The 72,089-nt window shown below is 33.1% G+C and overlaps 2 protein-coding genes and 1 long non-coding RNA gene across 4 annotated transcripts; all 3 read left to right on the top strand.

Moving 5' to 3' along the window:
• Positions 1–32,744: 32,744 nt before the first annotated feature.
• LOC115705864 (trihelix transcription factor ASIL2) lies at positions 32,745–35,147 on the top strand. Its single transcript, XM_030633310.2, has 2 exons — positions 32,745–33,655; positions 34,365–35,147. Exons 1-2 carry the CDS (start codon positions 32,963–32,965, stop codon positions 34,857–34,859), a joined length of 1,188 nt encoding a protein of 395 aa, XP_030489170.2. The 5' UTR covers positions 32,745–32,962; the 3' UTR covers positions 34,860–35,147.
• Positions 35,148–39,729: 4,582 nt separating this feature from the next.
• LOC115704818 (uncharacterized) lies at positions 39,730–54,975 on the top strand. Of its 2 annotated transcripts, XM_030632024.2 has the most exons (13): positions 39,731–40,018; positions 40,555–40,763; positions 41,021–41,071; positions 42,225–42,355; positions 42,451–42,567; positions 42,670–42,789; positions 44,104–44,201; positions 52,506–52,672; positions 53,186–53,239; positions 53,414–53,523; positions 53,639–53,752; positions 54,021–54,146; positions 54,635–54,975. In XM_030632024.2, exons 2-13 carry the CDS (start codon positions 40,587–40,589, stop codon positions 54,660–54,662), a joined length of 1,293 nt encoding a protein of 430 aa, XP_030487884.1. In that variant the 5' UTR covers positions 39,731–40,018; positions 40,555–40,586; the 3' UTR covers positions 54,663–54,975. The 2 variants fall into 2 exon arrangements, with proteins under 2 accessions (XP_060964537.1, XP_030487884.1); XM_061108554.1 differs by lacking the exon at positions 54,635–54,975 and having other exon boundaries at positions 39,730–40,018; positions 54,021–54,333.
• Positions 54,976–64,867: 9,892 nt separating this feature from the next.
• Positions 64,868–66,604, top strand: LOC133029324 (uncharacterized). Its single transcript, XR_009683468.1, has 2 exons — positions 64,868–65,095; positions 66,342–66,604. It is a non-coding gene; the product is annotated as an uncharacterized LOC133029324 (long non-coding RNA).
• Positions 66,605–72,089: the final 5,485 nt, after the last annotated feature.

Genomic DNA, 72,089 nt, shown 5'->3' with positions numbered 1-72,089 from the left:
CGTAATATCTATTCAAGTCAATATCGCCTAGTTGATCCTAGATCAAATGATCTTAATCCTGTTATGATTAGGCTCAATCTAAGGAGGCTATTCGTGTTCTTTGATTTGTTAGTTACGCCTACTTTTAGGTCAGGGTGATACGTACATTTTGGGAACACGGTAGTGCAATTGAGTGGGAGCGCTAACATAAACATGGAATCTATAGCTTCTATCTGGCGAATAGTAAGCAAAGGATGATCTCCTTCGAGCTTGACCAAACGAAAATAAATGGTGGAGTACTCATTTCACATAAGCTTAAATATCATTTAAACGGGGTCAAGTGTTTTAAGGATAAAAATACATAGTAGGGTGTAACGGTAATCTAATCCCTTTACAGTGTAGATCATTCATATAGAGGATCATTGATCAAATTAGGATTATAACAATGGTTAACTAATGATGTGTCTATATGGTGGAACATATAGAGCATTCTATATACTGAGAGTGCAATATTAAGTTCTATGCGTGGATTCAACGAAGAATTAATAAGTCAGTGAATTTAGGTTATAAATTCTTGATCTGCTTATTGGAAGCTCGGTTATATAGACCCATGGTCCCCCCACTAGTTGAGATAATATTGCTTGTAAGACTCATATAATTGGTTTTGATTAATCAATTATAATTCTCAAATTAGACTATGTCTATTTGTGAATTTTTCACTAAGTAAGGGCGAAATTGTAAAGAAAGAGTTTTAGGGGCATATTTATTAATTATGATACTTTGTATGGTTCAATTAATAACTATGATAAATGAAAATATTAGTTAATAATTATTTATAGTTATTAAATATTTAGAATTGGCATTTAAATGGTTGAACTTGAAAATTGGCGTTTTTGAGGAAATCAAATGCAAAAGTGATAAAACTGCAAAATTGTAAAAAGTGAGGCCCAAATCCACACTGCCATAGCCGGCCACTTTTATAGGAATCATCCTCTGATATTTTCATTATTTTAATGCCAAATAATTCAAACCTAACCCTAGTGGAATGCTATAAATAGATAGTGAAGGCTTCAAGAAAATTATACTTTTCATTCAGAAAAACCTGAGCCTCTCTCTCTCTATCTGGCCGCCCACTCCCTCTCTCGCTTCTTCCTTAAGATTTTGAAATACTTAGTGATTAGAGTAGTGCCCACACACAGCAAGTGATACCTCAATCATAGTGAGGAAGATCGTGAAGAAAGACTTTCAGCAAGAAGGAGTTTCAGCACTAAAGAATCAGAGAAAGAGATCCAGGTTCAGATCTTGATAATACTCTGCGACAGAAAGGATACAAGGGTTAGAGATCTGAACGGAAGGAGTCATATTATTCCGCTGCACCCAATGTAAGGTTTACTAAACTTTATATGTGTTTATTTCATCGTTTTAGAAAGTTCACATTTAGGGTGTTAATCAACATACTTGTGAGTAGATCTAAGATCCTGGTAAAATAATTTCCAACAACTGGCCTCAGAGCCATGGTAATTGATCTTCTTGCAAGAAATTTGGACTTAAAACGATTGTTTGATGTTTTGGATGGTATCATGTTGTATTGAGTGTTATATGATGATTGATTGATGTTTGTGAATTTTTAGTGAAAAATAATTGAATATCTGTTTCTGGAATTATTTTTATTGGATAGTATGGAAAAAATTAAGCAATTTACTTTTTTACAGAACTCAATTTCGATTTAATTTGAATTAGTTATGATTTTTTGAAGTTTCGGAAAAAATCAGGAATCGTGCAACAGGGTTCCCCGCGCGGAAATCATGCTGGAACCCTCCCTGCACCGAGAAAACTCGGCTGTGCACTTCCTTGCGCGCGTGGACGTGTATGCACAGCATACCGTCCGTACAGCTCGCATTTTTTCGTTTTTCTTCGATTTTTCATGCTATTTCATGGATTTAACTTCCGATTTTTTGTGTAGTTCTGTATTTATACATTTATTATTCCTAATTCAATTCTAATTATCATAATTAAATTAATTAATATTTTTTTAATTTAATTCATGATATTAGTGTAATTTGAATTTGAAAATAGTAAATATCTATCTTTTTGCTTAATTATCTATCTTATTTTTAAATTTGATTATATCTTATCTTATTTTTAAATTTAAGGTCAGATATTATATTTTTTAAATTATTTTTTTTTTTTTAATTTGACCTTATTTAAATTTAAAATAAGATAACTATAATCATGTAATTTTAAATAGATGTAAGATATTTTGCTAACTTTTAAATTTTGTTATTTTATTTATTTAAATTAAATCATAAAATCTGAAAAAGATATTTATTTATCTTTTTATTTTTTATTTAATTTTTATTTATAAAATAACATTAAATTTTTAAAAGTAGTTAGCAAATTTTGAAATGATATTTAGGTTGGTTGAAACCTAATTTTTCAAAATTGTAGGTTTAATTTTAAATATTATTTTATTAATTTATTGTAGGTTTAATTTTAAATATTATTTTATTAATTTCGAAAATATTTAAATTTTATTTTATTATTTTTTCGAAAATAATTTTTTTTATTTATTTAATTAATTTTTTTCGAAGTTATTTATTTAAAATTAAATAAATCCTACATCCAACTATCCAGCTAACCTTATTGCACGAGTATGTGTTTTAGCTTGTTTGTAAGTTTTTAAAACCTATTATTGCTTGATTGCAAATAGCCATGGTTAACTTGTTGACAGATCCAATGATCTGATTTTAACTCATGGCTCCCTTGGTCAAGTAAATAATTTATAACAGGTATATTTACAATCTTCTTTCATCTGTGTATGACCTAGCAACATGATAGGATCCATCCAAATTGTGTGCCTGTGTGAGCCTATGTGTTTAATTTTCTTATAGATGCATATATGTTGTTGTTGCTAAATAAAATATCATAGTTCTTGATAGATTTTATTTATGCCCATTTAGTTTTGGGCCTATTCAATTAATAACAGTTGTTCATTTTAAGGTTAAATTCCTCTCTTTTGGGCCTTGTGTGAGAGTTGGGAGCCATAGAAGTGGGTACGACATACTGAACCCAGCACCCCCTCACATGAACCACCACAATTGTGAAGGCCCATTTGCCTGATTTGAATAACTGTACTAGGTTAATTAAATTAGTTTAACCTAATAAAATTGATTAGCAACATAATTAATTTCATTTATTTTGAAATTAATTTAAGAAAACCATAGTTTAAAGAATTTTATATTCTAAGCTAAACTATATGTATTTTCTTGTATTTAATTAAATATAGAATTATAACCATCTAGATTCTTTCTGAAGCTTAATTTAAATTTTTCATTAAATATTCCTATTTAAGTTGATATTTAGTTATCTATAACTAACCAGCTTAAATCTGAATATCTTTTGGATTTAAAATTTCAAAATTAAGTTGAGAAATTTTAGGCATTGGTTATTAAGATTCTTTAGATATTTTTTAAGCTGATATTTTTTCAAATATCAACTTAAAATGGAATATTTTCAAATTAAGTGGTTACAACTTAATTTTAATTTAATTAAATCTAATTTGAAAGATATTTAAGTTGATTTTTTAGATTCTTCTAAAACAACTTAAACAAGATATTTTCAAATTTGTTCTATTTTTATTCGAATTTATTTTTCGAATTTAAATAATAATTGAAATTTAATTAAAGTTGATTTTTTTTTATTTAAACCAACTTTAATTTGTAATTTTTCATTATTATAATATGGAACAGATGATTAAATAAAATACATATTTTTTTAAATAATGAGCTTTAATCAAAAGATATTCGATCTCCATTGTTGGTCTTACAAAAGTTAAATTTTTTCAATATAACCTCGAGACGCTAGACTTCGTCCCCCTATTGATGGTTATTCGTTGAACACTTTTAACACCGTAAGATCTCATTTGATAAGTGCTGTGTGAGTTTTCGTCTCTATTAGACTCTCCCCTACGGTGACTACTTAGAGATAAACTCATAAAATATGAAACAATGGTGGAATCTCATAAAATGAGAATAACCTTGACTCTCGCCTGGGACAACGTTGGATTCTCATTTTGATCGAATAAAAGGTTGCTAAAATGGTTTTATTTTAGATGAGCTGACTACTCTATTCAACTAATGTTATCTTTGACTCTCGCCTACCGGGACACTGTATTTCATTATGTTGAAAACCTTGGAAAATAAACTATGTTAGATTTAGTATTTTTATAACATATGTGATTATTTGTTATTTTCTGAACTTGTGTATGAATTTGAACCAAAACCTTACTTCTGTTTTATTGATGTGTTGTAGTGCCAATAACCCTCATCCCATTCCACTCCTAGTTAATATCTTAGCAATTGAACTTGAAGTTATAAACTCCGTGCCAGAGTAATACTTCACATATGCTCATGATGGACATTAAATTCCAGAAAGCAGGTAAGCTGGGAATTGTTCACTCTGAAGAGCAAATAGTTCATACCTCCATAAATCCTACTATTTCGAGCTTAGTTGAGAAGATAAGAGAAAGTGATTTCACTTCCTCAAGATATACTTCACAACAAATTGTACCATCAAGAACAACAAATCACAAACGAATAAGCAGTAATGCTTTAGTCTTCGAATCATGTGTGTTAGAGAATGATAAATCCATTTGGATTCTTGATTATGGGTCTACAAACCATGTAAGTTGTTCATTACAATTGCTTGAGAATTGGAATTATTTGAAATCCGGAGAGTTGAAACTTAACGTTGGTAATGGTGAAATGGTTTCGGTTAGAGCTAGAGGAAAAGCCAAACTCAAGTTTCAAAACAGAATTTTGGAATTAGACAATCTCTTATACATTCCAAATTTCAATAGAAACTTGGTTTCTGTTTTATGCTTACAATTGCAACAATACAAATTAGATTTTTCGAGTTCTGGTTCTACCATTTCTCGAAATAACATTCATATTTGTGTTGCATCCATGGAACATGGGCTTTATGTTCTTAGACCAGAAACACCATTTTCCCTACATAACGAACTTTTTAAAGTAGCTAAACCTAGAAACCACAAAAAGCAAAAGATCGATGATGATAATGAAACATATCTATGGCATTTACGTTTAGGTCATATAGGCTTTGATAGACTCAATAGGCTAACCAAAGATGGTCCATTGAAAAATGTCGTCTTAGGTGAACTGCCAGTATGCGAGTCCTGCCTAGAAGGAAAAATGACTAAAAGTTCTTTCTCTGCAAAGGGAGAGCGTTCCAAACAACCCCTAGGGTTAGTGCATTCCGATGTCCGCGGACCTTTGAATGTAAAAGCCCGAGGTGGTTATGAGTACTTTGTCACTTTCATTGACGATTACTCTAGATATGGACTAAACATTTGCAAAGTTTCAGGAATTTGACGCATTGGCTCAAAACAAATTAGGTAAATCATTAAAGATCTTGCGAACTGATAGGGGTGGAGAATATATGGATATGCAGTTCAAAGATCATTTAATTGAACTTGGAATTGAATCCCAATTAACCGCCCCTAGCACTCCACATCAAAATGGAGTTGTAGAAAGACGGAATCGCACGCTTTTGGAAATGGTTAGGTCCATACTTAGTTTTTCAACTCTACCTACGTCCTTCTGGGGATATGCAATTCAGATGGCAACCGACATTTTAAATGTTGTTCCATCTAAATCAATCCCTAAGACACCTTTAGAACTATGGATTGGTCGTACACCTAGTTTACGCCATTACAGAATCTGGGGGTGCCCTGCTCATGTCTTAAGAAAGAAAGACGGCAAACTTGAGTCACGAAGTGAAGTTTGCATGTTTGTCAGAAATTCTAAAGAGACTAGGGGTGGACTATTCTATAGTCGCAAGGATGATAAAGTGTTTGTTTCAACAAACGCCACTTTCCTTGAAGATGACTATATTAAGAATTTCAAATCACAAAGTAAAGTAGTGTTGGAGGAAATGCTTTCAGATATAAGTCCTTCCAATGTTCCGTCCTCTTCCACTCGTGAAGAGGACAATCCTGTTGGGTTTTATGCCCTAAATAAAACCCATTACAATCTGATTAGTTATCAATTTAGAATTTTGAAGTGAATTATGATTACATGTATGTTACATGTTTATGGTTTAATATATATATACTTGATATATGCACAAAATCAGTTAAGTCCAGAACATATAGTTATTCACAATTACAGTATTGTCAATACAGTGGAATGTGATTGTGATTATATGGTTCAAAAGATTTGGTCCCTGTTCATTAGTGTTTTGGATTTACACTGATGTGATAATCAGCGATGAAGTATACTTACACTTGGAGTAAGTGTTATGTTCTTTCCAGAACATTGGCAAAGTATACTGGTTTCGAATGTATGGAGTATGCATTGGTCTGGACCGATATTGAACTTGGTCAAAGATATTGTAAACTTACCATTGTATCTTTCCAAGTCAATGTCAGAAGTTGATCTTAGATTAAGAGAATCTAAATCCTGATATGCTTAGGCTCAATCTCAGGAGTGCTATTCTTGTTCTTTGATTTATTAGTTAAGCCTACCTTTGGGTCAGGATAATACATATATTTTGGGAACATGATAGCATAACTGAGTGGGAGTGCTGAACATAAATATGGAAATCTATAGCTTCTAGTGGTGTATATAAGTAAAGTGATGATTCCCTTTGAGCTTAGTTAAATAGAAGTAAATGGACGAGCTCTTGTTTCAGTGACTGTATATCAGATCACTAAAACATCATTTACAGGTAACTAAGTGTTCAAAGGGGCAAAATACATTGAGGGGTGTAAACGGTAAATTGGTCCCATCTCGATGTAAATCATCTATATAGAGGATCTCTAAATCACATTAAGATTATAACAATGGTTAAATGAGATAGCATATTGATATCGTGAAACATATGATATGCTCTATATAAGTCTGAGAGTGCAATTCCAAGTTCTAAGAGTGGATTCAACGAGGAATTAATAAGTTAGGGATTTACTTGGTAAATCGGTTCAACTTATTGGAAGCTCAGCACATAGATCCATGGTCCCCATTCTAGTTGAGACTATACTGTTTGTAAGACTCTGTAATTGATTTATGATTAATCAATTATAATTCTAAAAGTTAGACTATGTCTAATTTGTGAATTCTCACGGTTTAAGGATGAAATTGTAAATAGGAGGGTTTCTAGGTTTAATTATTAATTAAGAGACTTTGCATGTCTAATTAATAATTATTTTAAATGGCAATATTATTTAATAATCTATTTTAGTTATTAAATAATTAGTTTTGGCATTTAAAAGATTAGAATTGGAAAAATGGCATTTTTGGAGAAATATAAATAAAATTGAGGAAACTGCAAAATTCCAGTGAGGCCCATTCACACCATGGCCGGCCACCCTTTGCATGTTTCCCAATTATTATTTTCAATTTAAATTGCGATATAATTGCTAATCAAAGCCTAGCCTAAATAGGAAAGTGGTGGATCACACTAAATAAGGCAGTTATTCAATTACACAGTAAAAGAGGAAACTGTTTATTTGGAAAGTTATGTTCTTCCCTTTTCCTATTTATAGCCGCCCCCTCTCTCTACTCTCAGAGTGCTTTTGACAAGCTTTTGCTTTGCATTGTGTCACACGAAATCAAGAGAGAAAAACAAGAGAGAATTTCGAAATTCCTAGTGAGAGAGAAGTGCCCACACACATCACTCAGTACCTCATTATAGTTTGGAAGACTGTGAAGGATCACATCCAACTGAAGAACTTTCGGGCTCAGATCTTGATTATACTCTGCTACAGACAGGAATCAAGGGTTAGAGATCTGAGTGGAAGGAGACATTAATTCCGCTGCCATCACTGTAAGTTATTCTTAACTTTTATGTGTTTAGTTCATCGTTTTAGAAGTTCAATATTAGGTTGTTAAATCAACATACTTGTGAGTAGATCTAAGATCCTGGATAAATATAATTCCAACAAATCCCACTCCCTCAGTCGAACCAACTGAGAGAATTACTACCAAAGTTCCTGTTCAGAAGATCACCGCTCCTCGTCGTAGTGGAAGGGTTTCAACAAAACCAGCTCGTTATGGCTTGGATGGTGAAATCAATATGGCCGTTGGTGACGGTATTGAAGACGATCCATTAACCTATAAACAGGCAATGGCTAGTCCGCAACGGAAACGATGGTCGGCCGACATGGATTCAGAAATGGATTCCATGAAAAAGAACAAAGTCTGGGAATATGTAGACGCACCTGATGACTATCATCCGATAGGATGCAAGTGGGTTTACAAGAAGAAAAGAGGAGCTGGAGGCGAAGTCGAAACTTTTAAAGCTAGACTTGTAGCCAAGGGTTATACCCAAAGAGAAGGCCTGGACTATGAGGAAACTTTTAGTCCTGTTGCCATGCTCAAATCCATCCGAATTCTTCTCTCCATAGCTGCTGCTTTCGATTATGAAATCTGGCAAATGGATGTCAAGACTGCCTTCCTTAATGGGGTACTTGAAGAAACCATCTATATGGAGCAACCAGAAGGCTATGTTCTTCCAGGGCAGGAAAAGAAAGTTTGCAAACTAAATAGGTCTATCTATGGACTTAAGCAAGCTTCTCGCTCATGGAACAAAAGGTTTGATGAAATCATCAAGACCTACGACTTTCTTCAGAATGAAGATGAACCTTGTGTTTACCAACTCAAGGAAGACCAAGTAGTAGTATTCCTGGTCCTTTATGTTGATGACATTTTGATTATTGGAAACAATATCAAGAAAATGACTCACATCAAGGAATGGCTCAACACTCAATTCGATATGAAAGATTTGGGTGAAGCAGCCTATGTTCTTGGTATTCAGATTATCAGAAACCGGAAGAACAGATCTCTTGCTCTCTCTCAAACAACCTACATTGACAAAGTTTTAGAGAGATTCTCCATGAACAACACCAATGGGGCAAACATGCCTTCTAGATATGGTATTCGTCTATCTAAGGAACAGTCTCCTACTGATCCTCAAGAGATACAGGACATGGCAAAAATTCCCTATGCTTCTGCAGTTGGAAGTCTAATGTATGCAATGTTATGCACTAGACCTGACATCTGCTATGCAGTTGGAATCGTGAGCAGGTATCAGTCAAATCCAGGACAACAACATTGGAATGCAGTTAAGTATATTCTGAAATACTTAAAGAGTACAAGGAATCTTGTGTTAGTCTACAAGGGTGGTGCTTTAAATCCCATAGGCTACACTGATTCAGATTTCCAGGCAAGTCTTGAAGACAGGAAATCTACATCTGGGATGGTGTTTACTCTTGGGGGTGGAGCAGTGGTTTGGAGAAGTGCAAAACAAACCGCGATATCGGACTCGACGATGGAAGCTGAATACATAGCTGCAGCCGAAGCTGCTAAAGAACTTGTTTGGCTAAGAAAGTTCTTCACCAGTATCGGTGTCGTGCCTGGAATAGAAAAGCCTCTGCTCCTACTTTGTGATAATAATGGAGCAATAGCCAACAGTAAAGAACCTCCAAGCCACAACAGAAGCAAACACATTGAAAGGAAGTATCACATTATCAGAGAATACGTGGCAAGAGGGGATGTACTAGTTGAGAAAGTGGACACAGGGGATAACTTAGGTGATCCATTCACCAAAGTCTTGGCCGTGACTGCATTTGAAAAGCACCGTCAGAATTTAGGATTAATTGATATGTACTGATTAGTTTTATATTAGTGCAAGTGGGAGTTTGTTGGATTTTATGCCCTAAATAAAACTCCATTTCAATGTAATCTATTTTATTCAACATCAATAAAGAAACAGAAGTATTTTTCATTCATTTGTGTATGTTTTGGTTTACCTTATCAATTGCTTGTCTATTTGACTTATAAATTCATCTGAAACCCTTTTTACATACTTGATCTTGTTTATTGTGTTGTCAACACTTTGGAAAGTAAACATGACTATGTGAATAAAGTTTCCTAGATTTATCAGACACATGGTTTTACTGATATGATAATCTACAACAAGAGTGTACTTGCATTTGGAAAAATGCTTTGTTTTTTCCAGAACATTAGTTAAAGTAAAGCTCAGGTTGGATGCATGGAGTATGCATCGGAAGGGACCGATATTGAACTTTGATTTAGATTTATTAAACTTACCGTAATATCTATTCAAGTCAATATCGCCTAGTTGATCCTAGATCAAATGATCTTAATCCTGTTATGATTAGGCTCAATCTCAGAAGGCTATTCGTGTTCTTTGATTTGTTAGTTAAGCCTACTTTTAGGTCAGGGTGATACGTACATTTTGGGAACACGGTAGTGCAATTGAGTGGGAGCGCTAACATAAACATGGAATCTATAGCTTCTATCTGGCGAATAGTAAGCAAAGGATGATCTCCTTTGAGCTTGACCAAACGAAAATAAATGGTGGAATACTCATTTCACATAGCTTAAATATCATTTATACGGGGTCAAGTGTTTTAAGGATAAAAATACATAGTAGGGTGTAACGGTAATCTAATCCTTTTACAGTGTAGATCATTCATATAGAGGATCATTGATCAAATTAGGATTATAACAATGGATAACTAATGATGTGTCTATATGGTGGAACATATAGAGCATTCTATATACTGAGAGTGCAATTCTAAGTTCTATGCGTGGATTCAACGAAGAATTAATAAGTCAGTGAATTTAGGTTATAAATTCTTGATCTGCTTATTGGAAGCTCGGTTATATAGACCCATGGTCCCCCCACTAGTTGAGATAATATTGCTTGTAAGACTCATGTAATTGGTTTTGATTAATCAATTATAATTCTCAAATTAGACTATGTCTATTTGTGAATTTTTCACTAAGTAAGGGCAAAATTGTAAAGAAAGAGTTTTAGGGGCATATTTGTTAATTATGATACTTTGTATGGTTCAATTAATAAATATGATAAATGACAATATTATTTAATAATTATTTATAGTTATTAAATAGTTAGAATTGGCATTTAAATGGTTGAATTTGAAAATTGGCGTTTTTGAGAAAATCAGATGCAAAAGTGATAAAACTGCAAAATTGCAAAAAGTGAGGCCCAAATCCATACTGCCATGGCCGGCCACTTTTATAGGAATTATCCTCTGATATTTTTATTATTTTAATGCCAAATAATTCAAACCTAACCCTAGTGGAATGCTATAAATAGATAGTGAAGGCTTCAGGAAAATTACACTTTTCATTCAGAAAAATCTGAGCCTCTCTCTCTCTATCTGGCCACCCACTCCCTCTCTCTCTTCTTCCTTAAGATTTTGAAATACTTAGTGATTAGAGTAGTGCCCACACACAGCAAGTGATACCTCAATCATAGTGAGGAAGATCGTGAAGAAAGACTTTCAGCAAGAAGGAGTTTCAGCACTAAAGAATCAGAGAAAGAGATCCAGGTTCAGATCTTGATAATACTCTGCGACAGAAAGGATACAAGGGTTAGAGATCTGAACGGAAGGAGTCATATTATTCCGTTGCACCCAATGTAAGGTTTACTAAACTTTATATGTGTTTATTTCATCGTTTTAGAAAGTATTTAGGGTGTTAATCAACATACTTATGAGTAGATCTAAGATCCTGGTAAAATAATTTCCAACAAAATGGTAAAGATCTCATTTCACTTTGCTGAAATATCATTTATACGGAGCTAAGTGTTTTAAGGATAAAATACATTGAAGTTGTAACGGTAACTTAGTGCCTTTTCAATGTAGATCATCTATTAGAGGGTCATTGATCACATTGCGGTTATAACAATGGATAACTAATGACGTGTCTATATCATAGAACATATAGAGTGTTCTATATGACTGAGAGTGCAATTCCAAGTTCTAAGTGTGGATTCAATTAGTGTAATTTGAATTTGAAAACAAGTAAAAATCTATCTTTTTGCTTGATTTTATATCTTATTTTTAAATTTGATTATTTTATCTTATTTTTTAAATTTAAAGGTCAGATATTAGATATTTTTTAAATCATTTTTTTTTTGAATTATTTGACCTTATTTAAATTTAAAATAAGATACTATAATCATGTAATTTTAAATAGAAGTAAGATATTTTGCTAACTTTTAAATTTTGTTATTTTATATTTAATTTATAAAATAACTTAAAAAATTTAAAAGGTAGTTAGCAATCATTTTTTGAAATGATATTTAGGTTGGTTGAAACCTAATTTTTCAAAAATTGTAGTTTTAATTTTTAATCTTTTTTATTTTATTTTAATAAAAACTGATTTTTTTTATTATTTAATTATTTTCGAAAATTATTGTTTAAAATTAAATAATTCCTACATCCAACTATCCAATTCATCTTGTTGCACGAGTATGTGTTTTAGCTTGTATGTAAGTTTTATAAAACCTATTATTGCTTGATCTAAATTGCCATGGTTAACTTGTTGACAGATCCAATGATCTGATTTTAACCCATGGTTCAATTGTCAATAGGTCAAGTAAATAATTTGTAACAGGTAAATTTTACAATCTTCTTTCATCTGTGTATGACCTAGCAACATGATAGGATCCATCCAAATGTGTGCCTGTGTGAGCCTATATGTTTAATTTTGTTATAGATGCATATAGGTTGTTGTTGCTAAATAAAATATCATAGTTTTTGATAGATTTTATTTAGGCCCATTTAGTTTTTAGGCCTATTCAATTAATAACAGTTGTTCATTTTAAGGTTGAATTCCTCTCTTTTGGGCCTTGTGTGAGAGTTGGGGGCCAATAGAAGTGGGTACGACATACTGAACCCAGCTCCCCCTCACATGAACTACCCCAATTGTGAAGGCCCATTTGCCTGATTTGGATAACTGTACTAGGTTAATTAAATTAGTTTAACCTAATAAAATTGATTAGCAACATAATTAATTTCATTTATTTTGGAATTAATTTAAGAAAAAACATAGTTTAATGAATTATATTCGAAGCTAAACTAAATGTATTTTCTTGTATTTAATTAAATATAGAATTATAACCAACTAGATTCTTTCTGAAGCTTAAATTAAATTTTTCATTAAATATTCCTATTTAAGTTAAAATTAGTTATCTCTAACTAATCAACTTAAATCTGAATATCTTTTGAATTTCAAATTTCAAAATTAAGTTGAGAAATTTTATGAATTGGTTATTAAGATTCTTTAGATTTTTTTTTTAAGTTGATATTTTTTTCAAATATTAACTTAAAATGGAATATTTTCAAATTAAGTGGTTACAACTTAATTTTATATTTAATTAAATCTAATTTAAAAAATAATTAAGTTGGATATTTTAGATTCTTCTAAACAACTTAAACAAGATATTTTCAAATTTGTTCCATTCTTTTCGAATTTATTTTTCGAATTTAAATAGTAATTAAAATTTAATTAAAGTTGGATTTTTTTATTTAAACCAACTTTAATTTGTAATTTTTCATTATTATAATACGGAATAAATGATTAAATAAAATACATATTTTAAAATAATGAGCTTGAATCAAGAGACATTCGATCTCCATTGTTGGTTTTACATAGCTTTTGTTTTAGTGAGTAATCCTCCCTAATGGAGGAACGTTCATTAGCAACTTAGCACCGTTTAATCTCGAAAGATAAGTAGCTTTGTAAGTGTTTTATATGGTATGGATCACCGTAATGGTGGCGACTGTATTTGACTTACAAAATATGAAACAATGGTGGAAGCTCATAAGATAGAATTGCCTTGACTCTCGCCTAAACGGGACAACGCCGAATTCCAATCTTGATCGAATAAATGGTTGCTAGAATGATTATCATTTTAGATGAATTGACAACTCTATTCAATGGATGATGCTTTGACTCTTGCCTAAACGGGATATGTATCAGTTTGTTGAAAACCTTGGAAAATAAACTATGTTAGATTTAATATTTTTATAACATATGTGATTATTTGTTATTTTCTGAACTTGTGTATGAATTTATTTGAACCAAAACCTTACTTCTGTTTTATTGATGTATTGTAGTGCCAATATGAATAACCCTCACCCCGATCCACTCCTAGTTAATATCTTAGCAAAAGAACTCTATAGTGTGAAAATGCATCCTGGTAGTTCCATAAACTCGCACCTGTTGATGATGAATCTGAAGTTCCAAAAGGCAAATCTACTGGGAATTAATTTATCAAAAGAACAATGGGTACAATTTATTCTTAATAGTCTTCCTCCAGAGTATAATGGATTTGTTGTATCTTACATGATCAACAATTTTAACTCCTCCGACATGGACAAGCTCGAAGCAGAATTACGAGCTCATGAACAGAATCTGATTGTAATGGGACCTCCTGGGTTTGCGAATCAAAATCAGAGGAAAAGAATTAAGCATGAAGGCTCTAGCAAAGCTGCTTCTTCAAGTACAATTATCAGACATAATCTTCTATGTTTGAATTGTAATGAAAAGGGACATAAAGAAGAACGATGTCCCCGACTTCTAAACAATTCAAACGAAGGTAATGCTTTTGTCTTTGAATCATGTGTTTTACAGAACGACAAATCTACCTGGATTGTTGATTCTGGGTCTACTAACCATGTATGTTCTTCATTGCAGCTGCTTGAAACTTGGGAAAATCTGCTTCCAGAAGAGTTAAAGCTTAAAGTTGGGAATGGCGAGTTAGTGTCGGTCAAAGCTAGAGGAAAAGCCCGGATTAAGTTTCAACAAACATTTTTAATTTTAGAAAATATTTTATTTATTCCAAACTTTAGTAGAAACTTGATTAGTGTCTCATGTTTGCAAACACAATCTTATATATTGAATTTTTCGAGTTCTTATTGTTCAATTTCTCTTAATGGATTTCATATATGTGTTGCTCCCATGGAACAAGGGCTTTATGTTTTAAGACCAAATACACAAATCTCATTACATAGTGAACTTTTCAATGTAGCTAAACCTAGAAACCTTAAAAGAAAAAAGATTGATAATTATGATCAAACTTATCTATGGCATTTACGTTTAGGTCATATAGGCTTTGATAGACTCAAAAGGCTAACCAAAGACGGTCCATTGGAAAATGTCGTCTTAGGTGAATTTCCAGTATGCGAGTCCTGCCTAGAAGGAAAAATGACCAAACGTTCTTTCTCTGTAAAGGGAGAGCGTGCCAAACAACCCCTAGGGTTAGTGCATTCAGATGTTTGCGGACCCCTGAATGTCAAAGCCCGAGGTGGTTATGAGTATTTTGTCACTTTCATTGACGATTACTCTAGATATAGTTTTCTTTACCTAATGCAAAAGAAATCTGAAACGTTTGAAAAGTTTCAGGAGTTTCATGCTTTGGCTCAAAACCAATTAGGTAAAACATTAAAGATCTTGCGAACTGATAGGGGTGGAGAATATATGGATATGCAGTTCAAAGATCATTTAATTGAACTTGGAATTGAATCCCAATACACTGCCCTAGGCACTCCACAGAAAAATGGATATGCAGTTCAAAGATCATTTAATTGAACTTGGAATTGAATCCCAATACACTGCCCCAGGCACCCCACAGCAAAATGGAGTTGTAGAAAGAAGAAATCGCACTCCTTTGGAAATGGTTAGGTCTATGCTGAGTTATTCAACTCTGTCTACGTCCTTCTAGGGATATGCTATATAGATGGCAAACGATATTTTAAATGTTGTTCCGTCTAAAGTAGTCCCTAAGACACCCGTCAAACTATGGAATGGTCGTACACCTAGTTTACGCCATTATAGAATTTTGGGGTGCCCTGCTCATGTCTTGAGAAAGAAAGAAGGCAAACTTGAATCGCGAACTGAAGTTTGCATGTTTGTCGGGAATTCTAAAGAGACTAGGGGTGGACTGTTTTATAGTCACAAGGATAACAAAGTGTTTGTTTCTACAAATGCTACTTTTCTTGAAGAAAACTATATTAAAGACAACAAACCGAAAAGTAAAATTGTATTAGAGGAAATGCTTTCAGATATAATTCCTTCCAATGTTTCGTCCTCTTCCACTCAAGAAGAGGATAATCCCACTCCCTCAGTCGAACCAACTGAGAAAACTATTACCAAAGTTCCTGTTCAGAAGATCACCGCTCCTCATCGTAGTGGGAGGGTTTTCACAAAACTAGCTCGTTATGGCTTGGATGGTGAAATCAATATGGTCGTTGGTGACGGTATTGATGACGACCCATTGACCTATAAACAGGCAATGGCTAGTCCGCAACGGAAACGATGGTCAGCCGGCATGGATTCAGAGATGGATTCCATGAAAAAGAACAAAGTCTGGGAATATGTAGACGCACCTGATGACTATCATCCAATCGGATGTAAGTGGGTTTACAAGAAGAAAAGAGGCGCTGGAGGCGAAGTCGAAACTTTTAAAGCTAGACTTGTAGCCAAGGGTTATACCCAAAGAGAAGGTGTGGACTATGAGGAAACTTTTAGTCCTGTTGCCATGCTCAAATCCATCCGAATTCTTCTCTCCATAGCTGCTGCTTTCGATTATGAAATCTGGCAAATGGATGTCAAGACTGCCTTCCTTAATGGGGTACTTAAAGATACCATCTATATGGAGCAACCAGAAGGCTATGTTCTTCCAGGGCAGGAAAAGAAAGTTTGCAAATTAAATAAGTCCATCTATGGACTAAAGCAAGCTTCTCGCTCATGGAACAAAAGGTTTGATGAAATCATCAAGACCTACGGCTTTCTTCAGAATGAAGATGAACCTTGTGTTTACCAATTCAAGGAAGACCAAGTAGTAGTATTCCTGGTCCTTTATGTTGATGAAATTTTGATTATTGGAAACAATATCAAGAAAATGACTAACATCAAGGAATGGCTTAACACTCAATTCAATATGAAAGATTTGGGTGAGGCAGCCTATGTTCTTGGTATTCAGATTATCAGAAACCGGAAGAACAGATCTCTTGCTCTCTCTCAAACAACCTACATTGACAAAGTTTTAGAGAGGCTCTCCATGAACAACATCAATGGGGCAAACATGCCTTCTAGATATGGTATCCGTCTATCTAAGGAACAGTCTCCTACTGATCCTCAAGAGATAGAGGACATGGCAAAAGTTCCTTATGCTTCTGCAGTTGGAAGTCTAATGTATGCAATGTTATGCACTAGACCTGACATCTGCTATGCAGTTGGAATCGTGAGCAGGTATCAGTCAAATCCAGGTCAGGAACATTGGAATGCAGTTAAGTATATTCTGAAATACTTAAAGAGTACAAGGAATCTTGTGTTAGTCTACAAGGGTGGTGCTTTAAATCCCATAGGCTATACTGATTCAGATTTCCAGGCATGTCTTGAAGACAGGAAATCTACATCTGGGATGGTGTTTACTCTTGGAGGTGGAGCAATGGTTTGGAGAAGTGCTAAACAAACCGCGATATCGGACTCTACGATGGAAGCAGAATACATAGCTGCAGCAGAAGCTGCTAAAGAGCTTGTTTGGCTGAGAAAGTTCTTCACCAGTATGGGTGTCGTGACTGGAATGGAAAAGCCTCTGGTCCTACTTTGTGATAATAATGGAGCAATTGCCATTAGTAAGGAACCTCGAAGCCACAAGAGAAGCAAACACATAGAAAGGAAATATCACATCATCAGAGAATATGTGGCTAGAGGGGAAATACTGGTTGAGAAAGTGGACATAGAAGATAACTTAGCTGATCCATTCACCAAAGTCTTGGCAGTAACTACATTTGAAAAGCACCGTCAAAATTTAGGATTAATTGATATGTACTGATTAGTTTTATATTAGTGCAAGTGGGAGTTTGTTGGGTTTTATGCCCTAAATAAAACTCCATTTCAATGTAATCTATTTTATTCAACACCAATAAAGAAACAGAAGTATTTTTCATTCATTTGTGTATGTTTTGGTTCATGTTATCAATTGCTTGTCTGTTTGATTTATAAATTCACCTGAAACCTTTTTCACATACTTGATCCTGTTTATTGTGTTGTCAACACAGTGGAAAGTAAACATAACTATGTGAATAAAGATTCCTAGATTTATCAGACACAGGGTTTTACTGATATGACAATCTACAACAGAGTTTACTTGCATTTGGAGAAATGCTATGTTCTTTCCAGAGCATTGGTTAAAGTGAAGCTCAGGTTGGGTGCATGGAGTATGCATCAGAAGGGACCGATATTGAACTTTGACATAGATTTGATTAAACTTACCGTAATATCTATTCAAGTCAATATCGCCTAGTTGATCCTAGATCATATGATCTAAATCCTGATATGATTAGGCTCAATCTCAAGAGTGTTATTCGTGTTCTTTGATTTGTTAGTTAAGCCTACTTTTGGGTCAGGGTGATACGTACATTTTGGGAACACCGTAGTGCAATTGAGTGGGAGCGCTAACATAAATATGGAATCTATAGCTTCTATCTGGCGAATAGAAAGTAAAGGATGATTTCCTTCGAGCTTGACCAAACAAAAATAAATGGTGGAGTACTCATTTCACATAGCTGAAATATCATTTATACGGGGTTAAGTGTTTTAAGGATAAAATACATTGTAGGGTGTTACGGTAATCTAATCCCTTTACAATGTAGATCATTCATATAGAGGATCATTGATCAAATTAGGATTATAACAATGGATAACTAATGACGTGTCTATATGGTGGAACATATAGAGCGTTCTATATACTGAGAGTGCAATTCTAAGTTCTATGCGTGGATTCAACGAAGAATTAATAAGTCAGTGAATTTAGGTTATAAATTCTTGATCTGCTTATTGGAAGCTCGGCTATATAAACCCATGGTCCCCCCACTAGTTGAGACAATATTACTTGTAAGACTCATTTAATTGGTTTTGATTAATCAATTATAATTCTCAAATTAGACTATGTCTATTTGTGAATTTTTCACTAAGTAAGGGCGAAATTGTAAAGAAGGAGTTTTTAGGGCATATTTGTTAATTAAGATACTTTGTATGGTTCAATTAGTAAATACGATAAATGACAATATTATTTAATAATTATTTATAGTTATTAAATAGTTAGAATCGGCATTTAAATGGTTGAATTTGAAAATTGGCGTTTTTGAGAAAATGAGATTCAGAAATGATAAAACAGCAAAATTGCAAAAGTGAGGCCCAAATCCATAAAGCCTTGGCCGGCCACTTTTATAGGAATTATCATCTTATAGTTTCATTATTTTAATGCCAAATAATTCAAACCTAACCCTATGTGGAATACTATAAATAGATAGTGAAGGCTTCAGGAAATATACGACTTTCACATCTTGTTTCCTTCAAAGAAAAACCTGAGCCTTCTCTCTCTATACCTAGTCGCCACCTTCACTCTCTTCTTCTTCCTTGAATAATTTCGAACCTCTTAGTGATAGAGTAGTGCCCACACACAGAAAGTGATACCTCAATCATAGTGAGGAAGATCGTGAAGAAAGACATTCTACAAGAAGGAGATTTAACATTAAAGGAAGGAGAGAAAGAGATCCAGGTTCAGATCTTGATAATACTCTGCGACAGAAAGGATACAAGGGTTAGAGATCTGAACGGAAGGAGACATTATATTCCTCTGCACCCAATGTAAGGTTTCTCATACTTTATATGTGTTTAATTTATAATCGTTTTAGAAGTTCATATTTAGGGTGTTAATCAACATACTTGTGAGTAGATCTAAGATCATGGTAAAATAATTTCCAACATAAAGAACATTTGGTGGTTGTTATTCATCAATGATAACCAATCAACCAATCGTCTTGCTGCATTGTCAAAAGATTGTCTCTTCATCGATTTTCCCAGTCACTACGAGAAGCTCTGCGTCGTAAAACTTGAAAAATTTTCTCATACCGTTGATGCTCTCCCAAATGTGCCTGCCAAAAAGATTGTTAAGTATTAGTGTCTTATAATAATTTGACTAGAATTTGATATATAAATCTAGATATTTTAAAATTAGTTCCTTTATTTTTGAGATTTTAAGGTTTGTTTTTAACAACCCTAAATTTTCAAAAATGTAATTGGTTAGTTTAAGAATAATAATTTAATTATATTAATATCTTATTTCACATCTGTTACATGGACAATGTTTGTTTATTTTATATTGTTTATTCAAAAACTTCTTTTTTTAACAAACCTATTATTTATTTGATCTAAATTGCTATGATTAACTTGTTGAGAGATCCAATGATCTGATTTTAATCATAGTCCAATTGTCAATAGATCTTATGAATAATTTGTAACAGGTAAATTTTGTACTTCTTTCATCTGTGTAAACCTAGTAACATGATAGGGCCCATCCAAATCATTTGACCTGTGTGAGCCTATATGTTTGCTATTGGGCTTAGATGCATATAGGAAGCCCATTTAAGTTTTACTAAGTAAATGGACTAGGTTGCTAAAATAAATTTTGACATAAGCAAATTTATTTAGGCCCAATTAGATTTGGGCTTATTCAATGAATAACAATTATTTATTTAAAGGTTAAATTCCTCTCTTTTGGGCCTTGTGTGAGAGTTGGGGGCCAATAGAAGTGGGTACGACATACTGAATCCAGCTCCCTCTCACATGAACTACCCCAATTGTGAAGACCCATTTGCCTTATTTAAATAATTGTATTAGGTTAATTATATTAGTCTAACTTAATTAAAATTGAATTAGCAACATAATTAACTTTTAAAATATATGAAATTTATTTTTCATTTTAATATTTTAAAGTTAATTTTAGAAAAACACTTAGTTAATGATATATATTCTAGATAGTTATTTCTATACTAATTATTATTTCTAATATTAAATAAGGGAATATCATTGATTGTGAAATTAATCGTTTAATAATTAATTTTGGTACAATCTAAGTTTAGTACATTTTCCTAGTATTAAACTAGAATTAATAATTAAGTTTCCTCTATACTTAATTATTTATTTCTTGAATTTAATACATTTAATTAAATTGAAAATTTCAATATCTAAGTTGATTTTCATCATGATACTTAAATATTGTTATTTTCATGTTATTTAATTAAAGTTGAAAATTATCTTAAGTTTCGAATCTTATTTCAGAATAACTTAAATCTGAATAATTTTCAAAATATATTTTATTTTATTTTATTAATTTTTTTTCCCAAAATTTCGAAATTGTGTTTCTTTAATGCAAAAATTTTGAATTTTATTTGAAAAATAGATTAAAGTTGAAAATTATTTATTTTAATTTTGGACCAACTTAAATCAATGAATTTTTTTCATTTAATGATTAATTAAAATAAATGAACTAGAATATATTATAATTAGAAATTGAATTAATTAGTCCATGAAAGTCTAGATAGTTATTATCTGTTTTGCTTGAAGTATTTTTCTAGTGTATTTAATTTAAATAGAAAATTAATATTTAAGTTGATTTTTTAATCATGATACTTAAATATTTGAAATTTTTCTTAGATATTTAATTAAATAGGAAAATTATATTTTTTGTTGAAAATTAATTTTTATTAATTTTGGGCCAACATAAAATTAGAGTAATTTTCCAGGATTTATTTTTATTTTATTTTAAAGCATTTTCGAAAGTAGTATTCTAATACACTTTTTTTTTTCTTTTCGAAATGCAATATATATTTATAGAAAATTGAATTTGAGTTGTAAATTAATTTAAATTAATTTTGAAACAACTTAAATTGCATATTTTTCTAAATATTTATGGAAATTATGACTAAGATGGAAATAATTCATATTATTTTCATATCCATCTAAGTATAATTTATAAATATTACATTAAAATTTATCTTTAGAATTTTTCATTCTAAATTGGAAATTTTAATTAAATAATTATCTATATTTAAAATAAATAAATTAAGTTTCAGAAGAAAATACAACCTTCATTAAATAATGAGCTTTATTATTATTAGGCTATTCGATCTCCATTGATGGTTTTACATAGGTATTGTTTTAGTGAGTAATCCTCCCTAATGGAGGAACGTTCATTAGCAAGTTAGCACCGTTTAATCTCGAAAGATAAGTAATCTTGTAAGTTTTTTTATATAGTATTGATCACCCTAATGGTGGCGACTGTATAAGACTTGCAAGAATATGAAACAATGGTGGAAGCTCATAAGATAGAATAGCCTTGACTCTCGCCTAAACGGGACAACGCGGATTCTAATCTTGATCGAATAAAAGGTTGCTAGAATGTTTATCATTTTAGATGAGCTGACAACTCTATTCAATGGATGGTAGCTTTGACTCTCGCCTAAACGGGACACTGATATCAGTTTGTTGAAGACCTTAGAAATTATTTAGGATTGTATGTTTTAGTATTTTCACTTGTCATTCCTACTTGCTATATGCTTAATAATTTCTGAATTGTGTATGAATTTATATTGAACCATGTTATTTTCTGTTATTAAATTGTAGTTTAATTTCGAATCTTCATTGTTGGTCTAACTTGGTTTGTTTTTCTAATGAGATAAATCCCTAATGGATTTTTCACCATTAGACTAACATAATAGTGTTAGATCTCGAAAGATAAATATTGTATATGCAGCATCTAGCTGTTCATCAATTGATGACACCTTAGACTAGTATTTTACAATATGAAACAAGAAGATTGTATAAATAAGATTACTTTGACTCTCGCTAATCGGAGCATCGTTGGATTCTTATTTAAAACGAAATTATCCTAATTCCTCTTAGCTTATTTATTTTGAATCAGCTTAATAACATATCATTGGATGAATGGTCTATAAATCATTTTATGTCATTCTATATTGAATGACGCATATGATTATATTCCCGGAATTCTATCCCAAAATGATATAAATCCTCAATCTTAGAAATCTCCTACTTGTATAGGCAAATCATAGAGTTAGATTAGTAGTGGTGGTCCAAGAAAGAATTACTCATTATATAGTTGCACTTTCACAAGTGTTTCATAACCATTTTCTATCAAAGGATTCAAACTGTATGAGTTGAGTCTTTTGTGACCAGAATCCACTTGCACTATTCTAAGAACTCTCTGATGTAACTAAATCAAGTCATCAAAAGACACAACCAAATAAATCTATGGCATTTGTATCTTGTTCATAGTGGTTTTGACAAGATCAATCTATGCAAAGAGTTAATATGCCTATATCCACTGAAAGTAAGTTCATCTCATTCGTAGATGGATGTACATTTAGGGGTGGATATGAGTTTTCGTTGTATTCTTAAAAAGATCACTCAAGATTTTACCTTATGCAAAAGAAATTTGAAATGTTTGAAAAATTTCATGAATTTCTAGCAATGGTGGAAAACCATTAAGGTAAGTGGTTAAAGATCTTGCGAACTGATAGGGGTGGAGAAAAAGTTAGTAGATATGCAATTCAAAGATCATTAATTTGATTTTGAATTATATCCAAACTCACCTCCTCAGAAATTCGAGTTGCATATTGATGATTAGTTACTAGTCGTTGCCTAAATCCTTCTATGGTAATAAAATTTCAGAATGATGCAATGGTTGTATACTTAATGTAAATCATTACTAGATTCATGGATGACCTAATCGAAATCTTAAGAAAAGCTAGAATTGCTAACCCTGGTTTGCATATTTGTTAGCTATTCTAAGTGATTAGGGATGGACCATCCCATAGTCATTAGATAAGAAAGTGTTTGTTTAAACAAATACTAATTTTCTAAGAAAATGACTAAGTTGGAAAATAAAGTAGCAAATAAAGGAGATATTTTTTTTCTTGATTCCATAAGTGTTCTATCATCTTATTCGTTACAAGATGATCCCACTACCTCTGTTGTCTTAACACAACCGAAGAGGTCAATACCATTTAGTTTTCTTAGACATAATTCAGGGTACCTTGTCGCAGTGGGAGAGTTTCAAGGAACTTTACCTTCTTATGACTTGGAAGACACTAGTGATTAAAATCCATTGTGAGTTTAAACAAGCAATGGATTGTCAAGATAAGAAACTAAGAAGAAAGCCAAGAGAACTATGGTTTAATCCATCCACATGGAGTAACCTAAAGTTTTCTATTACAAGGACATGAAAGGAAATTTTCGTTAATAAGTCTATTCAATGGACTTAACAAAACTTCCTGTTCCTAGTATTATAGGTTTGAGTTTATCTAAACCTATGGCTTGTGGTATACCTGGTAATTACTTACTCTAATGCAAACATAAGATGCTGAAGCATTTTCTTTCCAATGGCAATCTATAGAAGGTTCACAACTTCTTAGATATAGATTTTATTTATCTAAGGAAAAGTCTCAACTATTCCAGAGAAGATAAAGCCATGAAAGAATTTCTTAAATCAACAGTGAGAGGTCACAGATATGCTTTAGTATGCCTTAGACCAGACACCTGCTGTTGAGTGGGAATAATGAGTAGGTATTAGATTAATCCAGGAGAAGAACATTGGAAGACAATCAAGTAAATCTTAAGATTATGAAGAGGAACTATATGTTAGTCAATAAGGGTCTGTTTAAAACTCTTAGACTACACCACATCAGATTTCGAGACTTGCCTTTGTGCTAGAAAGTTTGCTGATAAAATGGTGATTACTCTGGGGGTGTAGTAGTGATTTTGGAGAAGTGTAAAAACCTATCTGAAATCTCTTAGTCTACCAGAGAGAGACTGAATGTTAAAGTTGCAGGAAAGGTACTTATTCAGTCTAAGGAAAGTTCTATACAATTGTGGCACTGTTCCAACTTGTCTTAACTACTAGAGTTATTTCCTGAATAACCAAAAGTAGTTGCCAAAGGTATAGAATCCAGTATCACAAAAGAGTAGACATATAGAGAGGAATTTCACAATATCAAGGATTTTGTGATTAAGGGAAAGTAATGGTGGAGAAAAGGTTGTTGTTAATTCAACCTGTCAGATCCTATTACGAGGAGTTTACTACTACTACACTTGATTTGTATATCAAAGTGTTAATGATTATTTGAAATGCACATTTTGTTTTATATTAGTGCAAGTGGGAGTTTGTTGGGTTTTGTGCCCTAAATAAAACCCATTTCAATATAATCAGATTTACTTATTAATAAAGATCAGAAATAACATTTTATGTTGCATGGTTCATATGATTTATTTCATGATTATATGTATATAATGTATGAATTTTTTTTAAGTCCAGAACATATGAGTTTGTTAAAGATTATAGTGTTGTCAGCACAGTGGAATATAATCTTAATTATATGTTCAAAAGTTTATTCCCTGATTTGTCAGAGCACTGGATTTAGACTGACATGGTATAATCAGCGATAGGTATTCTTACACCTTGGAAAAGTGTTATGTTCTTTCCAAGACATTGGCAAAGTTTACCAGTATCGGATGTATGGAGTATACATCAGAAGGAACTGATATTGAACTTTGATTAGATATATTAAAAATTTCCGTAATATCTATTCAATTCAATATCACCTGTTGATCCTAGATCAAATGACCTTAATCCTGATATGGTTAGGTTCGATCTCAAGAGTACTATACATGTTCTTTGATTTGTTAGTTAAGCCTACTTTTGGGTCAGGGTGATACGTACATTTTGGGAACATGATAGTATAATTGAGTGGGAGCGCTACCATAAATATGAAACGATGATATCTTTTGAGTTTGGCTAAACAGAGATAAATGGTGGAGATCTCATTTCACTTTGCTGAAATATCATTTATATGGAGCTAAGTGTTTTAAGGATAAAATACATTGAAGGTGTAACGGTAACTTAGTGCCTTTTCAATGTAGATCATCTATTAGAGGGTCATTGATCACATTAGGGTTATAACAATGGATAACTAATGACGTGTCTATATCATGGAACATATAGAGCGTTCTATATGACTGAGAGTGCAATTCCAAGTTCTAAGTGTGGATTCAATGAGGAATTAATAAGTTAGGGAACAATTCGACTTATTGGAAGCTCGGTCATATAGACCCATGGTCCCCATACTAGTTGAGACCATACTGCTTGTAAGACTCAGTTAATTGATTTTAATTAATGAATTATAATTCTAAAGTTAGACTATGTCTACTTTATGAATTTTCGCTAAGCAAGGGCGAAATTGTAAAGAAAAGAGATTCTAAGTTTATTTATTGATTAAGAGACTTTATATGTCTAAATTAATAAATATATTAAATGACAATATTATTTAATAATTATTTTAAGTTATTAAATAATTAGAATTGGCATTTAAAAGGTTAAATTGGAAAATTGGCAATTTTGAGAAAATGGGAATGAGAAATAACAAAATGGGAAAGTTGCAAAGTGAGGCCCAATTCCCTTTGTATGGCCGGCCACATGCACAAGAAATTACCATTTATAGTTTTCATTATTTTAATGCCATACAATTCTAACCTAAACCTAGAGGGTATTCTATAAATAGAAAGTGTTGGCTTCAGGAAACACACAACTTTGAACATTGGTTTCTTTCAGAAAAGCCACACGCCCCTCTCTCTCTATTCTTCTCTCTAAATTTCGAAACACTTGAGTGAATGAGTAGTGCCCACACACATTAAGTGGTACCTCAATCATAGTATGTAAGACTATGGAAAATCAGCACCAACAAGAAAGAGAGAAAGAGATCCAGATTCAGATCTTGATTATGCTCTGCTACAGAAAGGAATCAAGGGCTAGAGATCTGAATGGAAGGAGTCATAATATTCTGCTGCACCCAATGTAAGGTTTTCTAAACTTTATATGTGTTTAATTTCATTGTTATAGAATTCATATTAGGATGTTAATCAACATACTTGGTAGTAAATCTAGATCCTGGTAAAATAATTCCAACAACTTCGGCTTTTAATTTTTCAATCTCCTTCGCTTGCCGAGCCACAAGATAAAACACTTCCCTTTTCTTCCTGTCGAACAGTTTAGATGCCCTGGTCAGGAACTTGCAAATCATAAAATGCAAATTAGCTACGATTTTATTTGTGTTACTAAAAAAATTGAAGATATTTCAAGTAATAGCATACCCAGCAGCCCTGACACGTCCAGGATGCTCTGGTGTCCCGAGCGCCTGTGTCAGGATATCGTTTTGGCCTTAGACCTGAATTTGTCCCTGACTAAGCTTCTCCTCTAATTGAGCCTAATGCACGCACATATTCAAGCAATTAGTATGTGAATTATATACACTAATTCATTAGTAGAACTCAATTAAGGATTAATATATACTTACTATCTTCCTGCAATTTTCTTGTCGTAATCAGTGACAAGTTTTTGACTCTTGATGAGAGATTTAATCCAAACACGGTGGCGGGGGGGATCTGGAACTTCGAGATCCTTTTTCTACATTATTTTAGACCGTCCTTAGTTTTGCCGGGAATATCAAGTAAGGTACCAATAATACTCTCACACACATTTTTTTCAATATGCATGACATCCAAACAATGTCGAACAAGTAAACTTTTCCAATATGGAAGACGAAAGAAGATTGACTTTCTTTGAAAACAACCATTTGTTTTTTTTTTTATTTTTCTGCGTCTTTCCATACTTAAAATTTACAAGTTCAACTTGTTGGAGAATTTGTTCCCCAGTGGCAAAGGAGCCATATCTCCCTCTTCAGTACCATCGAATGCTTTCTTCTTCCGTCTATCAGGATGATTTGCAGGCAAGTACCGTCTGTGACCCATATAACACATCTTGTGTCCATTTTCCAAGCAACGAGCCGATGTGTTAGTGCAACAAATCGGACAACCTTCGTAACCTTTTGTGCTCAAGCCTAATAAATTACTATAAGCAGGGAAATCACTGACAGTCCATAATAACACAGCTTTCAGATTAAAGATTTTTTTTTTAAAACCATCATAGGCCTGAACACCATTCTCATACAATTCTATTAAATCGTCAATCAATGGTTCCAAATATACATCGATATTATGTCCGGGTTGTTGCGGGCCTGATATCATTAAAGAAAGCATGTTAAATTTCCTCTTCATCACTAACTAGGGAGGAAGATTGTACATAACTAGGAAGACATGCCATGAACTATGACGACTACTTAGAAATCTATGTGGATTTACTCCATCCGTAGACAGACCGAGACGAATGTGTCTTGGTTCAGATTTGAATTCAAGATTTATGTAGTTTATTTTTTTTCCAAGCTTGGGAATCTGCAGGATGTCTGAGTTTTCCATCTTTCACTCTCTTGGTCTCATGCCAAATCAAATTTTCTGAATGTTCTGCACTACGATATAATCGTTTCAGTCACAGAATCAAAGGCATGTACCACATCACTTTTTGGGGGATAAGTTTCCTATTCTCCTTACTCTTGTTTACTTTATGGCGGGATAAACCGCAAGTCGGGCAATAATTCATGTCTGCATATTCCTTACGATATAAAATGCAATCGTTCGGACATGCATGAATTTTTTCATACTTCAATCCTATAGAATTTAACGTTTTTTCACTTCATAAGTAGATTCCGGGAAGCAGTTGGCAAATGGTAAGATATCTTTAAAAGCAGCTAAAAGTTGAGTAAAACATTTATCGCTCACTATATTTTCTGCTTTTATGTTGTAAAACTTTACCATTGTTGGTAATCTTAGTTTTTTACAACCATCGAACAGGGGTTTATCAGCATCACTAAGAAAGTCATCGAATTTCTCAAGGTCATTAAGAAATTCCTCCTGTGCTTCGTTAAGCAAGTCCAATGGATAATCATCGAAATCATTACCCTCAATATCATCTACCCCCGCTTTCCTAATGGATATGGATCATCAGGTAAATATTCGCCATGGTCATACCAATTAGTATAACTTCTATTGAAACCTCGTAAATACACATGGTCCTTAATCATTGTAATATTCCCTTTAGATACATTACAACAATCTACACACGGACAATGAATACGATCGTGATTTTTAGAATTCTTTAAGGAAAACTCTAAAAATGCATCGAACCCTACTTGAAATCGCAGTGTGTCTCTCTCCTCACGCATCCATGATTTATCCATAACAAAAATCCTATCCAAAAAAATTCAGTATTTAGTAACTAATTATAGCTAATTACTAATTACACAATGTAACTAACTAAGTTTATCACAAATTATTCATATTAATTTATAAATTACTCAAATTCTTGTTTTAGTTTAGTTCATGTTATTAGGTTGTTTAGTTGATTAAAATGTTCGTAAAATTGAAAAGTTTATATAAATGTGTATATAATTATTTTTTATGTGACCTAACTTCTTATTACTATGTTATAATTAACTAGTTATTTGTGTTATGTAAATATTAATATTTTTTTAGTAAGATTTATCCTAATTCTACCGAAATTTCGGCAGCATAACGACTGTAATTGGACGTTCCCAAAAATTTTGAAAGTGCCTAAAATAACAAACAAAACAGATAAACAATACAAAATTTATCCACCCATCCGACCACAGTACATGTATTCGCAGAACCTACTTCACTACGGATGAATATTTAAGATATTCAAACTCAACTAACATGCATTAATAATTAATTATATAATAAGAAAAAGTTAGTTAAAGTATATACCTATCAATGCAAGCTCAAATACGCTACACACAAAATTATGCCGAACCTACAATATAAAGAAATACAACGAAATTCTAAAATTAATTATTTCATTACTTATAACTAGTTATAAAAAATAGTAACAAGTTACTTAGTTACTAAATTATACATACATATATATAATCAATTATATCTCACACTATTATCTTAAAAAAAATTATATCCCACACTAATTCAATTTTAAAATTTTTATTTCTAAACTATACACACACTAATATACACACAATATATACACACATTATATACACACATATCCAATAAAATATACAAATACATATATATACTATATATTGAGGTTTAAATTTTTACTTAATAACCGCAATTCGACGAGCAATTTCGTCAAAAATCCGGGCACTATACACATACAACACAACAATATTACTAATAAAATTAAAAAAAACCCAAAAAATAATTTACAAAAACCAAAAATAAAACAATGTACATTATAAAAATGAATAGAAACTATATTTATACCTTAAAGGAGGTTGAGATTCAATGTTTTCTCAGCAAAAAATGGTGGCCAGATTTTAAACCCAAAATTTTCTATTTGGGTTCGGATGACACTCAAAGAGGGTAAAAAATAAAAACTTTTTAGGTGTATGTGATTAAGTATCGAAAATGGAAGATTTTAGAAAAGAATGGGCTCAAATGGTTGAGAAATGGGGGAGAAATGGGTGGTGGAGGCGGTGGTCGGCAAGGGTTTCGTCTCTCTGCTACTGGTTCTTTGGCTTGGTTGGGTTTGTTCGAGTGAGGAAGAAGCTGAGGAAAAGGGTCTCTTTTATAACCCTATGGCGTCGGTTCCTTTATAGGAACCGACGACATAGGGTACATGTGTCAGATAATCGTGTACCCTATGCCGTCGGTTTCTATAAAGGAACCGACGCCATAGGGCTTAGCCTAAAAAAAAATTATTTTCCAACCGTCTCTAAATGGTATAATACAATTTTATACTTACGGTTTTTATCAAAAAACTGCCTCTAAATGTCAATTTCGAACAAAGTGGGTATTTTCACAACCTTTAGCTTTCCTTTTTATAAATGTGGGTGAAAAAGTAACCTTTAAAGGCCAACATCGTAGTAGTGTGTATTTCACATAGAATTATTCACATATCCTTTAGTTTTCATATATGAATCTATCAAAAAGCACCAACAATACCAAGGTCATATTATTATAGGTGCCGTTTGGTAACACTTTTGTTTTTAAATTTTTTAATTACAAAATGAAAGTAAAATTTTTGTTTTTAAAAAATTTATTTTTGAAAAACAAAAATGCGTTCTGTAACCACTTTTGTTTTTCAATTTTAAAAACAGAAAACAAAAGTGTGTTCTGTAAAGTTCATTTTTATTTTTATTTTTTGATTTTATTTAAGTCAGATCTAGGTCCGGGGTCGGATTCGGGTTCAAGTCAAAAGTCGAGTTCAGCGCTAGGGCCGTGGGGAGGGGATTTGGGTACGAGTCTGGTCGTAATCCAAAAGATTGATTAAGAAAAAAAAAACTGTTTAAAAAAATATTGAAAGTAATTTTTTTTGTTTTTAAAATTTTGATTTCTAATTATAAAATTGAAAAGTAAAAACAGTTTTATAGAACATGTTTTTAAAAAAAAATTTCACCTTTCTACTTTTAAAAACAGAAAACTGATTAAAAAAGTGTTACTAAACGCCACCATAATAAATTAATAAGAAGATATAATGGTAAAGGGCTTCCTTTTCCTTTTTTAAAAAATCCACTATTTATGTTTATCATTCTTCTTTATTCGAACAAATATTATTCGATGGACATGGTGATATTGTGTGTGGTTTAATTTGTGTTTTAGGTTTCAAACTTTGGCATCAAAATGACTCAGCAAACCTCCAAGTGATATGGCAATGGTGGCATGGCATTTTACGGTTGGTCAAAAAGAATAAGTGTATCTACCAATAACAAAGAGATATGATATAATACACATATAAATTATTGGAAAATTTTATAATGTACATTTTTAAAAGAGATGCACTAATACATTTTTATCTTATTTAGTATTCGAAATTATTTTTTAATTAATTTTTTTCTCATGGTCATGTAAAATATAGTTATTTAAGATATCCTGTAAAATTTTAAGAAATTCAGAAAAATTTAACATGTTAAAAATTGCGTTCAAACAGTATGTTATACACATGACTATTTTATTTTATACGCGTGTAAAATAGATTGTTTAAATATTATTTTTTATATTATAAATTATTTTAAATTTCTCAAAATTTTATAAGATATCTTGAATAACTACAATGTACATTAAAGTATACATCAATACATCTCTTTAAAAAAATGCATTGTATAATCACCCTAAACTACTTCTCATTAATTAACAATACATAATAATAATAGTAATATTGGAGAGCGGTTGATGGGCCCTAATTCCTTCTCTCCCTTCAAATTAAAAAAGAAATAAAAGCTCTCAATTCAAGTGGCAATATGAATCCCACCAAAAAGTTTTCAAAAGGGCATAAATAAAGGCAAAGTTAAAAAGGAAATCAATTTTTGTATATAATGATAAAAAAGAAAAGATGAAAAGGAGAGGTAATAGTAGTAGTAGTAGGGGGTTAGGGTATGAGTGACGGTATCACAATTTGGTTTAGTGGTAGTAGTAGTAGTAGTAAGTATATATATAGTGGTGCATGATGATAGAGATATATATATATGGAGTGGGTGACAGACCCACGTGACTGACCCACCACCACCACCACACCACCTCTCTCTAACACTTTCTCCAGTGGATCTCTTGGTTGGCTTCATATCAACGCTAACAGCCAAAATATATAACACAACACCACAGCAATAAAACCAACATACTTACAAACCACATAATCAACCAATTAAAAAAAAAGTTAAAACAACTTCACATCATTTACTCATTTGACCCCCTCAAAAAGTCTCATCACTATTCATTTTTCTTTTCCTTCCTCCACTAACTCTTTAAATCTTTCCTTTTATTCCCTTTTTGTTCTTAATTTTTTAAAGATACCAAAACCAATTTATATACGGTCATATACGGTTTATGCTGAACCTCCTGGAACTAAAATAATTCATTGTCTAACTGCATGAGGTGCTAAATTCTTAGAGCGAACAACATGAAACAAAACTACTCCCCAAAATTCATATTTAATTATCTTAAAAATAAATTTTAAATTCTAAAAGTTTGAATCCTTATCATTACTAAAAAAATTATTATATCTAAATAAATAAATAAAAATATTTACAAAAAAACATTTGATAAAGTTAATTAGTAGGGTTAGAATATTAGTCTAGGATGAGTGTATACATATTCACTAATAATAGATATACTGCTAGTGGCTTTCCCTCTCACTTTTCACTCACTTTCTTTCTTTGGTTGGCCACTTACGCTATACCCATCTCCTTTTTCCTTCTCTCAAATGCTAGTGGTTCTCTTCTTTTCTCTTCTATCTATCTATGTAGTTTTATAGCTGCTTAAAACAAAGAGGTAAAAAAAAAAAGAAAAAAAAAACCCAAAACAAACAAACAAATTAAGACATAGTATGGGGATGAGAAGAGATGGACAAAGAAAATAGTATTCATCACCATCATCAGAGTCCATCTCTTCTTCCTAACAACACTACTATCGCCGCTCCATTAACCGCCATCCCGAAAGAAGAGTCTCCTCGAAAACCCTTTAACAGTGGTGGCGGTAGTGGGGGCGGGGATAGGTTAAAGAGAGATGAGTGGAGTGAAGGAGCTGTTTCAAGCCTTTTAGAGGCTTATGAAAGTAAGTGGGTTTTAAGAAATAGAGCTAAGCTTAAGGGACATGATTGGGAAGATGTTGCAAGATATGTATCTTCAAGAGCCAATTCTACCAAATCACCAAAAACACAAACTCAATGCAAAAACAAGATTGAGTCCATGAAGAAAAGGTACCGATCTGAGTCCACTACCGATGCATCTTCATGGCCTCTTTACTCTCGCCTTGATCTTCTCCTACGTGGAAATGGGGTGTCTCCAGCTGTTGCCGCCGCCGCCGCTGCCGCCACTACATCTTCCCCGGCTCAGCCAACTTTACCTCCCATGCCACCTTCTCATCTTGCCACCAATAACCCACCTTTATTGCTCTTGGAGCCCACACCGGTGGCGGTGGCGGTGGCACCACTACCGCCGCCGCTGCCGCCACCTCCTCCGCTACCAGCTCCTCCACCTCTAATTGGAACCGCACAAAATTCACATGGATCTAATGGGGTTGAGAGACTAACAAAGGTTAGTTTTTTTTTTCTTTCTTTCTTTTTTATTGTGTAATCATATATTTATTAATTAGTTCAACTTTAACCAATATAATTAAACAAATATATATTATATATTAAATAAATAAATTCCTATTACATTTTTTTTAAATAATTTCTCTCTGTATTAAAAAAGTTCTACTATCCATTTACAAATAATAAAATATTTCAGTCATTATTAGTGGATCTGTATTGTTTTATTCTCCAATAATTATCTCAAATATTTGGTTATCAAAAACAAAAAATTATCTCAAACATTAAATAGCTAAATCATCTCTCTCTATATAGTATTTTTTTTAATTAAATTAATTACAAACTGATCTGATCAATAAAAACTGTTGAATTTTAAGCCTCTATAGGAAGAGAAATTAATGCTGTAATAGTGGTATATGTTAATATCGTTATAATTAAATATAAATTTTTTTAGAGAGCATGTTTCACCAATTATATATTAGGTGATACGAAATGTTCAATATTTTTTTTTTGATTATTTAAACATTTATTTATATATTAGATTGTATAACCTGGGACCCAAACTTAAGACCTTCAACACATGCACCTTTTTATATAGCTACTTACAAGCTAGGTCACTGATACTCAATATGGATGCTCTAATAAAAATTACAATTAATATGAATTATATATAGATTCTAATATAAATTGTTTTATTATATTATAATGTGTAGGATGATACAGGAGTTGGCATGAACAAAACGCTCATTATATCAGATAATGCATCGGACAAGAACGTTAACAATAATAATAACAACAACAATAATTCAATGGACATAACGTCGGACAGTAGTAGTACACCAGCTCTTTACAGCGAAAAAGCCGAAAAGATTAGGCGCAGTTCGTCGCGAAAAAAGGCGGCCGCTGCAGCCGGGGCGGCGGTGAACAAGATGATAAAGAGGAAGAGGAAGAGAAAGCAAGAAGAGTTGGAGGTGGCGGAGAGTATTCGGTGGCTGGCGGAGGCGGTGGTGAAGTCGGAACAAGCTAGAATGGAAGCAATGAGAGAGATTGAGAGGATGAGAGTTGAAGCTGAGGCTAAGAGAGCTGAAATGGAGCTGAAGAGGACTGAGATTATTGCCAATACTCAGCTTGAGATTGCTAAGCTTTTTGCTTCAGTTGCTCATGTTGGTAAACCTGTTGATTCTTCTTTAAGGATTGGAAGAAATTAATTAACCAAATAATGATAATAATAATAATAATGTGATCACATAGCTACTACGTATATACGTACACATTATTATTAAGTGTATACGTACGTATATATAGTAGTGGGCATGAATTAGTTAATATGTATAGATATTTACTTGTTATATTATATCTTAAGTTGTACTGAAGAAAAGAAAGGAAACGAGAGAAGTCTAGTTTTCGATGGGATATATGAGAGAGATTTTGATTAATTAACATGATGAATAATCAGGTAATGATTATTATATACGACGAGATTATAATTAATGTAATATTTAGTATCATATATATATATATAATAATATTGATCCAACATGCATGTAATGTTTTTCTATTTTTCATTAAGAGAAAATCGTAAGTATTTTTGTCCAAATTAACTACAAACTTCATATAACTCTCAATAAACATATTTCATGCAATAACAACAGCTAAAACTCCAAACGTATATAATAAGAAAACATCATTGTTGAGCCAAACTAAAACTTGCTCAACATATCTGAAACAACCACTAAAAAAACCTATATAAGTCTTAAAAGAAAGCTTAGAAAAAACACCCTATGAAGCTAAGGTTTGGACAAAACCTAATCTCAAAATCTGCATGAACAAAACCAACACCTTTACTTCAAAAATCACAAAGAACAATAGTTTAGGGTTTACTTTTACTAATTCTTTCCAATTGCTATTGAATTATCTTAGGGTTTGTTTAGCACGCTGTATTACATCGCATTATATTGTATAGTATTATACTGAATTGTATTTTATACAATATTTTTATATAAAACTATATATGGTATTGAATTTTATAGGTTCCTAATACAATATACTATATAATATTTTAGTATAAATTAAAATTTAACATAGTATTATATAAAAATATGCTATACAATCCAATTTAATATAATACAATACAATACAATACAATACGACCTAATACAACGTACCAAACGAGCCCTTAATTTTTCCCAGCTAGGATGACTGAAATTCAAAGGAAAATCCTTGGTTTCCTTGGGTTCAGAAGGGCCAAGAGAGGGACTTAAAAGAGATGAGTTTTGACTTCTTGATTTTTCTTCTAACTTATTTTTATTTCCTTTATTTTGTTTTATACCAAATAATTATAATTAATAGAGGTTTTTTACGGTTAAACCCTCTCAACTATCACTCTACTTGTACTTAACCCTCTAAGCTCAAATTTTGACGGTGAACTACTGGTAGCAAATTGAAGGTGCCTTCAATTTTCTAATGCCAATATAAACTACTTATGTGTACACTTTTGTACATGTATCACATTTATATTGGTACACCTAATATTATTATTTAAAAAATATAAAAATTATTTCAAAATTTATAATATACTTTTTATTTTTTATAATTTATTATAATTTCAAAATGAATTTTGAAAATAATTTTTAAATAATAATATTAGGTGTACCAATATAAACGTGTCATGTGTACAAGAGTGTATACATAAGCATTCAATAATGACACTTAGCCAAATGACACCTTAAATTTGTCACCAGTTCAGTAGTTTGGATGGTTTTATCGCCAAAATTTGAGCTTGGAGGGTTAAATACAAGTAAAATGGCAGTTGAGAAGGTTTAGCCGACAAAAACTCTAATTAATACTTAAGGAAATAAACTCTACAAATTTTCCACTAAAATCCAAAGTCTAACCTTAAGCAATATTCCAATTTTACCCTTTAATTCAAGCTTAAGTAACATTAAGGTTTAGGGGTAAAATGGTCAAATACCACAACCCAGTCTAATCTCGATATTCTAAATATGAAATACTTGCCGGTCCGCTAAACAAAAAGTTCTAAACCAAACTTATGTGACTCTATTAGCAAAACCGTCACATTTTCATCATTACCGAGCAAAAATTATAAAAATAATAATAAAATCTCAAGAATTAAAAAATTATAACTCTAATACCTATTTCTTGATAATAGCACCCACAATATAAAATAATCAAATATAATAATATAATTTAGTTAATTAATATGCTAATTGTCTTACTAATCATGTATTCTAAGTACGCGATCATTACACTTCCACAGTACTTCATTTATCAATGTCGATGAGTTGGTGGTCTAACTCTTTCTCCATATCTTCTTCCACCTTCCTCACACCACCTCGTCCGAAGCGGTGGTTGTAAATATTTTTTTCTCTGTTCTCTTAGGCACTTTTACTCTTTGCTGCCCACTCAAGAGTCAATCTAGATACCACAAATCCTTTCAATCATTCTCACCAATTAGTTCTTCATAAATTTTAAGTGGCTTCTTGAGAAGGTGAGGAGCCACATCTTTGAATTCGTATGCCTTCTATTAGGAATGTTTTCCTATCTCTTCATCTATCTTCAGCTCTTAAAATGATTTTTTTTTGTACTCCTCCGACAACTTGAGAAAACTCTGTAAAAATTGACAATTATAGTTAGATATAAGTACAAATTATAATTAATAATAAGAAAAAAAAATTAAGGTACTTAATAGTACCTTCATTTTATTCCAACATGTTTCTTTAAGTTCAACATCCACCTTAGGTTAACTGATATCTCGCGGTGGAATGTTAAACCGCACCCAAGTCCTAAGCCAGGTAGTGAATAGTCAATCAATTTCTCCAATGTTGTCTGAAGTTGTTATACTCAACTTCCACATGCTTCCCCTAGCTCTTCATTTTAGTAAGATCTACTCTTTCGCTTCTTCCCTGGTGTTTTTCTACTGCGTTGTTGCTAGTGGAAGTTCTTTTGGTTCTTTATGAGGTTCTTTCAGCTCGGATGGTGCGTCATGATAATCACCAATAGATTGGCCCCAATAATCATATTAATCCTTGTCTTGTGCTAGCTCCATAATGAATAGTCTTACATAAATATGGAAATCATATATTAGATTATACAAAAATATACAAATTGATAATTAATACGTGTTCGATAACTCATGGACTACGAGTTGATAGTTTCATTCACCCACAATCCTTCCTCATCATCACAAGATGATACAACATCATCCCCAACAATAACGTACATCAATAGGTGGTGGAGTGATTTAATGATTTGGTCACTGATCATAAGATCATCACCACTAGACTCTTGGTTAGTATAATCTTTTGTTTGCCTTGTCAAAAAAATTGACTAGCGCACATCTAATGGATCAATCATGTAAAGCACATGAGTGGCTTGGGATACCATTATAAACCTATCAGACGTGACATATTCGATTCAAGTCCACTAATTTGAATTTATATTCATCGTCTTTTACCCCGTTGTTACTCCTAACCTAATCACAAAGAAAAATAGGGATTCGAAAACAATTGTAATCTAATTCCATTTTTTTTTTTTGAATTACACCGTAAAAGGACATATCATATTCAATAGGGTTTTTGTCTTTTGAACTAGATATTTAGAAAGCCATAGCAACTATCATAACACTACTATTTTGTATTTTTTTAGATTTATCACAGTCTTAAGTGCAAAATTGAGTACTATTTATACAGTACGATTGATACTTGAGTACATCACACGAAGGACTTCGTGATATGAAAAGTAGTGTGTCGAATATATTGCTTGGGGATTCACACATTTTCGCATACACCTAACATGCACAAGTGAATTAGTGAGCACTAGTATATTAATATGATAAGTAATAAAACAATAAATACATACTACATTTTTTTGTAACCATGTACTAAAATTTTAATAATGTTCGTCTTGTATTATTTTTGATTCCTTGCATTAGTCGAATTAGTGGTCTTGATCCAATTGAAATGTTTCCTTCAACATTCAATAAAGCATTAACATTTCAGTTTCAATTGAATATTTTGTAATGTCATGTATGAAAAGTTAACCTAAACTTACTCAATGTTTGGTTGGACCTCGTTATTTTGCAAAATTAAATGAAAATAGAACTAATACCTAAATATTTAATGTAAAATATTTTTTTTCTAATACCTAAAACTAATATATAAAACAATAATCTAAACTAAATAATTCTTTTATTACCTAAAACTAATAACTAAACAATTAATCTAAACTAAATATTTTTCATAATACCTCAAATCTAAAACTAAACAATTAACCTTTCTAAAAACTTTTCTATCCTAAATCTAAAATTAATACCTAAAAAATTAATGTAATTAAAATTCTAAATATATAAATAAATAAAAATATATGAAATATATAAATAAATATATATATATACTGGAGGTGGTAGTAGTGGTGGCTCGGCTTGGTGAGGAAACAGTGGTGGAGCTCGGTTCGAACGGTGGTGGAACAGTGGCTCGTGAAGGAAAGAACAGAGGAGAGAGATCAGAGATGAGAGAGAGGGGACAGAGGAGAGAATGTAGGAGAGAGATCAGCGGAGAGGGACGGAGTGAGAAAGAACGAAGGTGAGGGAGGTGGTGGTGGCTCGTGGTCGAGGAGAGAGAGCAAACGAGGAAGAGAGAGATATAATCTGAAATGAAAAATGAGATTTGGAGGTATTTATATACATTGGATATTCTCGACAGTTTAAAATCGTCGAATATACTATAGCCGACAGTTTTAAACTGTTGGGAATACACAATAAAAAAACCTCGCTCAATTTTTAAGTAACTATATTAAACCGTCAGAGATGCTTCATGAATGCTTAAAATCGTTAAGAATACTTAATTTTTTTCGACGATCTTCAACAATCATGTAAATTTATTAGCGATAGTTTTCGAAAAAAATTAGTTTGAGACCCAACTCAATATAAGCCTTTTTATAGTAGTGAATATGTGATGGAGTGATTGAAGGATTATGGAGGAGAGTAATTGAAGGTGATGTGTCATGGAGGATTAGAGATAGGTTGGAGAGATGTGAGGGTATATTTGCAATTTATAAAAGTTAAAACAATAAAAAAAGTAGTGTTATAAATGTAAAGTTTTCTAGTATAAATGTAATATTAAGCCAAAGTTTAGTATTTTATGTAAAAAAAATGAAATATAAAAGGGCCTTTCAAATATATAAAAAAATAAAAAAGAAAGAAAGAATGAAAATGTAGGAATGAATGAGATTGATTTTACCAAAGGTCCGATAACAATGCTCCACCACCACCCTCACCTCTCACCCTTCTCTCTCCTTTCTAACCATTTTTGCTTCTCCTCCTTTCCCAGCTCACATTACATCCCTTTTGGTAATCTATCTCTCTCTCTTTTCATTTCTTTTTATTCATTTTGCTGACATGAATTGTGATTAGTTTTTTTTAATTTTTCTAATTCTTTTTTTTTTTTCTGATATTTCTTTGGGGATTGATCATTCTCTAGTCCTGGTAATTAAATATCTTGTGGATCATTTACTTTAAATTGTATTGTATTCATGTTTGAAAATGTCATATTTTTCACATTGCTTGTTGACCAAGGGAAATTAAGAACATACAATCTTCAATATAAACAATTGTATTTCAATTATAATTTAATTGGCTTAGTAATTGCTATTTTCATTCTTTAATTTCTGGTATTACTAACATGTCTTGCTAATATTTAAATCATTCTCAAGAGGTGATAATATATGATCCCTTAACATGTTTTGCTATTTTCAACCAAAAAAGAAAGGAAAGAACAAACATTAGTAGTATGAAATTTACCTCTAGCATCTGTTTTAATGTTTATTTGATGGTTCCCATAAGGTGGTTAATTATGGTTTTGAGATTGCTTTTGTATGTTTCTCTAGTGTTTGATTAAGGATACTGCATAATTCATACAATGGCTGTTAACTTCAAGTATTGGGATGACTGTGTTGATCCCCTGGATATGGAAGCTATGTGGAAAATCCCTGAAGTGAATTTGGAATGGTTAGATGCTGGAGAAACAAGAGGACAGAAAGTTCACCTTTCGCGCGATCCTGATGGACAGCCTTATTTGACTCAGACTGAGATGAAGGTACATAGAAAAGAAAATTGAAACATGTACATTTGTTTATTTTACATTGCATAGCTAAAAATCTAAACATGTACAATTGTTTATTTTTTTGTTAAATTTTGAATAATAATATATCCAATAACGATTGTTAACTGCACTATGACATATAGAAATGAATGTGTTGAGTTGCTATTATTTTAAATTATGATTGACATAGACTTGAGTTGCATATTTTGTTATTAAACCTTAACTATCTTCCATCATATTACTTTTTTCAGGCTGTGGTTGAGATTATTGTCAGCAGACATTTTCATTTGCAAGTGGATCCTGTAAGTGTTTGTATAACAAAAACATTCTGTCTTTGTTATGGTTTTTCTGTTGTTGTTTATATATGAATATGTTTCATCACTAGTGTGTGAGTTTTGAAATTTCTCTCCATACTCAAATAAGTCATAAGTATTATAAACAGCCTCCTTTCCTTGGAGAAAAAGAGAGTATTCTGATAGGATTATAAAGCTTAGAACAGAATAATAGAACAATAGAACAATAGAACCTGAGGTGTGAGAGAGAACTCAACTCTCCCAAGAGCCAAAGCTCAGTCCCCTACAATTTTCATACCCCAACCATTCCATCCCATCTCCTATAGATGCTCTGCTCAATTCATAGATCCTAGGTCTCCTTACAATTACTCATTTACCTTCTTTATTTATTATGCGGGTAAATAGTGGCATAAGTACCCAAAGTTTTGATTTTGTAAGCAGCATAAATCCAATGATTTTTTTTAGTGGCATAAGTATCTAATGTTTATAAAATTGTAATTTTCCTCCAATTTCATCAGTACAGACTCTGTTATTACCTTAAACATAGTACATATATATATATATAAGGTCCAGATTCTAAATTATTGGGCCAGGATGAAAATGTGTAGTATAAGTTACTTCAAATCTTCTGTTAATAAATTCAAAACGGAGTCTATACTGATAAAAATAGAGAAAAATTACAGTTTTACAAATATTGAATACTTTTGCCGCTTAAAAAAAATCATTGAGTTTATGCCGCTTACAATTTCAAAACTTTAGGTACTTGTGCCGCTATTTACCCTTTATTATGCTAAGGCCTAACATATTCATATTATATGCTAGAGCACATGAATTATTTGTTAATCTTAAGAGTTCATTTCTTAGCTGATGAAAATCCTTCTCTCTTAATTATTTATTAGAATGACAGATAATTTTTTTAAAAAAAGATATTAAGTAATGACTTTCTAAGATTCATTCACTAGTCTATAGAGCAGAGGAGTGAACTACAATCGAGGACTTATAATTTAAGAGACACTTTCAGAGATTTGAGATTATATTTTACAAATAAAAGAATTTCTTATGTTGCTTTTGATCATTCTTCTTAATTTATGTTCTTTGAGGTGTTCATTTGTTCACATGGTTTTGAGAATTCAAGTTTATATGTCATAACACTATGAAACAGAACATGATTTGTGCCATTGCCGAGCTCGAAAGTGACAGACAACCCCTTTCTATTCGGTATGACAAGAAATCCAAGGACACAAAATTAGGAATCATGCAACTTTTTCCAAAAACAGCAGAATGGCTTTATAGGTACATATCAATTACACTTGACATGTTTTACCACTTATTATTATTGTGTTGGAAGAATGGAGTGATAGTAGAGAGTCTTTGTTACTAATTTGCAGAGAATTGAATTACCAGTCTTATGAAGTAGTAGGGAATCCAGATCTTCTATTCAGGCCTTTTGTGAGTGTATATTTTGGTGCTGCTTATCTGAAATGGTTATCAAATTTTGAAGAGAAGTAAGTTTCTTGGTACATTTCTTTATTCATTTTCAATAGTTTCTTTATTACTCCCCTTACATCCACAAATTTAAGCTATTTTTATTTTTAATATTTTAACAGAGAAAGAAATGAAGAGTTTGTGGTAAGGGCATATAGAGGTGGTACAAAAAAAGCAACTCACAAATCAACTATGTCATCTTGGCAACGATATCTTTCTGTCAAAGAAAGTTTTCCATCCAGGTAATGCCTGCTTCCCTTTCTATTATAAATTAGTAATTTATGGCCATAAAAATAATAATAAAAGCATAGAGATATGTTTCGTCTTAAAATAATAAAAACATGTTTTGGAGTATAACTGAAGCATAGCCATTGATTTAGATATGATTTGGAGTATATTGTAATAATATAATTGTATCAGATCATTTAATTTTTATGGTATTTGTGTTTTCATTGTACTTGGGTTGGCTCAATTTTTTTGATTATTTCTTTTATTCTTGTTGTGGTGAATCCTCACCCTCAAAACTGGTTGTTACAGCTTCAAGAAACACAATTCAAAACTAAAATCAATCACAAAATCAAAACTTGAACTTAATTGAAATAAGACAAAAAAAAACTTAACTTGATAATGAATGAATGATGGATCTTTATTGAATAGGAATAGTCAGTAGTTTACAATAGAATGAGCCCAAGATTACAACTCAACATAGTAAAGTATTACAAAGAAATGCCTCACATTGAGGGAAATCACTTCAAGAGTGATACTCCCTTTTACATCCCTCCACACACACTCACTATGATCTCGGACTCTCTGCTCTCTCAACTGAATCTGAAGTATGAGCTTTGGAGATTAGAGATCAGAACTCTCAACTCAGAACTCTCTTTGTGAATAGAGGAACCCCTATATATAGTTGCTGATGAGTCCCCTTTAAGTTGGTATTAAAACCAACTGTTATAAATAGTAGCAACTTTTTTCAGATTCATCTGATGAGCAAATAGATGGACATACTGACTTGACAAGTTAAGTGAGTTTAGTCCCTACATTCTTTTTTGCCAAAATTTTTCTTTTTGAGCGGGACTGATTTGGGAGTTCAGAAATGCATATGTATATTATTTTTTTTTTCATGAACAATTTGAACACTGAACTATGAGGAACTTGAAAATCAATGTCTTAGTTTCCGAATTTTGTTGGAAAGGAAGTTTTGAAAGCTCGGCCATTTATTATGTGGGGGTCTCATCACAATGCAGTTGTAGCTTTAAAGAGGTTGAGAAAAGAGTTTTAGGACATGCTACAATTTGATATTTGATCTTTTCCTTTTCTGATTAAATAAGTTTTCTAGAATAAAGTCAAAGATATTTCAGTTTGATCAAGTGAAATTCACAACTATATATTATATACATATGCCATTTATAATATACCAAAAGGGGGGTGAAACACTACCTTATTTGCCACATTTTATCAAATTTTGGGTTGAGTCTTGTCATGTCTATTTTTGATTTCAAGGATGAAGAGTTAACAATAAGAACATGTCTAACACAATTTTTCACCATGTTTAGGAAATGTTTTGAAGATGGTCTGTCACAGAATGTGTCAATGAATGATGCTTCTGTCACTACTACATCTTCTACCCCTTATACGCCTCCACCGAATGCAGGTTCTCTTTCTCTCTCTCTCTCTCTCGCTCTATATAAATATGTATATATATATAAATATATCTATATTAAAATGACTTACTAGTACTAGCTGGACTGAGCAATGAGTGCTTAACACAAGATAATTTTCCTGAAAATTTATGTTTTTAATGTCCATATTCTGTGGCGATAGGCATAGTTTAGTGATACGAACATCTCTTAAAAGGAGTTTCCAAACTCAGATCGCCAAATATCAAAATTTAGATCCCTAACTTAAGTGAGACATCAACCCCATTGTGTTAACATCTAAAAATAATAATTAGTATTTTAGTACTAACAATTAAAAGATAAAATGTGCCATTTATTAGAGGTCAGACATAATTGTGATACTAATATTAGGAATAAGTATTTTTATTTTGTTTATTAGTTATATTTTTATTACAAATTTAGTGTCATCATGCCACATTTTACTTCTTAGAATCTAGTAGTTACCGTTTTATTACTCACCACACATAAAAAAACATAAGAAAAGTACTTGCCTCATAATTCTTGAACATTTGTCAATTACCAAGCTGGCTTGTAAAATCCATGATTTACATAACATGTAAGATAAAACCTTACAAGGAATTTTCAATGAGACCACTATTGTAAGACATATCAGATGGGCTATTGGTGAAATGCCCTTATGTAGAAAGAAGAATAGAATGGGGATTGTGTGAATAGAAGAGAGAGTGGTTTAGTTAGTTAATAATAAATAGAGTAGTGTGAGAGAGGGAAGGTCATGGGATTTTTGTGAATTGTTGGGATGGTTAGACTCTCGAATCTTTGGAGGTTTATTTACGTATCAAGTGGTATTAGAGCAATCCGATTTTGGAGAGAATGAGTCAAGGTAGAGTCGAAGCACTTGTGGAAAGATTGGTTGTGGTGCAAGCTAGAGGAATGACAAAAGGAGTTGACAAGGTTGACAGAGTTGAGAGAGAGGGGTTATACCTATCAAGAAATTTCAAGAGTAAAACTAACATACCAATGTTGGGGTGACAAGTCTATCTATGCAAATTTATTAAACATAGGAGGCAATGCAATAAACATTAGATTTTATGGTTTCACATTTGGAGTAGTTGGTGAATTAAACTTAATTCAATACATCCAAAGAGAAAATCACTATGAATGGAGTTCAACACAAGCGAGCAAGAGATCCAATCTAAAATTCGTGTTTCTCAACGGTTGGGATTTCTCACTTTTGGTGGTTTGGATTCAGTAGGTGGTTGTTGCAGGTAAAGAGGTATTTCCAACTTAGTCACATGTTGAAAATGGAAGTTATGGTGGTCAATATGCAGGGGAAGGCCTTAGTTTGGTTTTTATACATAGAGGATTTGCTTTGTTTCCACACTTGGGAAAGTTCAAGGTAGTATTTATTGTGAGCTTATGTTCTCTCTATGAAGGCTCTCTTTGTGTTAAGTTTTTAAACATTTGTTAAGGCTCTACAGTGGAAGTGTACTAAAAATTATTTGAGTCAATGGTGTTGCCATTACATGGTTGGTTATCTCAAGAGGTGTTGGAGAGTATGTACATGTGGTTATCGCAAGAGGTGTTGGCAAATAAATACATGGAAGGCCTTAAGCCTACTAATCGAGCTAAGATGCAAATTATGAATCCTCAAGGATTGATGAAGATGGAGGCAACCCTAATGGTTGAAGTCAAGAATAGGGTCATGCAATTGGATCAGAACATGTTGGGTGAGAATTGGACTAGACCCATTAATTTGGTCCTTGTTTATACGAGGGCTAAGTTCTCTTCTATTAAGTTCATCCTACCAAGTCCTACTTGGACAGAACCAATGTCACAACGTCTGGCGGAGCAACGACAACTAAACTTGTAAAAATTCCAGTGATTTATTGTTCTAAAGCTGGCACATTGATGTCAAACTTTAGACTTGGTAGCTGTGATGACTAGTGGTTCTGCACGCATAGTGCAAGAATTGATTATTAAAGGTGCTTCTCCTACACATTTCAAGTGCGGTCAAGGATCCTGATGACGAAAACTTCTAGACTATTTGGCATTGATGCTGGTGGGGCTAGAGGAGGCTAAGGGTACAAAATAATCCATGAATTCATTGTTGGGATCCACCATGTCACACGCACAACCACTTGGGTAGAACTGACTCCCAAAAACTAGCCTAAGAGGTGAAAGTTCTTAAGTAGCTATATACTACTAACCAATCCCATACTTGGTTAGTGTGGGATCTTAACAGTTACCTCGACCACAAAGCTTGAGATCATTGCATTGAACTAGTAGAAGGAATGATCCCTATTTCAGTGAGATCATACTAGTATTGACACCTTTCAAGCCTTGATGAATGATGTGTTCAAGCAATATCTTTTTATTTTTAGTTTTTTCATGATATCCTTATTCTATAGCTCATCAATGCAAGAAAATTTTAGTCACTTGCAGCAAGTAATGGAGATTCTTTAGATTCATTCACTGTTTGTCAATTCAAAGAAATGTTTATTCAAGCAAACTATGTTGGAGTACTTGGGGCACATTATTATGGCACAGGGGTAGGTGCTGATCCCACAAAGATCAAAGCAATGGTGCAATGGTCTCTTCCCAAGTCTTTGAAGACGAGCCTTTGTCACCATGAACACATCTTCCCTGGACTCTAGCACGTTTGTGTAGCATCGAAAACAAGGGATGTATTTTGGCTCCGCCTTATCCTGCTTTGCTTGCTTATGACCATCTTGGCTCTGGTCATTAGTATTCCTTTTCTTTCCAGAACAGTTGTTTTGAGCCAGGGTTCTCAGTTTGACACAGTGGCTCCTACCAACCTTTGATTTGTTCGGACATAGTTCTTCTGCCAACTCAATCAAGATATACTTATCTGCTTGCTTCAAAAATTCTTTCATACTATAGCTGGCCCTCTCTGGGGGCTCCCAAAATTCAGATTTTGGCTGCAATCTATCATGTATTGTCATGAACACATTTTCATCCACCATCTTTACCTTTGTAGCTTCTTCATTGAAGCTTCAGAGACTCAATGGGATGCTTAAGAATCACAAGACTATTTTCCCTCCTTTGGTCATGCTCAAGCAACTTTAAAAAAAATTAATTCCGAGAAGAATTGCAGCCAGGGATATAATTGAGTTCGCCACAAAAGTACTTTAAATGTCAACATTCAACATCTTAGTATAGGCTATTCAAGAGTCAATATTTTAATTGATCAGCATATGGTTGATTATTGTTAGATATTAGCTGTAAAAGAATTAGTTGTTTAGTAGATATTTAGTAGTTTCCTATTTTTTGGTAGTTTCCCTTTTATGTCTCCTAACTTTGTATATAAATATGTATTATTCTATGAAATCAATACACAATTCGAATCACTATTTTCTACATGGTATCAGAGCATTGTGATTCAAAATTCGAAATTCGAAATTAGGATTCTGAAAAAAAAAAAAAAAAAAAAAAAATTAGGGTTTTGAGTTTAGGGTTGTTTTTCGAAAACCCTATTCGAGTGACCATTTTTCTCACCGCCCACATAGGAGGACCGCCTACCACGGACCGCAAAACCCAAAAGTCCGGCGTCCAGATTCACCGCGCGTGGGGCCCACGCGCCGTCGTCCGCCGCTGCCGACCGTCCCACGCGCCGGCGCGTGAGGGCGCGTCCGGCGTCTTCTCCGGTGGCAGTCGACGCCCGTCCCACTCCTGCTCCTTTCTCGTCCTCCTTGCTTCGGTTTTCGGCGGTTCTTCGCATTTTTGTGGTTTGATACTTTTGTCTTCTTTGTGTTTGGGTATCTATTCCTTTGAGTTTGCTCTCTTCCTTTTTCTGTCAATTTTTTGGTTTCGAGATTATGGCAGAGATAAAATCAGATTCGAAATCAATCGTTGTTTCTGATGTGGTTCCCGTGATGTCTAAAATCACGGACCATAAGTTGATTGGTTCGAATTATTTAGAATGGAGTAAGACGATTCGACTGTATTTGAGGAGTATTGACAAAGATGATCACTTGACTGACGATCCTCCTGAAGAAACAAACGATTCAAGGAAAATATGGCTCCGTGAGGATGCTCGCTTGTTCCTTCAAATTCGAAATTCTATCGATAATGAGGTAATTAGTTTGATTAATCATTGTGAATTGGTTAAAGAACTAATGGGTTACTTGAGTTTTTGTATTCGGCAAAGACAACATATCTCGCATATATGATGTTTGCAAAGCTTTTTATCGCGCGGAGAAACAAGATAAGTCTCTTATGAATTATTTTATGGCTTTCAAGAAAACATGTGAAGAACTTAATGTGCTATTACCGTTTAGTCCTGATGTAAAAGTTCAACAGCGCCAACGAGAACATATGGCTATTATGAGTTTTCTTGCAGGACTCTCATCCGAATTTGACTCGCAAAGTCACAAGTTCTCTACGGTTCGATGTCTCCTCTTTACAAGATGTGTTTACTCGTGTTCTTCGCACAGACTACCTCTTCAACTCCTCTTAATAGCGCCTTGGTGAGTCGTAATACCTTGCCCGAAAAGAAACTCTACTCCAAGTGGATTTAAAGGAGGTAATTCACGAGACACGATAACCGCACACCAAATTCTGGGAGCATCATGTGCAATTATTGTAAGAAACCAGGCCACACCAAGTTTGAGTGTAGGAAGTTACAATTTAAGAATCGACAACAACACTCTGCCAATATTGCAAGCACTAGTGATGCATCTGGCAAATCGGTCCTTATTTCGCCGATGAATTTGCCAAGTTCTCAAGGTATCGTGAAACACTTAAGTTTTCATCTTCTTCCTTGCGATTGCCGATTCGGGTAACTCTAATGCCTCGCCTTCTTTCCAAATCCTCAAAATGGGTCATTGATTTCGGTGCCACGGATCATATGACGAGTAATTCCCGTCTCTTTTCCACTTTTCGGTCTACGCCCCACTTCGTTGTCACCTTAGCCGATGGGTCAACGGCCATTCTTGGATTCGGCACTATTGTTCCTTCACCTATGTTGTCTTTATCATCAGTCTTACATTTACCTGATTTGTCCTTTAATTTGCTTTCTGTTAGTCAACTCACTCGTAATCTAAATTGTTGCATCTCATTCTTTCCTGATCATTGTTTGTTTCAGGATCTTATGACGAAGAAGATTATTGGTAAAGGACATGAATCTGGTGGCTTGTATGGTCTTGACCCACTTCCGCCAACCTCTATTGCTTGTTCGAGTGTTGCTTCCGCTTTTGAGGCTCATTGTCGTGTAGGTCATCCATCCCTTCCTTTGCTCAAGAAAGCGTGTCCCCAATATAGTAGTTTATCTTCGTTAGAATGTGAGTCATGTCGGTTGCCAAACATCATCGTGTTAGTTTGAGTCCACGTGTCAATAAACGTGCTAGTGTTCCTTTTGAGTTAGTTCATTCTGATGTTTGGGGTCCTTCTCCTATTTTGTCTCAACCTGGATTCAGGTATTTTGTTACTTTTGTGGACGATCATTCTCGTTTAACTTGGTTATATTTAATGAAAAATCGTTCTGAGTTGTTTTCTATATTCTGTGCTTTTTGTGGCCGAGATTCAAACTCAATTTAATGTATCTATTCGTACTTTGAGAAGTGATAATGCCAAAGAGTACATGTCTCGCTCAATTTCAATCTTATATGACCTCTAATGGCATGCTTCATGAAACTTAACGTGTTGATACGGCACCTCGGAATGGTGTTGCAGAACGTAAAAACCGAGACATCTTCTTGAAACTCGCACGTGCTCTCTTGTTTCAAATGAAAGTCCCTAAACCTTTTGGGCCGATGTTCCACCGCATGCTTTCTTATTAATCGCATGCCCTCCTCTCGTTCTTAATGGTGAAATTCCATTTAAAATTCTTTTCCTAATAAGTCATTATTTCCGGTTGCTCCGCCAGTATTTGGTAGTGTTTGTTTTGCTCGCGATGTCCGTCCATCTGTCACCAAATTAGACCCTAAGGCACTAAAGTGTGTCTTTCTTGGTTATTCTCGTCTTCGAAAGGGTATAGGTGTTAGTCTTTGATCACAACAAATATCTTGTTTCTATTGATGTTACTTTTGTAGAAAATACACCTTATTTTTCATCTTCCACTACTTCTACTAGTCAGGGGGAGGATGATGATTTGTTGGTTTATTCTGTCACATCCTATGCGCCTGCTCCATGTTCTGGCGGGTCTTTTGTTCCTTCACCTGCCTCGGTCGTCACCCCCACAATGTCTACACCTCCACCACCTCCACCACCTCTACCACCTCCACCACTCCCTCGGCCTCCTATAGTGTACACCTGTGCGCCCCCCTCCTCCACCTCCCGTTTCATGTCCCGCACCCGCATCTTCGTCATCAGATCTGGACATCTCAGATGATCTTCCCATTGCACTACGTAAAGGTAAACGCCAATGTACTTTTCCTATTACTTCTTTTGTGTCTTATAATCATCTCTCCTCTTCTTCTTGTTCTTTTATTGCTTCTCTTGATTTTATCACTATTCCTAAAACTGTTCGAGAAGCGATGTCTCATCCTGGTTGGCTTGCTGCAATGATAGAAGAGATGAATGCTTTGGTTGCGAATGGTACTTGGGTCTTGGTTGATTTACCTTCCGGAAAACAGGCCATCGGGTGTAAATGGGTGTTCACAATTAAATTCAATTCAGACAAAGGCCCGTCTTGTTGCCAAGGGTTATGCTCAAACCTATGGAGTGGACTATTGTGATACTTTTTCTCCTATTGCTAAACTCACATCTGTTCGACTGTTCATTTCCCTGGCAGCTACTCATCATTGGCCTTTGCATCAGCTTGATATTAAAAATGCTTTTCTTCATGGAGATCTTGAGGAAGAAGTATATATGGAGCAACCTCCCGGGTTTGTTGCTCGGGGGAGTTAGGGCGAGTTTGTCATCTTCGCAAATCTTTATATGGATTGAAACAAAGCCCTCGTGCTTGGTTTGGTAAATTTAGTCGAGTCAGTTGAGAAGTTTGGTTTGTTGAAAAGTAAGTCAGATCATTCTGTGTTTTATAAAAGATCAACTGTTGGTATCATTTTGTTAGTGGTGTATGTTGATGACATCGTTATTACTGGAAATGATACTGAAGGCATCTCATCCCTTAAGTCTTTCATTCACACCCAGTTTAACACGAAAGATTTAGGGGAACTCGAGTATTTCTTGGGGATTGAAGTTACTCGGAGTAAACAAGGTATTTTTCTGTCTCAAAGAAAGTATGTACTTGATTTGCTAACTGAGACAGGGAAATTGGGATCAAAACCTTGCAATGCTCCAATGAATCCAGCTGTGCATCTTACACGTGATGGGAAACCATTTGAAGATCCTGAGAAATATCGCGGAGTTAGTTGGGAAGTTGAATTATTTAGCGTGACTCGTCCAAATATTGCATTTCAGTTAGTGTTATCGATCCGGCTTCATGTCTTCCCCAACAATTCATCATTGGGCAGCATTAGAACAAATTTTATGTTACTTAAAAGGAGCACCAGGACGAGGTATAGTTTACAAGGATCATGGACATACCCAGATTGAGTGTTTTTCTGATGCCGATTGGGCAGGTTCCAAGGTAGATAGACGATCCACTTCAGGATATTGTGTATTTGTTGGGGGCAATCTGGTCTCTTGGAAGAGTAAGAAACAAAATGTTGTATCTAGATCCGATCTTGAATCGAATATAGAGCTATGGCCCGGTCAGTGTGTGAGGTAATATGGATTTATCGGGGCTTTTGAATCGAATTCGGGTTTTAAGACTTCTATTCCAGCAAAATTATGGTGTGATAATCAAGCTGCTCTTCATATTGCCTCGAATCCCGTATTCCACGAGCGAACTAAGCACATTGAGATTGATTGTCATTTTGTTCGTGAGAAAATTCAACAAGGTCTGATCTCCACAGGATATGTGAAGACCGGAGAACAACTAGGAGATATTTTTACAAAGGCTTTGAATGGGGTGCGGGTCGATTATCTTTGTAACAAGCTGGGCATGATTAACATCTATGTTCCAGCTTGAGGGGGAGTGTTAGATATTAGCTGTAAAAGAATTAGTTGTTTAGTAGATATTTAGTAGTTTCCTATTTTTTGGTAGTTTCCCTTTTATGTCTCCTAACTTTGTATATAAATATGTATTATTCTATGAAATCAATACACAATTCGAATCACTATTTTCTACAATTATTATTTCTTGGTTTGCTGCTATAAATATATGTCATGACATTGTTTCTAACAAAAGGTTTAATAGCACACTTTTTTTAGTACCATCATTAGTAGTTTCATATGGTAGTTGGGAGTTATTTTTCATTCACTTGTATATCACTAAACCAGGTCGACTTTATTAGGTGATTACACATACTGGGATTCCATGGCTTCTCCTGAAGACATGGAAGAGATGTGGAATAATCCTGAAGTTTTTAAAGAGTGGAGCAAATCGGGAGAGAAAAAGGGAAAGGTCCGCTTCTCCCAAGATGAAAAGAAAAGACCATATCTTTCTCGAATAGAAGTAAAGGTATTTCTCTATATGTCAACAAAACAAGTCCTCAAATTTAAGAGCTATTCAACAATGTCATAAAGTTATTTTGCTTTTCCTTTTCATGTGTTTTAATCTTTTGAGATAGCATATAACAAACAAGTTTTTAGTTTGCTTAATGAACACAGCACAATAAACAAGTATCTTTTGAGATACCATACAACAAAAAAAGTGTTTTCAGTACCAAAAATTGACATGATACAATGGCAAAATTTGATGTTTGCGAATTGTCTTCTTCAAATGTATGTGTAATTCAAAATCACATTTCAACTTTTTTGAGTGACAACACACTTTCATATATTCATATAGGGAGCATATTTTGTCCTATTTCCACAAAAAAAATAATCTTTTATGGTCTAAGTTTTACACTTGATGATATTTTCCTAAAAATAAATTCTGCATTATTAATCTGCATCCATCATAAATGTTAAAGAATGAAATTTTTCCACATATTATGGATGCTACACATTAATGATGTTGACTTACTTGCAGGCAGTTGCAGAAATTATACTTTCGAAACACTTCAGTACAAAGGGATTGAAACCTGTAAGACACTTTATTTTTTATTTTTGTTGATGAGACACACTTGTTTTAAGTTTGTATCCACATGAATCCCATATGGTATCTGTGTTAGTGATAGTGTATTTGATAGAGAATTTAAAGTATAATTTTCATAAATGAATAGGTAGATGCAATTTCTAAGTTTGATTTTATTCACAGTCAGTTCTTTGTGCCCTTGCGGAGCTTCTTAGCATGCGTTTTGTATATGGTATCGGTCCAAATGCTGGAATAATGGGACTAGACTATTCCACAGCCTTCTGGCTTTACATGTATGTAAAATAATGTAAATTATTGAGTAATGAATAAATTAAAATTATCATTTGTTTACCCTTTTGGTAATATTAGCCAAAATGTTTCTTTTTTGAATGTTGTTCTTGTGCATAGGGAGTTGGGCTTCAGGGCTTATAAGGTGGATTCCATTGATGATCTAACCAAGCCATTTGTGTCCATGTACTTTGGTGCAGCATACTTCCTCTGGTTATCTGAATATGAAGGAAGGTATGTTTATTTAGTTCAAAACTAATTTGAATTATTACACTTAAATACTAATTTACTTCTGCAACAAAAATTTCACAATAACTATCTGCTATTAACTTTACATTAGAATCTAACAACAAAGTTACAAGTTGATTATAGATATTTTTTTCGGTCGAAAAATAGACTTAGACTACTCAAGTGCAATTTGTATATTAGAAGCTATTCATGTATAAATTTTTTTACATTCCCTTGATGAAGTCATGTCTAACTGATGATGTTGAAAACACAGGGAAAGAACTCCACAATTTGTAGTTCAGGCTTATATAGCAGGACCAAAGAATGTGAATTTTCAAGAGACAGGTCCAATGTGGCTCAAATTTGAGGAAGCTTTAAGTTATTTTGAAGACATAAAGAAGTATGCCTTTTCCTTCTTATGCATGATCAGTGATAGTGTAGAACTTTTCTCTAGAAAATAAAATCATTTCTAAGAGCGCTCACATTAGCTTTTCTACTTTATTCTTTAAAATATTTAACCAAAATTATACTTTCTCTATTTTACCTCAAACTTTTACATTACACTATACATCAGTTTTTTTATTTTATTTTTCTGCATTTATTTAAATATTATTTCTTTAATATATATAAAATACACAATAATTAAATAATGAACAAAATATATTATTAAAATATTGTTTGAAGAATGAATAGTACTTTTCTACATGTAGAAAAATGCTTTAACATTCTTTAAAATTTGAACTAAAATAGTTAATACAATGTATGTAGCTGATTTTTTGTCATTTTTTCACCATCTCTTCTTTATTTTGAAGAAAAGATTCTCTTGCAAATTTACTTGAAGATGTTGAAATAATTTGAACCAAAATATGCATGTATACTTTTTTGTAGGGATCAAGGGGGCTGCATCATCATGTAAGTTGCTCACCCCTTCATGTTGTTGTAAACAATTCTAAACATGCCAAATATACCTTGAGAATTTTATTTCTAACATTGGAGAAGGGGTTTCATATTTGAGATTTCTTTGTGAGGAGAGGAGAAATGTAGTATTAATTACTAACCACAATTGTATTGTATTAGTTAAGGGTATTTTATTGTATTTGTTTTTTTATTGTTGTAATATAATAATATTTTACAATGTAGCCATTGGTACTTCACACATTGTATGTTATGTATAAATTTTATTAGGCTTGTTTGGAACACATATTTTATTGAGGAAATTTTTTGTGATAGAATTGTTGTGGAAATTGTTCCACATAGAATAAATAGTAGAGAATTGAGCCATACATAAGAACATGAGCTACTCCACTCATTGACAATTAGTTTTAAGATGGAACCCCATGATTCTCAACATGGTATCAGAGTCATATCCCTTGCGGGCAAGTGATCCTATCCGATCCGCACCTATACAGATAGTGACTATGTCCACTCTGATACGGTTCAAGATTGATGAGCAAAAAATAGTCATCATCTTGAGGGAGAATGTTGTGGATATTGTCCCACATAGAATAAATGGTAGAGAATTGAGCCATACATAAGAACATGTGCTACTCCACTCATTGTCAATTGGTTTTGAGATGGAACCCCATAATTCTCAACAAGAATTAGTAAAGATAGGAAAAATACTTTTCTAAAATTATCTACAACAATTTTTTGTTTTTAATCTTTCACCTTTTTGAATAGATATAAAGTCTTGGTTATATATGTAAAATTCTTAAATGATTTTATGAAAATGCACTTTATCAATTTTTTTATTTTTATCTAAAAATAATATTTATGCTGAAAAAATTGTCTTTTTGCTGTAAAATATTGAGAATAACCAAACTAAAATATATGTAAAATATAGGGAAAGAGATAAGTCAAAGGGTACTGTAATGAACTAGAAATATATATGAAATGATTTATGAGTAAAATCAACAAAATTAGACTTAAACCCAAATTCACAAAATTAGGCTTAAACCTTTTATAATAAAATTAAAGAAAATCCTACTAGTAACTTCAAGTCAGAATCCAATATATTTCTTGGTATTTTAACAGAGATGAATATCTATATATACATAATAATATAATTTCGGTATGGAAATATAAAACTAAAAAATTTTAAAAAATAAATTTAAATACAATTTATAATTTAAGTGGATAATTTTTGTTTTTTTTTTTCAATAAATTAATTCTAAATTAAATGCATTTTTTTTCACTAATATTTATAAAAATCTTGCTGCATAAATCATTTAAAAAATGCAATATATATTTCACCTATTATATAAAAAGTCTATAAAATATAAAATAAAATTTGTTGTGCCTACCAGTTTTTGTTGTGCTTTAACATAATATGCATTTATACTTTAGGGTCCGTTTGGTATGCAGGACTGGATTTGATTAGACAGACTAAATTGTCTAATCCACTGTTTGGGCATGTTAGTGTTGGAATTTATTTTACCAGGATCTTAGATCTACTCACAAGTATGTTGATTAACACCCTAAATATGAACTTTCTAAAACGATGAAATAAACACATATAAAGTTTAGGAAACCTTACATTGGGTGCAGCGGAATATAATGACTCCTTCCGTTCAGATATCTAGCCCTTGATTTCTTTCTGTAGCAGAGCATTATCAATATCTGAACCTGGATCTCTTTCTCTGAATCTTTGATGCTGAAACTCCTTCTTGCTGAAAGTCTTTCTTCACGATCTTCCTCACTATGATTGAGGTATCACTTGCTGTGTGTGGGCACTACTCATACACTAAGGATTTCAAAATCTCAATGAGGAAGAGAGAGAGAGTGGGTTCGGGCAAAGATAGGGAGAGAGAAGGCTCAGGTTTTTCTGATTCAGAAAGTGTCAGAAAAAAGTGTGTGATTTTCCTGAAGCCTTCACTATCTATTTATAGCATTCCACCAGGGTTAGGTTTGAATTATTTGGCATTAAAATAATGAAAATATCAGAGGGAAAACCCTACAAAAGTGGCCGGCCCTATACATGTGGATTTGGGCCTCACTTTTTACAATTTTGTAGTTTTATCTTTTCTGCATCTGATTTTCTCAAAAATGCCAATTTTCAAATTCAACCATTTAAATGCCAATTCTAACTATTTAATAACTATAAATAATTATTAAATAATATTGTCATTTATCATATTTATTAATTGAACCATACAAAGTATCATAATTAACAAATATGCCCCTATAAACTCTTTCTTTACAATTTCGCCCTTACTTAGTGAAAAATTCACAAATAGACATAGTCTAATTTGAGAATTATAATTGATTAATCAAAACCAATTATATGAGTCTTACAAGCAATATTATCTCAACTGGTGCGGGGACCATGGGTCTATATAACCGAGCTTCCAATAAGTAGATCAAGAATTTATTACTAAAATTCACTAACTTATTAATTCTTCGTTGAATCCACGCATAGAACTTAGAATTGCACTCTCAGTTATATAGAATGCTCTATATGTTCCACCATATAGACACATCATTAGTTATCCATTGTTATAATCCTAATTTGATCAACGATCCTCTATATGAATGATCTACACTGTAAAGGGATTAAATTACCGTTACACCCTACAATGTATTTATTCCTTAAAACACTTGACCCCGTATAAATGATATTTCAGCTTATGTGAAATGAGTACTCCACCATTTATGTTCGTTTGGTCAAGCTCGAAGGAGATCATCCTTTGCTTACTATTCGCCAGATAGAAGCTATAGATTCTATGTTTATGATAGCGCTCCCACTCAATTGCACTACCGTGTTCCCAAAATGTACGTATCACCCTGACCTAAAAGTAGGCTTAACTAACAAATCAAAGAACACGAATAGCCTCTCGAGATTGAGCCTAATCATATCAGGATTAAGATCATTTGATCTAGGATCAACTAGGCGATATTGACTTGAATAGATATTACGGTAAGTTTAATAAATCTAAGTCAAAGTTCAATATCGGTCCCTTCCGATGCATACTCCATGCATCCAACCTGAGCTTTACTTTAACCAATGCTCTGGAAAGAACATAGCACTTCTCCAAATGCAAGTAAACTCTATTGTAGATTATCATATCAGTAAAACCCTCTGTCTGATAAATCTAGGAAACTTTATTCACATAGTCATGTTTACTTTCCAATGTGTTGACGACACAATAAACAGGATCAAGTATGTGAAAAGGGTTTCAGATGAATTCATACATTATATACATATAATCATGAAATAAATCATGTGAACCATGCAACATTAAATGTTATTTCTGATCTATATTAATAAGTAAATCTGATTATATTGAAATGAGTTTTATTTAGGGCATAAAACCCAACAAACTCCCACTTGCACTAATATAAAACAAAGAGTGTGTTTCAAATAATCTCAACACCTTGATATACAAATCAAGTGTAGTAGTAGTAAACTCCTCGTAATAGGATCTGAAAGGTTGAATTAAACACAACCTTTTCTCCACCATTACTCTTCCTTTAATCACAAAATCATTGATAATGTGAAATTCCTCTCTATATGTCTACTCTCTTGGGATACTGGATTCTATACCTTTGGCAACTACTTTTGGTTAATCAGGAAATTAACACTAGTAGTTTAAGGCAATTTGGAATGGTGCCAAAGATGTATAGAACTTTCCTTAGACTGAATAAGTACCTTTCCTGCAACCTTAACATTCAGTCCCTCTCTGGTAGACCTAGAGACTTCAGATAGGTTTTTACACTTCTCCAAAATCACTATTCCACCCCCAGAGTAATCACCATCTTATCAGAAAGATTTACTAGCACAAAGGCAAATTTCGAAATCTGATATGGTGTAGTCTAAGAGTTTTAAACACACTCTTATAGACTAACATATAGTTCCTCTTCTTAATCTTAGGATTTACTTGATTGTCTTCCAATGTTCTTCTCCTGGATTAATCGGATACCTACTCATTACTCCCACTCAACAGCAGGTGTCTGGTCTAAGGCATACAAAAGCATATCTAAGACCTCTCACTGTTGATTTAAGAAATTCTTTCATGGCTTTATCTTTTCTGGAATAGTTGAAACTTTTCCTTAGATAAATAAAATCTATGTTTAAGAAGTTGTGAAGCTTCTATAGATTGCCATTAGAAAGAAAATGCTTCAGCATCTCACTAAAGTAAGTTGCTTGCATTAGAGTAAGTAATTACCAGGTATACCACAAGCCATAGGTTTAGATAAACTCAAACCTATAATACTAGGAACAGGAAGTTTGTTAAGTCCATAGAATAGACTTGTTAACTAAAATTTCCTTTTATGTCCTTGTAATAGAAAACTTTAGGTTATTCCATGTGAATGGATTAAACCATAGTACTATTGGCTTTTCTTCTTAGTTTCTTATCTTGACAATCCATTACTTGTTTAAACTCACAATGGATTTTAATCACTAGTGTCTCCCAAGTCATAAGAAGGTGAGTTCCTAGAAACTCTCCCACTACGACAAGGTACCGTGAATTATGTCGAAGAAAACTAAATGGTATTAACCTCTTTGGTTGTGACAAGACAACAGAGGCAGTGGGATCATCATATGTTATATAAGATGATAGAACACTTTTGGAATCAAGAAAAATATCTCCTTTATTTGCTACTTGTTTTCAGACTTAGTCATTATCTTAGAAAAGTAGTATTTGTTTGAACAAATACTTTCTTATCTATTGACAATGGGATGGTCCACCCCTAATCACTTAGAATACCTAACAAACCATGGTTAACAGTTCTAGCTTTTCTTAAGATTTTGATTAGGTCATCCATGAATCTAGTAATGATTTACATTAAGTATACAACCATTACATCATTCTGAAATTGTATTACCATAGAAGGAATTAGGCAACGACTAGTAACTAATCATCAACATGCAACTCGAAATTTCTGGGGAGGTAAGTTTGGATATAATTCAAAAATCAAATTAATGATCTTTGAACTGCATATCTACTAACTATTTCTCCACCCCTATCAGTTCGTAAGATCTTTAACCACTTACCTTAATGGTTTTAACCATTGCTAGAAATTAATGAAAATTTTCAAACATTTCAAATTTCTTTGCATAAGGTATAATCTAGAGTGATCGTTTTAAGAATACAACGAAAAACTCATATCCACCCCTGAATGTACATCCATCTGCGAATGAGATGAACTACTTTCTGTGGATATAGGCATATTAACTCTTTACAGAGATTGATCTTGTCAAATCCACTATGAACAAGATACAAATGCCATAGATTAAAAAAAAATGTGGTAGTGTCTTTTGATGACTTAGGTTTATAAAAGAATTCTTAGAATAGTGCAAGTGGATCCTGGTCACAGAATACCTAACTCTTATTCCATACAGTTTGAATCCATTAATAAAGGATGGATATTAAACACTTGAGAAAGTGTAACTGTATTGTATTCTGGAATTAGAAATATAAGAAAATTTCTGTTTGGAATCTAAAATGTGCGGCCTTTATGGGGGTGACGGGAACTGAGAGGGTGAATTGTGTGGCCTTTATGTTTCAAGATCATGCCCGCGTATGGTGGGATATAGTGAATCAGACTCGAGATGTCAGTGTGATGACATGGGAAGAGTTTAAGAAACTTTTTGAAGAAAAGTTTTATAACGTTGCAGTGAGGACTTCACACCAAGAAGATTTTGTGAAATTGACTCAGGGGAAAATGTCTGTGGCTGAATATACTCTGGAATTTGATTGGTTATCTAAATTTGCTGGTGATCTGGTGCCTACAGATTTTACCAGAAAGCAGAAATATGTTCGAGGACTAAATGCTACAATTAGTCGGGACTTGAAGATTACCACATCACATGACACTCTGTATAAGAGAGTGGTAGACTTGGCCTTAATTGCTGAGGAGGCCGAGCAGCAAGTAATGAAGGAGCAGGCTGCAAAGGATGCCGCCATGGCATCAAACCCTCCTGCTGGTGGTAATGTCAGTAAGGGGACCGACAGTGGCAACCCTGAGCACAAACGGAAGGCTGAGGCTTCCGGAGCTTCAGGGGGGAAATAGAAAGTTTCGGGGAAACAGAGGTGGCCGTCAGGGTCGCGGGTCCTCATTCCGATCATATCCAGAATGTCCTAAATGCAAGAAGCATCATCCTGGTGAGTGCCGAGCCAAGGCATGTTTCCAGTGTGGCATGGTGGGCCACTTTATCAGAGACTGTCCCCAAGCCAAGAGAGAAGAGCCTAAGAAGAATGTTGCTCAGAACCCGGGGCGACTTTTCACTATAACTTAGGCAGATGCTGATGCTAGTCCGTCAGTTGTGACAGGTCAGTTATCTATTAATGGTTGTGCTTATACTGTGTTATTTGATTCGGGAGCTACTCATTCATATGTATCGAGTAGAGTGATAAAAAGTTTACATAAGCCATGTGATATTTATGCTTCGGGGTTTGGAACCCTGTTACCCTCGGGAGACCTGATAGTATCCACGAGGTGGATTCGGTCCTTGTCTTTTTGGATTGACGGTTGTGAGTTGACCGCCAATCTAATTGAGCTGCAATTATCTGATTTTGACATAATCCTGGGAATGGATTTTCTGTCTAAATATGGAGCGATGATTGACTGCAAACGGAAGATGGTGGTGTTTGAGCCCGACAGTGCTAATCCAGCGGTGTTCGTGGGTAAAGTTCAAGGGGCACGCATACCGAGAATATCACTATTGAAAGCTAAAGACCTGATGGGTAGAGGTTGTCTAGGGTTCATAGTTACTACAGTGGACACTAGCCAACCTGTGACATCAGGGCCTGAGAATACGAGATTGGTATGTGAGTTCCTTGATGTCTTTCCAGAAGATTTGCCGAGATTACCACCTGTTCGGGAAATTGAATTTGTTATTGAATTGGCTCCGGGAGTGGATCCAGTGTCTAAGGCACCGTACCGAATGGCTCCAGCTGAGTTGAAGGAATTGAAGATACAATTGCAAGAGTTACTGAATCTGGGATTCATTAGACCGAGCTACTCACCTTGGGGTGCTCCGGTTTTGTTTGTGAAGAAGAAAGACGGAACCCTGCGAATGTGTATTGACTACCGAGAGTTGAACAAGCTTACCATTAAGAACAAGTATCCTTTACCTCGAATTGATGATCTGTTTGATCAACTGAAGGGGAAGACGGTCTTTTCCAAGATCGATCTTTGCTCAGGCTATCATCAGCTGAGAATTCGAGAGGAAGATATCCCGAAAACTGCATTTCGTACTCGGTATGGACACTATGAACTTCTTGTGATGTCTTTTGGACTCACTAATGCCCCGGCGGCATTCATGGATTTGATGAACCGGGTGTTTAAGGATTACCTGGATAGGTTTGTGATTGTGTTTATCGATGACATTTTGGTGTACTCTGAGACAGAAGAAGAGCATGAATTGCATCTCAGAGCGGTTTTGCAAAGATTACGGGATCACAAGCTTTATGCTAAGTTCAAAAAGTGTGAATTTTGGTTATCTCGTGTCTCATTTTTGGGGCACATAGTGGATAAAGATGGGATCATGGTGGATCCGGCTAAAATTGAAGTTGTACGGGATTGGCCAGTACCGAAGTCAGCTGCAGAGGTCAGAAGTTTTCTGGGTTTGGCGGGTTATTATCGTCGGTTCATTGAGGGTTTTTCAAAGATTGATGTACCCTTAACGGAGCTGACCCGAAAGAATCAAAAGTTTGTTTGGACTGATCGGTGTGAGAAAAGTTTCCTGGAGTTAAAGCAACGCTTGATTACCGCTCCTGTACTAACTCTTCCTTCAGATAAGGAAAAGTTTGTGGTATATTGTGATGCCTCGAGACAGGGTCTCGGCTGTGTGCTTATGCAGGCTGGGAGGGTAATAGCTTATGCTTCTTGGCAGTTAAATGAGTACGAGCAGAGGTACCCTACTCACGATTTAGAACTCGCAGCAGTGGTATTTGCGCTAAAGATTTGGCGGCATTACCTTTATGGCGAGAAATGTGAGATATACACTGATCATAAAAGTCTGAAATACTTCTTCACCCAGAAGGACTTGAATATGAGACAAAGACTTTGGCTAGAATTGGTGAAGGATTATGATTGTGAGATCCTTTATCATCCTGGTAAGGCCAATGTGGTTGCTGACGCTTTGAGTAGAAAAGGTCAGAGTCAGTTGAGTACTATGAAGCAAATCTCCCGACAGCTAGCAAATGAAATGACTCGAGCTCAGATTGAGTTGGTTGTGGGGCAATTGGCTAATATTACCCTGCAATCCACTCTTTTAGAGAGAATTAAAGAAGTACAAAAGCAAGATTCAGAGTTGATAAAAACCCGAGTTAGGGTTTCGGCTGGGAAGGCTAGTGACTTCTCAATAGATGAAACGGGAATGTTGAGATTTGGGAGTCGAGTTTGTGTGCCTATGGATGAGAACATCAAGAAAGAGATCATGGATGAGTCTCACACGACTCCTCATTCAGTTCATCCAGGGTCGACAAAGATGTACCAAGACCTGAAAACCATGTTTTGGTGGCCAGGCATGAAGAATGACATCGCTGAGTATGTTGCAAAGTGCCTTACATGTCAGCAAGTGAAAGCTGAACACCAGCGACCTGCAGGGTTGCTGCAACCACTGAAAATACCAGAATGGAAATGGGAAGATATAGCTATGGACTTCGTGGTAGGTATGCCTAGAACCACAGGACAATTTGACTCTGTGTGGGTCATAGTGGACAGGTATACAAAGTCTGCTCACTTTTTACCTGTTCGGACAAATTTCTCCATTGATCAGTATGCTGAGTTATATGTTAGAGAAATTGTGCGTCTGCATAGTGTCCCCCAGTCCATTGTGTCGGATAGAGATCCGAAGTTTACATCGAGATTCTGGGAGAGTCTGCATCGAGCTATGGGTACTCAGTTAAAGTTCAGCACAGCTTTTCATCCTCAGACGGATGGACAATCCGAGAGGACCATTCAGATTTTAGAGGACATGCTACGGGCATGTGTGCTTGACTTTGAAGGATCATGGGTAAAGTACCTTCCCCTGATCGAGTTTTCTTATAATAACAGCTATCAGGCAACAATCGGGGTGGCTCCTTATGAACTTTTATATGGAAGAAAATGTAGATCACCCATACACTGGGATGAAATGGGTGAAAGAAAGTTCTTGGGTCCCGAAGCTGTTCAGAAAACAAGTGAGGCAGTTGATAAGATTAGAGCGCGAATGCTCGCAGCTCAGAGTAGGCAGAAGAGTTATGCTAATCCAAAGCGTCGAGATATTGATTTTCAGGTCGGGGACATGGTATTTCTCCGAATATCTCCGATGAAAGGCATAAAACGCTTTGGGAAGAAAGGAAAGCTTAGCCCGAGGTTCATTGGACCTTTTGAAATCCTTGAGAGGATAGGGCAAGTAGCATACAGGTTGGCTATGCCCCCAGCGCTGGCAGCTGTACATAATGTGTTTCATGTTTCAATGCTTCGGAAATATGTCTCAGACTCGTCCCGTGTTCTGAGTTATGAAGTATTGGAACTTCAGCCAGACTTGTCATACGAGGAACAACCAGTGCAGATAATTGATAGAAGAGAAAAAGTCTTGAGAAGCAAGACAGTGGCACTGGTGAAAGTACTGTGGAGGAACAGTAAAGTAGAAGAGGCAACCTGGGAACTCGAGACGGATATGCAGCAGAAATATCCGGAGTTGTTCAGGTAAATTTCGGGACGAAATTTCTATAAGGAGGGGGTAATTGTAGTACCCTAGAATTAAGGAATGGATTAGCAAAACCCTAATTAGATAATTATGAATAATTGAGGAATTATATTATTATATAATTAAGTATATGTGAATTAATTTGATTAATTATATGTTAAGACCCCGTTGGTGAGCCAGGGGTATTTTAGTAATTATGACCCGAGAACGGTAAAATGATGAAATTAATTTAATTACGTGCTTAATGGAACTATATTATTATGTAGTATGATTGTGTTGTCTTTTCAGGTGTGTTCTGACAGGTTGGCGCGGTATAGTCACAACCGGGTATTTCGGGCCGAACTGGGTTCGGGCCCGAAATATAAATTGGATTGATTTATTTGGAATTATTATTTATGGGTGATAATCTGAATTTTTATTTGAAAATAATTGAGTATGAATTCACTAGAATGCCCTTGTATGTGTGAATAGGTGAAAATTGGCCTTTGGGGCAAAATGGTCTTTTGACCTTATTTGATTTACTTTAATAAAAGCTGATTTTGAGGAAATGAAATTAGAAATTTTGGGTCCTCTCTCTCTCCTTAACCCGACCCCCTCTTCCCTCTCTTTATCATCTTAAATATTTTACAACTTTGAAATTAAGGCTTGGATTGGAGAAAAGTTAAGGAGTTTGGGTGATTTTGGTGCTTGGAGCTTAGAAATTTGTGGTAAAACTTCTTGATCCTTTTTGTTTATGATTAAATTCTGGTATGTGAATATTTTTTTGAGTTTAGGTTTGATGTTCATTTGAGATTTGATGCATGTTGGTGAATTAGTGGTGATATTGGTAATTTTTAATGTGTTTGAGCTATTGAGACCATATGGATTGCAACTTGAATGTTGTGTGGGATTATTAGAGTTTGTTTTGGTGTTTCCATTATCTTATGCAGCTCTGAATTGTATGTTTTTCTTGAGCTTGTGTTTGAATTTAAAGATTCAAGGTTTGAGCTTGAATTAGTGGGAAATTTAGCTCAATGTTTGGAGGTTAATTTTTATATTGATTAAATCTAATTTTGGTTAAGGATTAATGCATGAATTTTGTATTTTTACCCTATGTTTGGTTGGGGTTCGAAATCTAGGAAAGGTTGGCATTTTAAGACCTTAAAAATGGAGTTTTGGGGTGTTCTAAACCCAGTCGTCGCGACAGGATTTTCGGCCGTCGAGACTGGATTTGGCAGTGAGAAATTCTGTTTTTCTCAATTTTGTTTTGGCCATAACTTTTGACTCGGGACTCCGTTTGGGACGTTCTTTATATCGTTGGAAAGCTCGTTCCGAGCTCTATTTGATTATCTGTGTTTTGAATGCCATGTTTATATTTTGTGAAAGTGAAATTGGGGATTAACCCTATTTGTAAAATCCCGGATTGTGTGACTAGGATTACCGGCACCTGATCAGGAGCACCCAGGGATTTAGAATCTCTACTATTGCAGGACAACAGGTAAGACAGTGATTAGCACGTAGAGTATGCGCAGTGGCGCTTATGTTGAGAATGATATGCATGAATGTTAAGTAACCGGGATTAGGGTTATTACCCTAATAGGAACGGTCTAATAGCCTAGGGTTATTACCCTAGTGATATATGTGTATAAATGTCATGCCATGTTAATTGAAATGAAATTTAAGGATTATGTGCTCAAGGCATAATCAGGTTGGACTCGGTACTCATAACCGAGATGAACCACTTCTAAGGCCTTAATGTAATTAGACGTGTGAGTGCAACACGTGGGTCTACATCACGTAGATTTAATTAGATGTGTGAGCGCAACACATAGGTCTACGGTACGTAGACATAAATGGGCATGTTGATATAATGATCAGGTCTGTGCTATACAGACATATGTGAATGAGCATAATATATTTGTTATGATTTATACTGTCTTGCTAGGCTTGGCTCACGGGTGCTCTACTGTGCAGGAAAGGGTAAGGCATTAGCTGATCAGCCATGAGTTTCAGGAGGAGGGCGAAGAATGTACATGTTCATGCCACTTCAGACCAAGCGGGTTATGGGTCTAACAGTGTTGACTTTTGTATTCTGTTTTGCCGCTTAGGTCAGCTAGTAAGAAAGAACTTGTAATAAGTTTGTAAATATTTTTGGGATCCCAACTATTTTGAAAAGTTTAAATATATTACAAGTTTATTTTCATTCTGATTAATATAAAAGTTTAAATTCTGCGCTATTTTAATTAGTAATCCTGATTAGGGGATTAGGGTTTCATAAGCTTTTTGGGTAGCGTGCCGAATTATTTAGGGCGTTACAAGACCATTCATCCAATGATATGTTTTGAAGCTAATTCGAAATGAATAAGCTAAGAGGAATTAGGATAATTTTGTTTATAAATAAGAATTCAACGATGCTTCGATTAGCGAATGTCAAAGTAATCTTATTTATACAATCTTCTTGTTTCATATCGTAAAAATACTAGTCTAAGGTGTCATCAATTGATGAACAGCTAGATGTCGCATATACAATATTTATCTTTCGAGATCTAATACTATTATGTATGTCTAATGGTGAAAATCCACTAGGGATTTAGCTCATTAGATAAACAAGCCAAGTTAGACCAACAATGAAGATTCGAAATTAAACTACAACTTAATAACAGAAAATAACATGGTTCAATATAAATTCATACACAATTCAAAAATTATAAGCATATAGCAAGTAGGAATGACGAGTGAAAATACTAAAACATACAATCCTAAATAATTTCCAAGGTTTTCAACAAACTGATATCAGTGTTCCGTTTAGGCGAGAATCAAAGCTGCCATTCATTGAATAGAGTTGTCAGCTCGTCTAAAATGTTAAACATTCTAGCAACCTTTTATTCGATCAAGATTGGAATTCAGCGTTGTCCCGTTTAGGCGAGAGTCAAGGCAATTCTATCTTATGAGCTTCCACCATTGTTTCATAATTTGCAAGTCAAGTATGGTCGCCACAATTAGGGTGATCCATACCATACAAAACACTTACAAACTACTTATCATGCGAGGTTAAACGGTGCGAAATTGCTAATGAACGTTCCTCCATTAGGGAGGATTACTCACTAAAACAAACGCGGTGTAAAACCCACAATGGAGATCGAATATCTTAATAATAAAGCTCATTATTTAAAGAGAGTTGTATTTTCTTTGATTCTCTTTATTTAATCTATTTATTTTAAATATATATTTATTAAAATTTCCAATTTAGAATGAAAAAATTCTAAATATAAATTTTAATTTAATATTTATAAATTTTACTTAGATGGATATGAAAATAACATGAATTATTTTCATCTTAGTAATAATTTCCAATAAATATTTAGAAAAATATTCAATTTAAGTTGTTACAAAATTAACTTAAATTAATTTACAACTCAAATTTAATTTTCTATAAATATATATTGCATTTCGAAAAATTAAAGTATTCAAGGACACAATTTTCGAAAATACAAGTTAAAATAAAAAAAAATTAATCCTGGAAAAATTATTCTAATTTAATGTTGGCCCAAAATTAATTAATAAAATTAATTTACAACAAAAAATATAATTTTCCTATTTAATTAAATATATAAGAAAAATTTCAAATATTTAAGTATGATGATGAAAATCAACTTAAATATTAATTTTCTATTTAATTAAATACACTAGAAAAATACTTCAAGCAAAAATATCATCTATCTAGATTTTCCTTTGACTAATTAATTCAATTTCTAATAATATACTTTAATTCAATTTATTTTAAATTAATCAATAAATGAAAAAATCATTGATTTAAGTTGGTCCAAAAATTAATTAAAATAAATAATTAATTTACAACTTAATCTATTTTTCAAGATAAAATTCGAAATTCCAGCATTTAAGAAATGCAATTTCGAAAATTGATTAATAAAATAAAGAAAAATATATTTTACTTCATTTATTTTAATTAATCATTAAATGAAAAAAAAAATCATTGATTTAAGTTGGTCCAAAATTAAAATAAATACTTTACAAATTTAATCTATTTTTCAAATAAAATTCAAAATTCCAGCATTTAAAAAATGCAATTTTGAAATTTGATTCATAAAATAAAGAAAAAAAAATATATTTTGAAAATTATTTAAATTTAGTTGAAAAAATAAATTTCAACTAAAAATAATTTTCTATTTAATTAAGTATCATGAAAAAGAAATATTTAAGTATCATGATGAAAATCAACTTAGATATTTAATTTTCAAATTAATTAAATGTATTAAATTCAAGAAATAAATAATTAAGTGTAGAGAAGGCTTAATTATTAATCTCTAGTTTAATACTAGGAAAAAAATATACTTAAAATAAATTGTACCAAAATTAATTATTTAAATAATTAATTTCACAATGTATAATATTTTCCTATTTAATATTAGAAATGATAAGTAGTCTAGAAATAACTATCTAGAAAATATCTTATTTGACTAAGTATCTTTTCCACAAAATTTGAAAAAATATCTAATTTAAGTTGTATTAGAAAAAATCTAGAACTTAAATATTTTCAAATTTAAATTTAATTAAATATCAAAAATTAAGTTGTAACCACTTAATTTAAAAAATATTCCATTTTAAGTTAATATTCGAAAAGATATTAACTTAAAAAATATCTAAAGAATCTTAATAACCAATGCCTCAAATTCCTCAACTTAATTTTGAAATTAGAAATTCAAAAGATATTCATATTTAAGTTGGTTAGTTGTAGATAACTAAATATCAACTTAAATAGGAATATTTAATGAAAAATTTAAATTAAGCTCCAGAAAGAATCTAGATGGTTATAATTCTATATTTAATTAAATACAAGAAAATACATATAGTTTAGCTTAGAATAAAAAATTCTTTAAACTATAATTTTCTTAAATTAATTTCAAAATAAATGAAATTAATTATGTTGCTAATCAATTTTATTAGGTTAAACTAGTTTAATTAACCTAGTACAGTTATTCAAATCAGGCAAATGGGCCTTCACAATTGGGGTGGTGCATGTGAGGGGGTGCTGGGTTCAGTATGTCGTACCCACTACTATGGCTCCCAACTCTCACACAAGGCCCAAAAGATAGGAATTTAACCTTAAAATGAACAACTGTTACTAATTGAATAAGCCCAAAAACTAAATGGGCCTAAATAAAATCTATCAAGAACTATGATAATTTATTTTAGCAACAACAACCTATATGCATCTATAATAAAATTAAACACATAGGCTCACACAGGCACACTTTGGATGGGTCCTATCATGTTGCTAGGTCATACACAGATGAAAGAAGATTGTAGATATACCTGTTACAAATTATTATCTTGACCAAGGGAGCCATCAGATCAATAGATTTGGCAAAAGGTAACCATGGCTATTTGCAATCAAGTAATAATAGGTTTTGAAAACTTACACACAAGCTAAAACACATACTCCTGCAACAAGGTTAGCTAGATAGTTGGATGTAGGATTTATTTAATTTTAAATTAAATTATTAATTTCGAAATAATTAATTAAATAAAAAATAATTTTCGAAAAATTAAAAAAATTTTGAAAAATTCGAATTTTTTTAAAAAAAAATTAAATTTAAAATTAAACCTACAATTTTAAAAAATTAGGTTTCAACCAACCTAAATATCATTTCAAAATTTGCTAACTACTTTTAAAATTTAAATGTTATTTTATAAATAAAAATTAAATAAAAAATTAAAAAAGATAAATGAATATCTTTTTCAGATTTTAAATGTAATTTAAATAAATAAAATAACAAAATTTAAAAGTTAGCAAAATATCTTACACCTTTTTAAAATTACATGATTATAGTTATCTTATTTTAAATTTAAATAAGGTCAAATTATTTAAAAAAAAAGATTTAATTTAAAAATATCTTAAATCTGACTTTAAATTTAAAAATAAGATAAGATATAATCAAATTTAAAAAATAAGATAGATTATGAAGCAAAAAAAGATAGATACTAACTATTTTCAAATTCAAATTACACTAATATCTTGAATTAAATTTAAAAAATATTAAATTAATTCAAAATGATAATTAAATTGAATTAGGAATAGTAATAGTATAAATACAGAACTACACAAAAAATCGGAAGTTAATTCCATGAAAAAGCATGAAAAAACGAAGAAAAACGAAAAAATTGTGAGCTGTACGGACAGTTTTCGCGATCGCAGAAAAATTTCAGCACAACTCCGTTTTTTTCGAATCTTCAAAAAATCATAACTAATTCAAATTAAATCGAAATTGAGTTCTGTAAAAAAGTAACTTGCTTAATTTTTTCCATACTATCCAATAAAAATAATTCCAGAAACAGATATTCAATTATTTTTAACGAAAATTCACAAACACCAATCAATCATCAAATAACACTCAATACAACATGATACCATCCAAAAACAAACAAACAATCATTTTAAAGTCCAAATTTCTTGCAAGTAAATCAATTACCATGGCTCTGAGGCCAATTGTTAGAATTTATTTTACCAGGATCTTAGATCTACTCACAAGTATGTTGATTAACACCCTAAATATGAACTTTCTAAAACGATGAAATAAACACATATAAAGTTTAGGAAACCTTACAGTGGGTGCAGCGGAATATAATGACTCCTTCCGTTCAGATATCAAGCCCTTGATTCCTCTCTGTAGCAGAGCATTATCAATATCTGAACCTGGATCTCTTTCTCTGAATCTTTGATGCTGAAACTCCTTCTTGCTGAAAGTCTTTCTTCACGATCTTCCTCACTATGATTGAGGTATCACTTGCTGTGTGTGGGCACTACTCATAAACTAAGGATTTCAAAATCTCAATGAGGAAGAGAGAGAGAGTGGGTTCGACCAAAGATAGGGAGAGAGAAGGCTCAGGTTTTTCTGATTCAGAAAGTGTCAGAAAAAAGTGTGTAATTTTCCTGAAGCCTTCACTATCTATTTGATAGCATTCCACTAGGGTTAGGTTTGAATTATTTGGCATCAAAATAATGAAAATATCAGAGGGAAAACCCTACAAAAGTGGCCGGCCCTATACATGTGGATTTGGGCCTCACTTTTTGCAATTTTGCAGTTTTATCTTTTCTGCATCTGATTTTCTCAAAAACGCCAATTTTCAAATTCAACCATTTAAATGCCAATTCTAACTATTTAATAACTATAAATAATTATTAAATAATATTGTCATTTATCATATTTATTAATTGAACCATACAAAGTATCATAATTAACAAATATGCCCCTATAAACTCTTTCTTTACAATTTTGCCCTTACTTAGTGAAAAATTCACAAATAGACATAGTCTAATTTGAGAATTATAATTGATTAATCAAAACCAATTATATGAGTCTTACAAGCAATATTATATCAACTAGTGCGGGGACCATGGGTCTATATAACCGAGCTTCCAATAAGTAGATCAAGAATTTATTACTAAAATTCACTAACTTATTAATTCTTCGTTGAATCCACGCATAGAACTTAGAATTGCACTCTCAGTTATATAGAATGCTCTATATGTTCCACCATATAGACACATCATTAGTTATCCATTGTTATAATCCTAATTTGATCACTGATCCTCTATATGAATGATCTACACTGTAAAGGGATTAAATTACCGTTACACCCTACAATGTATTTATTCCTTAAAACACTTGACCCCGTATAAATGATATTTCAGCTTATGTG

This window comes from Cannabis sativa, chromosome 1 (genome assembly GCF_029168945.1).
Source record: "Cannabis sativa cultivar Pink pepper isolate KNU-18-1 chromosome 1, ASM2916894v1, whole genome shotgun sequence".
Classification (NCBI taxonomy): Eukaryota; Viridiplantae; Streptophyta; class Magnoliopsida; order Rosales; family Cannabaceae; genus Cannabis; species Cannabis sativa.
This window is presented reverse-complemented; position numbering and strand designations above follow the sequence as displayed.

Excerpts from the sequence above, each read along its gene's own strand:
- LOC115705864 (XM_030633310.2), top strand. The coding sequence starts at position 32,963 with ATGGACAAAGAAAATAGTATTCATCACCATCATCAGAGTCCATCTCTT. Across the intron at positions 33,656-34,364 it reads GGGTTGAGAGACTAACAAAG|GATGATACAGGAGTTGGCAT; the intron begins GTTAGTTTTTTT and ends TATAATGTGTAG.
- LOC115704818 (XM_061108554.1), top strand. The coding sequence starts at position 40,587 with ATGGCTGTTAACTTCAAGTATTGGGATGACTGTGTTGATCCCCTGGAT. Across the intron at positions 42,568-42,669 it reads TTATCAAATTTTGAAGAGAA|AGAAAGAAATGAAGAGTTTG; the intron begins GTAAGTTTCTTG and ends ATATTTTAACAG. Across the intron at positions 53,753-54,020 it reads TTATCTGAATATGAAGGAAG|GGAAAGAACTCCACAATTTG; the intron begins GTATGTTTATTT and ends TTGAAAACACAG.